The following is a 72089-nucleotide window of genomic DNA, read 5'->3' as shown; positions in this document are numbered from 1 at the left end:
TGTTAAGTGAGTGAAAGAAGGACATGGTATTTAAAAGGTGTAGAATGTTATTGTAAAAGAAATGCATTCGTCTTGTTTATTTTGAACGATTTTTGTTTCATGTAATGTCAACGCGGAGTTCCTTGCCTTTCCATTTCTTGCTGTTTTGGTAACTGTTTCGACTCAAGTGTGTGCGGTTGGTAGCCCTGTTACTAGCTGTTTACTCTCGCTGTATGCTCCTCCCTTGGTTTCCTGCTTCTCAGGTGTTGTGTACCTTTTCCTCTCTTGTTTCTTCATAAATTTGTGAGTACTGCTGTATTGATTTAATTCGGAATTTGGTGTATTATTGTAAACCTTGAAACTGTTCCTAGTATTTCTATTCAGACACAAATAGGTTGGGCTTGGGCTGTGAGCATGCTACGGTTTTCAGTGTGCTCTCCGTGATTTGTGTGACTTATCTGTTTTGATATTTTAAAAAACAACATGTTTGTTCTCTATACTTGTTCGGTGTGCATTAATTTTAATTTCTACTTGGTAAGCTCGTGTGATTTTATTCACCGTGTGAAGTGCAGTTGGTTTTTGGTTTAAAGTATGATGTCTTAGTTCGTGATCTGGGAACGCTTTATTATATTATTTGTCATGGCATTGTGTTTTGATTCCCAGATTTAGTGTGGTGATTATAATTAGTGTTGTTTCCTGGCCTGTGTATTTGTCAGGGTGTGTACCAAAATTTTATATGAGAAACTACTGTTTCTAACCGTGTTCTGATGTGCTAGTACTGGTGTGTGAACCGAAATTTTACTTAACCTAAATTTAGGCCTAAGCATCATGTGTTATTCATTTGTGCCACTGGTACTGTACCACCATATATCGGAAATTATCTTCTCCTAGCATCGTTATTACCTGGTGCCACGTATTTTAATTGTTTCTGGTGTAGTGTGATTTCCCTGGTGGTCGTGTTTTCCGTGCCGTTTGTGAATATTTATGTATAAAATCGACCTTAGGCTTGCTGGTACGGTTTTCATGCTAGCTCTGATTTTTCTAAATTAAGTGAAACCTAACCGGTGGTGAATTATTTATGCTGGTTTTGAATTTAATTCGCTCTATTGTGTATCAGTAACCTTGGCCTTGCAACCTTATTTAACCGTTAATATTTTACGTTTTCATGCAGTGTCTTGTGGCCAGTTACGTTATTTACTGGTGTGATAGCTTGGCAAGCCTGTAATGCCTGTATTAACCTGTGTAGCATCTGTTTTGATTATTTATGGCCTGTTGATGTGATGGCTCTGCTTTTGTTGCGTGTTTGCTGGTCTGTGCTGGCTGTGAGGTTGGTGTTTGCAAAATTGCATGAATGAAGTATTTCATTTTTACCCTGTCTCACGGTTGGTATGGATTGGTGAACTGCTGGGCAGAGGTTTGAGTCATTCACCCACCTCGTCCTTAATATTATGTGTTATGGGAAAAGCATTGGTTACGGTTGTATACGGTTAACTTGTGAACCTTTTACCTGTGATGTATGTGATAATGTGCTGTTGGAAACTACCTTTGGCCTAATTGATATCGTTCTCGTGTGCCTTGCTTCTTTTAATATTTATTGAGATCTAACTGTTGAAAATTTATTTAACTAAGTTACTGTTTTCATGTGAGGTGTCAAGTATTAGCGACTTTTGAGTTATAATTATTTCTGTATTGCTTAAAATTGTTTACCTTTCGGGGCTACTTGAGGTTCAGTCATATTTTCTTGTGGTGATATCTTGACTGAGTATTGAAATTATATCTCCTGTATTATTTATTCTGGTCATCTGGGGACTGTCATTGGTGGTGTGTTCCTGTTCCTGCTACGCTATAGCTAATTGTGAGACTGATGTTTGCCTATGGCATAAATATGTATTACTTTTACCCTGTCTCGCTGCTGGTGTGTTGATGAGCGGTCACTCGAGTTATTTCACCAAGGATTCTGTTTGTGTGGGATTACTGGGTAGGCATTCGTTGTTGTTGAATTCTGTCAGGCAGTAACAGTGTGGATGCCTTGTTGACCCTGTGTCTGGACCTATTCAGGTCTTTACTAGTTCATCCGTGCTGGTTATTGGTTGCTGGCAGTTTTCTATTTCTGATGGATCCTGTGCCCTCTAATTAATTTAACCTGTTCCCTGGTTATGGTGTAGTCGCCCGATGTGTGGTCTTCCTCGAGGTTCCAGCTCATGTATTTTCTGTCGTGCTTTTGAAACCTAACCTGTTGCATCTGTGAAATTCTGCCTGTCAAACCTCTGTTAAAAATTAAATAATTGAAAAGGAGGTTCAACCTATTCAATACATAAAAGAAAGAAATGTAGTAATTACATTCTTATTTAAATAAATAAGTCTAATGCTTTTTCTAAATCTGGTGTATACAGATTTAAATGCAACAACTGCAATTCCTCCTACGTCGGACAAACTGGCCGCAACTTCAATATCAGATACTCTGAACATGTCAACGCCATTAAATACAACAGATTCTCTGCCATAGGACAGCACATACAAGACTCCAAGCATATTTTCACCATTATTGACAATGACATGAATATACTTAAAATCATTAACAAAGGCCCCCTCTTAAACATTACTGAAAATTGCTTTATCCACCTTGACCAGTACTTCAACCCTAATTTCAATTTAAACGACATTTCTGAAAAACCCAATATCCTTTTTGACTTCCTAATTCTTCTTCTCAAAAATTCCAAATTCCAAAACCCCAATTCTATTTTCCATGCCTTACAAAGTTCCCACCCACATTTTCTACCTCCAATAACCCACCCTCCTAACCCACCCTAAACTACCCCTCCTTCATTTCCCTATCTTATCCTTCCTCATTACCATCTAACTTCAATTTCTTTTATTCTTTCTCTTATTTCACTATCACTCTTCCTCTTTTAATTTATTCTTCCTTCTCTATTAAAAAAAAAGACCTTCATTTCGGTTCTCCTCTTTCAAATTTCAACTCTTGTCTTGCGCCAACTTCGACTACTTCAATCATGACCTAAAAATTTTTCAATTTAAAAAATAGCGCACTGTGCATATAAGTTTTCACTTGTTTTCCGATATTGCGCTTTTTACTATATTTTTTTCTTCTCTTTACAATTGTTTTTTCAAGTCAACTGTTTTCCAAGAACTTAACAGGAGTACAAGTACTCATTCAATTATACTGATTTGCGTCGTATATTTTTATATACGTACTTAACTTCCCGCAACCGAGACAAATTCTGGACCTTCAAAACATTCTCCACTCTACTTTGGCGTTCGAGACCGCAGCGCATGACCTTGAATGTGCCGCGCTGATCACCAGGAGCTGGCGGTTTGCTACTACAAATCTATTCGTCTGCGACTTCAAGTTATTTATGATCTTCGTATATTATTTGATAGTGTTGTGACTTTGTGCCTGGCAGAATGTGGTGTCGTGACTTTGTGCATAACAGAGTGTGAAACTGACCTATTTGACCGTTCTACAATATTCATAAATATTGTACATGTTTTTACGTCTGATGATGACCTGGACTAAGGTCGAAACTGGTCCCATTTAAATAAGAATGTAATTACTACATTTCTTTCTTTTATGTATTGAATAGGTTGAACCTCCTTTTCAATTATTTAATTTTTAACATCAATACTTTCAATACGGAACAATGAAATTTTTATCTTTAAATGTCAAACCTCTTGCGTTAGTTCTGGTTCATGTGTGGATATTCTTAGGCGACTAGTGGTTTTCTTGTGTAGTTTGTGTGGTACTCTGCCGTGCTCATTGTGTTCGTGGAATTCCTATGTCGAGAAAATTTCTAACCTATTTGTATTTAATTGCATTCCTTTTTGAGTTGTGGATTCCATCGGCCTCCCTACCATTTCTACTGTATTGGGTTGCTGTTGAGCAAATGTGGTCTGTAGCCTGAGGATGGAAAAGCCTCTTAACCTAATAGGATTGGGTACAGATTGGTGTTGGGTGATGAGATTGGTACCAAGTATTTGTTGTTTGGGGTTTATATTTCGGGGTGGGCATGATAGTTTCGCAGCATGTCGTTGAGGGTTGTAAGTGCCCTTTTTTCCCTATTTGGGCTGGCGCATGCATGTTGGAGCTAGTCATGGTTGTTTTACGGTTTCTGTGTTGTGTTGGCTCATTATGACATGTCAGGTATGGACCGGTTGAGGTCTTATTATTGTACCTTGTGTCTTCGTAGATTTGGAAATACCCTTCGATGTGGGTCTATTGCTCTGATGGACTGATTTTAACTTGTGTTATGTAACTTGTTGGCTTTGTGTGTCCTGGTTTCTTCGCTTTTGGTCTCACTGCATTACCTATTGATCTGATGTTATCTTGTGTTCTGTTGCTACCTCTTGTAATGCTCAGTTAATGTTCACCTGTCACTCTTTGACATTTTTTCTCTTCAGTGGATCTAATTTGTCTTTCGACAAGGTTGTTTGGTCATCTTACCATTCTGTGGAGTCATTAACTCGGTATGGGACTCGTTAATGGTCTTTAGGCAGTACCGTAGTCGCCCAACTGTTAGATTATGGGGTCTATGTGTTGAGTTCCTCTATTCTTCATTTTCTGTGAGCATTTTTCCAACGTCCTGCCATCTTTTCTGCCATTTATATTTTATTTTACCTTGTTTCCTGGTTGTATTGAAAGGTACCTGGTTAGCGGTAATGCTACAGTGTGAATCTGTGGATGTCGTATATTTCTAGTCCGGTTATCACCGAGGCCTTGTAAAAGGCAACCGGTAGATTAGGTTGGGTAGGTCATTGCTCTAATTTCTTCATGGTCATTTGGTTTGAGGTGGATTCTATCGCATTTTCTTACTTAATCAGGTGTCCTGCGTGAAAGCATGTTGTTGTGAATTCAATGAAGTTGGAGGTTTTGTGACTTCGGATAGGTTTTCCCTCATGAATTTCTTTCATCCATTTTCTATTCTGTTATTCCCATGGGGTTAATGAAGGAGTCCTTATGTATTTACTGTTTTCCATCCTTATATTATTCTTGGCTTGGTATTGTTGTTGCTAGTTCGGTTGTTGATGACAAACATTTAGCGAACCTCACCATCTTATTGAATCAGAAGTCTCCTTCCGTACTACCAGCGTTATCTTGTCTCGAAGATTTTTACCTCTAACCCTAGGATATTTTCATTTTTCTAAACTTGCATTAGGTGTGTGATATTGTTGAATTGAAGTACTGTTTCCTCTCAGTTCTCTTGCTCAATCAGGTGATGTGATTGGGAATGTTGAACCAGTAATTGTTGCAAATTTTACTTGATGTCTTTGAAAAAATTTTGGAAATTTTAAAAATGCATTTGTTGCTCACCGAGCCGCTATATGGAGATGGTTTTGTTCTAATAATTTGAAATTAAGTGTACCTTCAGAATGTCGGCTCCTGTAATGTGTTATGGTTAGGAATTTGTACCTCTGAATATACCCGGGGTTATTTTATGTTCACTGTGATGTGGTTGGTCGTGACCTGGTTTGGTAAGTACATGCGATGTATGCCTTAAATTTGTGTGTTACCTAGTTAAGTGTTCAGTGGTGGTACTGTTATTTAACTTGGCGTTGTGGATTTTTGATATTGTGATGATGTTAACTGGTAACGGACTTCCGCCGTGTGGTGAATCGGAAATTGATTATTGCACTGCTGATTGAAATTGGTATCGAAATTTCTATTTTCTAAAACTCGGACGTGTGCACCTATTTAAGTGTCGTTCATTCTGTATTGGTGGAATTTCAAGAGTCACTAATGTTTGTGCGGTTTACTCTTGTACTACTCTGTAGGCAAACCTATGCTCTTATGTGGTATGCTCTGGCCCTGGCTCAGTCGATTGTAGTTTGAAATTTTAAATTCATTTCTGCCTATTGGATCTTAGTATCCGTTGTAATGTATACACCAATTTAGCCATCTTTTCTCTGTTTGCCGGACTGAGTGGCTCAGACGGTTAAGGCGCTGGCCTTCTAACCCCAACTTGGCAGGTTCGATCCTGGCTCAGTCCGGTGGTATTTGAAGGTGCTCAAATACGACAGCCCCATGTCGGTAGATTTACTGGCACGTAAAAGAACTCCTGCGGGACTAAATTCCGGCACCTCGGCGTCTCCGAAGACCTTAAAAAGTAGTTAGTGGGACGTAAAGCAATTAACATTATTATATTATTATTTCTCTGTTTTCCTTCTTTGCTCTTTTGTGGTCTTGATTGTGTGGTTATGCCCTATTTAATTTTGAGATGAAACAAGAGGCTGCATTTCTTGATACTTGAAACCCGATTATTTAGATCTGCACTGAAACTCCATGTTTAAAGGTTAATTGGACTGCCAAAGTGTATTATTCCTGTTAATCCTATTTGTCGTAATCATTTGGCAATTAGAACTCCACTTGAAAAAGGTTAATTTTACCTGTGCATCTGCGTGCGTGTTGTGTTAAGATGAACTGATTACTGAAAATTTAATCTGCCGTTACATTGAATTAAAGAAAGTGTGTAATGTTGAAGAGACTCTGGTCTAGTGCTCGCAAGTGATGTGTCAATTTAGACTGTTTCTTGACCACTAATCTAAGTGACCATGTTGGAAAACATGGTCAGTTTCGGGAGGGGATGACTGAGACAGCATTACGGATTTAAAACTGCTTTCCCAAGGAACGGTTTTGATTTGGCCAATTAGCCGTAGAAAACAGTGTCACGTTTATATTCTCAACTTGGATTTCTCCTACTTGTAAACCATCATATTTCTTAAGTAATTAATTTATTCTCTGGGACTTGCTCTCGATACTTAACTCTCATTCTGCTGTGTGCTGCCATCTGTTATGGTGTGGTCGAAACGTGACCTCGCCTCCGACCAATCAGGGAGCTCCTCGCCATCTTGTTGAACTGCTCTCTTCCAGCGGAAGTAATCGGCCATTATGAAATGAGAAGAAGCTTGACCATGATGGAGGAAGGACATGCTACTCACTCGCTCCGGCTTTTGGCCTTAGCGCACATTATGGATCCGACATAATATATTAGTGCGATGGCTTTCAGCCATTCTAAAGGTTTAATTTTTAAATTTTGAAGACCGTCCTCCTTTCTGCAGTAAATGCAATATTTTGTGATATCATTACGTGAGTATGGAGCAACTGACGCTTTGATGTTACTACAAGCCTGATTCTGCAACTGTAAGTTTCTTCTTCATTTAAATTGAACTTAGTCGCCGGAGACCGGATTGATGTTTGGGAAAACATGCCCTCTTCTAGAACTTTCGTGTGTTCAAGACCTTTGAAAAAGCTATAATGCTAGTTGTTGGTTCAAAAATTTAAAAGGCAGTAACTGTTCAAGTTTTTCGGCTTTCCTCTGTAAAAATTTATATATATATATATAGTATACATATCCTAATGATCTGGATATGTGTGGTATGAAGGTGTATTACGTTTCATCTAGTTTGGGAAATTATGAAAAGTTATGATTATTATTAATGTGGAGTTTTGGGAGATAAGGTGTATCTCCTCTATATGTACTTCAAAGGAACTCTACCTCTTGGAAAGGTTTTAGGACCATGTGAGTTTTCTCCAGGGTATCAGAATATTAGTTTGGGTCTCTTTTAATTTTATTCCTGCTTTTCCTTTTTTTTCTTGTAAAATGTAAATGAATGAGTTTTGGAATTTCCGGGTTCCTTATGTTTTGACCATTGTTATGCTTATGCTTTGTGATTGGTCATTGCCAACTCTTGATGGCGAATGTTGGTTACCATGGCTACTCTGTAGTGATGGTAGTGGTTGTTTTTGGGATTCTGTCGCTTTTGTAAATATTTTATTTTGGTGTCTGTGTGACTTTAACACTTTATCCAAACTTTCTTGACTCAATATTTTCCCGGTTTGTGTTTGTTCGGCTGTCTTAACGTCTGTTTATTCTACTTGTGTTTATGTCACTCGAGACGTAATTACCCTGATCCCCATGCGAAAGCTCCATGATCACACTATCCGGACGAATATAATAAGTTAAATGAAAGTAAGAGTAAATGAAGAGAAAACTTGTACTTTGAAGGTCACCCTTTGTAAAGCACCCCAAAGGCACTACTCACTTAAAGTAATTATCCTGTAGTCATGTACCTTTTACACTTATTTCTGGTTGGCCGACCTCAGTTTTTCAGGAGTTTTTCTCAGTTGTTAATTATCTTATATTATTGTTTGTTTTTCTCTTCTATGGACGGTTTTATTTAATTTTATTTTTATATTTAAAAAAAAGGTTGTTCTACTTTGGGTATCAATATTAATTTATTTTACCTTTGTAAAGGTATGTTGTTGTTGTTCTTTCCTTCACTTTTTGGTGTTCTGATGTCCAGTACAGGGGTTAATTTAAATTATCCACGGTTTGTTGTGACACTTCTCCACTTGTTAAGGTAAGTTTTTCTTGTTCTCTTGTTGTTGGGAGGAGTGTATAGTGTGTGATTAAGCTTCCACTTCTTTCTTACGAACTGGTGCAGCTGTGTAACTGCAAGTTCATACCTTGGGCTGGCCGTTATGGTTGTTGTTCTGGTGTTTGGCAATGTAACGGCACAGTACTCATAGAATTTCACTGGATATTCAAACTGTCCTTCCTATTTAACACAGATATACCCATTTTTTATTTTGTTGAGTTATAAATTTTTCTTCGCAATGCATTTATAGGAGTCACTTAAACACGAAATCGAGAAGCGTTCAGCCACTCAAACACTATTTTGTAAAAATAAGTTTTTATAGATATCGGACATAGGCATTAGGGGAGAAAAATTGAACATACAATAAACTAATTTGAATGTTAGGATGTGTAAAATATCCTTTGCACTCCATTTTTGTAACAGAATATTCATCAGTCTGCATCTGGTGGCAGGGTCCGGTGTTGTGGTTCATTGACTCCAGTTAGTTCGGTCTCCGGCCATGTCTGCATGTAGTCTTCCAACTTTCAGGCCGTTGTGCACTTTATCAGTCTATGCTGTTTGGTTCGTCCCTAGCGCCTCTTTTCACCGACTTTCTGTGTAATACTCTGACTTTCCCAATGTATCGTCCTCTACACGCAACACTTGCCCAAACCAGCGCACACGCCTTTCCCCAATTTTCTTCTGGATCGTTGCAATGCCAAAACGTTTTCTAATAACATCATTTGAAATGTGATCTAGTCTAGTTATGCCAGCCTTCCACCTAAGCAACTTCGTATCCATGATGCTTATTTGGCGTTCTACCTCTAGAGCTGGGCAGCATTCGTTGCCGTAGAAAACGACAGGATGGATATCGATAGGACAGATATCAGTTCGGTAGAACTTAGTTTAGAGATGGCCCTTCGTCCAAAGTTCGGAAGGGCGCCTGTTGTCATTCTCCACTTCAGTCAGGCTTTGTATATCCTTAAGTTGACTTCATCAGTAAGTCGGCCATAATCATAGATTGTGGAGCCAATATACTTAAATATCTCTACTCGTGCTGTATCTTCAACGTCAACATGCATGGTTCCAACTTCTCGACGATTTAATGCAATGTATTCTGTCTTGTTGTTGTTGAGGCGCGGGGCTTATTGCGCTAGTCGATTGTTCCAGTCTTCTGTTTGACGCTGCAGGTCTAGCTTATTCTCTTCAGCCAAATGATATCATTTGCTTAGAGAAGTGTCCATGGTATTGAACTGCACAGGTTTGTGGTAATTGTGTCCATCACAAGAATGAGCTGCACTGGTGATAAGCCGGGGTCTTGATGAACTCCTACAGTTATGCGGAAGTCATCAGACGCTCCTGCGGCAGCTTGAACACAACTCATTTGTTCTTCGTAGAGCAATTATACCCTCTCAGCAAGGTGCTCTGGAATGCCATGTACTTGTAGGGCTGACTGATTACGTCATGAATTACCCGATGGAAGGGCTTCTAAGGGTCCAGAAATTTGTCATGAAGCCTCTTATTCTTTTCACAGTGTTTCTCAAGTAATATTCCGGCAGCATGGGTTTCTCCTATTGCGCCACAATTTTACACAAATCCAGCTTGGCTTGTTGTATGTTTGGCTAAATCGCTAATCCTTTTGTCGAAGATTTGTTCTAAGTCTCTCGTTGCGAGGCTCAGAAGTATGTTCGGGCCGTGATTAGAAAAATCCCCAGGGCTTCCCTTATTTCTGAATTGATACTCCGTCGCCAGTCTGTTTGTTTATGACCTTCTTTGATGATATGGTTGAAAAGCTTGCTTTAGCCACACTGCTGCATCCCCCCATTGAGAGAAACAAAACTCTGCTGGAAGATAATCGGCGCAGATGGCTTTCCCTGGTTTCATTTCCTTCAGCATAGCCTGGACTTTAGTGACGTCATTTTCCTACGTTGGACCTTCAACAGCGGAGGTGATTAGGATTGGTAGATACGGAAATTCCATGATTGAAATGTTGTCAAAATAGTTCCGCCAGTGTACTCGCGCTTCCCGCCTGTCCAGTAGCAAATCGTCTGTTTCCTCATTGATGCCGTAAAAACGTTGGACTTCTGACGTTTTGCGTTGGCTCGATTGACTAGCCGTTAAAAATTCCGCTCCAATTCGCGCATGTCATGTTTAACATATAGTCCTGCCTACCGGTTTGATTATGTTACGGCAAATACCTCCTTCATTTTATGAGTGGCAGCCTCGTAGGCATTCCAACGAGCAAGAAACTTGTGGTACAGCTGCTTCTTCAACCGTACTGCATATTTAACATATTCATTCCTTAGCCATATGTCATGTTTAATCCTTCGTTGTCGTCGCCCTGACTTAATTGTTCCAGGAATAGAGCGAAAGGCGTCTTTCAGTTAAGTCTGACTCACTTCAACTATGGTGATTTGTGACTCTATAACTTTTGCAACGACGTTAGTCTCCTTCTTCAGGGGCAACCATTTGATCCCAATTTGTCTATTTCCTGCGAAGTATTGGGCTCTTGGTGACTTTATCCGCAGCTTAGATGACTGGTCTTTGTTGCATCGCAAGGATTTAATAAGGGACAACTGTTATCATTAGAACATCTTCGAGATTTCACTCTCACACAAGGATGTAGTCAATGCGAATTGGATGGGAGCCACTGTAGTACTGAGTAGATGAATATCACTCTTTTTGAACCGTGTGTTTGCGATGATCAGTTTCTGCATAATCGCGAATTTGTTGGGCATCGTCATTCTTTTCACTAGTCCATGAACGGCATGGACTGTTTGTTCTTCTTTCCTCGGTCCGACACGTCCATTCAGATCAGCGGCAGCGATAAGATAGTCAGCGGTCTTCTTGTCAGGCAGTGCCCAGAACGCATCTTTGGTTTCCATGAGCACGTCAGTTTGTGGAGCGTTGCTGTGAAAAATTGGAATTTCCTTCTTTCCCCAGTGCGGACGACTTTCATCAAGCGATTGTCAAACTTTTGCACCTCGGAGACTGAACCGTCAAATTTAGCTGATATGACAATGTCAACAGCATGAACTGTCCTTCGGTTTCTGTTGTACACCAGTTATATACCACACCTCTTTTCCCATGACTTTTCTCCATTCCATCTTTTTTCCGCACCTCTCAGATGCCTATAAGCCTTCTCTCAAGTGCAGAGGATTATTCGCTACTTCATCCAGGCATAATTCAATGATGGGATGCAAAATGGGGGTACTAGCATGGTTAGCCGTTCAGCCCGTGCGACGGTAACCCTAGCATACTTTTCATGCTGACTGGGCCCTGCCAATGCGCGTCCCTTCCAGGGGCTGCACTAACCGTGGCTCCGATACCATGAGAAATATTTCTGTAATGATATAACGGTATTATTTTACGGCCGGCTTGTCTTGAGCATTTTAGAACCCGTATCCGTCACCTGGGACGCGCCACAAGTTACAGCAATATAGCTGGTTCGTATAGAATATTTATCAATGCAAAATGAAACATTATTTTACTGAAAACTAATTGTGAACCTGATAAATTACTTGTGACAAGAATCACATATTCACGTAAAGAAGAATGGTTACAGACGTTTGCACCTTTGCTTGGCGTGATATGCCACATAACGCATGACATACAATCCAGTGTCGTATTTTCTGCCCCCTGTTGTCTAGGGGTGTCAACATCAATATCTTGTTTGATGATCAAGAGGTTTAGTCTGTCATATTTGGAATCAATGTCCCCCTTTCATTTGTCCACTTATTTTCTCCAAAGAGTGCAGTAACAATACATGGTCGAGCCTCCCATTACTTTGCTTGTGAGCCAGTCATGCATTCGACTGGGCCATGTGAATTCATATCATACAGCATGAATTGGAAAGTACCTGTTCATTTTACTATATATTTTAGCCTGCGTGATCGATTTTCCCATGTGGCAGTTGTAAGCAGATCTCACCTTTAACCCTTCTTCCGTAAAATATGTAGAACTACTCTGTGGTGGGGAGACAGGCACAGAATTGGATGCTATCCAACTATGTTATCAATCCACTAAAAATAATCACGTTGCCCGTGATCTTTTGAAATAAATAGAATAACATTCCTTCCTTTACATAGCAGCAATATCCACTACAGTGCAATTCAATGTCTTGTCATCTCGAATTTTGGCTCAAGCCTTTATTTTCATGCTCCTTCTATCCGTATTTTTAAAGTAATACTTGTAAGAATATTCATAGGTTTCGTTTGGTTTCAAAATCAGGATATTAGAACATTGTAATAAAACGCTACCACCAAAGCCATATTCTGTGTTGCCTTTATAATGTCTATAACAGCAGTGTCTTGAGGAGAAAAGACAGTATCAATGCTAGGGAGAGAGCCGTCGTATACTTGTTATATTTCAGCTTTTCCAGGATTTCGTCAGTATTAGTGGTTTTCGTGTTAAATACACCAATTAAGACGCAGACTGATGTAGTACATGGTAGTAAGTATGAACGTCCTTGTATAAACCTATCGTCCTATATATAGGTTGGCTATGTTTGATTGCACATCAAAGATACATATTTCGGAAAAGCGACACAGTGACATAATAAAATGCTATAGTGATATGATAACAATGTACAAATACAATGTGTATATATGTGTGACAAAATAACATTCATACAAGATTAGCCATGTTTCAACAGATCTTGCTGAATGTCGGCAAACGTTCTCAACTTTATTAATATCTACAACACAGACATTCTCTCAAACAACCTCAAGAACGTCGTCCTTTGCAAAAATTATTACTTGCCTGCGACAAAGCGCAGAGTGGTTCAACAAGATCAAAACTCCAAAGCATATGCCGTTCTTTATGTAGGAGAACAGACTACGGATTTCGGTAGAATAATATGTGCTGGATTAAAGAGCTTGTATGAGTATTTACCCTTTTAGGCTGGACCACTTCTCATGCTTTCTTCAAATGAGGTCTATTAACTCGTACATTTCTAAACCGTGACAAGTTTCTTGCGCGTGATATCGTGATTAAGAAAATACGCAACACATTCTCGTTACAAGTGAGAGGTTTTGAATTTTAACCTCAGATAATGTTTACTCTCAGGTTTGTAATGTTTATGTGTAACGTGCTCTCTGCACTGGATATCAGTGATTGGAATGTCCCGTAGCAAATCCCCTGTGTGAGAGTTGTAGTGGAGTTGGCTGTTGAACTATTGGTCACATGGTTTTAATTTGTCACTGTAGATCGAGACCCGAGGTGAGCTATAGAGATCATCAACCTCCGGACGGCGGATCTGCTAGTTTTAGGTGTAGTGTGTGCTGTGACATCCTGGCTGGGAAGTTGGACCTCTTGCGACATCTGAAGAGACACAAGGAAGATCGACCCTTCAAGTGCGATCACTGCGGAAAGGTGTTATGTAGCCGAAGCAGCTTGTCCGAACACCTCAGGATCCACCCGCTCCAAGTGTGCGTATTTTCTGATAGATGTTTTACAAAGAGGAAAATGGTGACAGGGGACTTGCGATTGCATACAGGTGCCATTATAAACGAATGCTCAGTATCTCATAAAAATTTCAGGAAAAGGGCGGGCGTTATGCGGTCTCACACACGCGAGAAGCCAAACCGCTGCAATGTCTGTAGCAAATCATTCATACAGAAAGGCAATCTAACGAAACAATTGCGGACCCATACAGGTGATAAGCCATACAGCTGCGGTGTCTGTGGGAAATCATTCTTAAAGAAAGGCAAACTGACGGATCATATGCGGACCCATACAGGCGAGAAGCCATACAATTGCCATGTCTGTAGCAAATCATTCATACAGAAAGGCAAACTAACCGAACATGTGCGGACCCATACAGGCGAGAAGCCATACAGTTGCCATGTCTGTAGCAAATCATTCATACAGAAAGGCAGTCTGACCGAACATATGCGGACCCATACAGGTGAGAGGCCATTCAGTTGCGGTGTCTGTGCGAAATCATTCATAAAGAGAAGCAAACTAACCGTTCATATGCGGACCCATACAGGTGAGAGGCCATTCAGGTGCAATGTCTGTGGCAAATCATTCAAGATGAAAGGCAGTCTGACCGAACATCTACCCATTCATACAGGAGAGAAGCCATTCAGGTGCCGTGTCTGTGGCAAATCTTTCATAAAGAGAGGCAAACTAACCGATCATATGCGGACTCATACAGGCGAGAAGCCATACAGATGCAATGTCTGTAGCAAATCCTTCACACTGAAAGGTATTTTAGCCGATCATATGCGGATCCATACAGGCGAGAAGCCATTCAAGTGCAATGTCTGTTGCAGATCATTCACAAAGAATGCCAGTCTGACCGATCATTTGCGGACCCATACAGGCGAGAGGCCATACACTTGCAATGTCTGTAGCAAGTCATTCATACGGAAAAGCGTTCTAATCGGCCATATGCGGACCCATACAGGAGAGAAGCCATACAGGTGCAATGTCTGTGGCAAATCATTCATAAAGAAAGACAAACTAACGGGTCATATGCGGACCCATACAGGCGAGAAGCCATACAATTGCCATGTCTGTAGCAAATCATTCATACAGAAAGGCAATCTGACCGATCATTTGCGGACCCATACAGGCGTGAAGCCTTACACCTGCAATGTCTGTAGCAAGTCATTCATACGGAAAAGCATTCTAATCGGCCATATGCGGACCCATACAGGAGAGAAGCCATACAGGTGCAATGTCTGTGGCAAATCATTCATAAAGAAAGACAAACTAACGGATCATATGCGGACCCATACAGGCGAGAAGCCATACAATCGCCATGTCTGTAGCAAATCATTCATACAGAAAGGCAGTCTGACCGAACATATGCGGACCCATACCGGTGAGAGGCCATTCAGTTGCGGTGTCTGTGCGAAATCATTCATAATGAGAAGCAAACTAACCGTTCATATGCGGACCCATAGAGGTCTTATGCCATAGAGTTGCAATGTCTGTGGCAAATCATTCATAAAGAAAGGCAGTCTGTCCGATCATATGCGTACCCATACAGGCGAAAAGCCTTAGAGCTGCAATATCTGTGGCAAATCATACATAAAGAAATGTAGTCTGACCGATCATATGCGGACCAGTACAGGCGTGAAGCCAACAGCTGCAATGTTTGTGGCAAATCATTCATCCTGAACAGCACACTAACTGTTCATATGCGGACACAGACAGACAGGAAGTCATACTGTTGCAAAGTCTGTGGCACATCATTCAGCCGGAAAGACACTCTATCTCATCATATGTGGACCCATACAGACGAGACTTTCTGTGGCGAATCCTTTAGCAGGGAAGAGAACCATGCTATTCACATGCGTTCTCACACGGACGAAAAGCCTTACTCCTGCAATGTCTGTGGCAAGTTATTCGGCAGTAAATCCGTCCATGCTATTCACGTGCGGACACACATAGATGAGAAGCAATAATGCTGCAAATGTCTGTGGCAAGTAATTCAGCAGTAAATCCGTCCAAGCAAGTCACAGACCGACACACACAGTTGAGAGGCCATACTCCTGCAACGTCTGTGGGAATTCCTTCAGCCAGAAAGTCCATCTATGCAGTCTATGCGTACCCTCACAGGCGATATACCACCCTGTTGCAATGTGTTCGGCAAATCATTCATCCACAAACGCGAGTTAGGAGATCACATACGGACACACTTAGGCGAGAAGCCATATTGCTGCAATATCTGTGGCATATTCTTCAGCATCAAAGTCAAACTAGTAGTTCATATGCTGACTGGCACAGGCAAGAAGCCAATCTCATGCAAGGTTTGAATCAGGGTATTCAGCAGGAGATCCCACCTAGCACGTGGTATGCGGACTCACACGGTTGTAAGGCGCACTGCCGTAATATCTGTTGCAAATCCCTCATCCAGAAAACCGACCTACCAGTTCACATGAGGACTCACCCAAGCCAGAAGCTATACTGGTGTTACGTCTGTGACAAATATACAGCCAAGAAGGTCCCTTTAACACTTCAGATCCGAACACACACGAGTGCTCTGTTTTGCGATAAAATGTTAAGAGAATCATTTAAGTTAACCACGCACATGTAAACCACACTGGTGAGATGCCGCACTCCACCGTGTTTCTTGGCAAATCGTTCGCATGCAGCACCACGCTGTCGGTTCACACGGGCGATACGGCGCACGAACGTCACGTCACGTCGTGATTAAGCCGCACGTGATTTAATAACAATGTTATTTTGCTTAACGTCCCACTAACTACTACACATGTGTCCGGAGTTCCACAAGACCTCCAATTCCGGAGATGTAGCAAGGCGCATGAAATCGCACACAGCAGAGAAGTAGTAAGCTCTTCAGCTAGAACAGCACCTTTTCTGCGACCTCATAACATACATCGGGGAGCGGTCCATCCTTTTGTACCATTTTCTCTGAGAGAAAATTTTCAGGTAACATAATGCTAGGTCCGTGTACGAAAAGAGCAAAGGTCATTTCATGAATTATCTCCTCATCAACCACAGATATATACAACCGCTTGTTCTCAACCATGGACGACCCTTTTTATGTTTTCGGACCAAAGTAGAAGTGTGCTCATCAACAATCGTTTGGGAGCCGTCCAGGACGAGGATAAGAATTAATTCGGATGAACACAGAAGGATCCTATGACAAAGAAAACTGGTAAAAGTCTAGAAGTGCATGAAAGAAGTATTCAGACTTATGAATAAACAATTCAAGGGAATTAGCAAGTGCCGAATCAAGTCATAATACGGCGCAATTTAAGAAATTGTTGCTGAAACCTGAGCATATCTGTGCTCCCGTTTCCTACATGTCGTGTTTTCTTTTAATTATGAGTAGACCAGTAGCTCAAAACTGTACATGCTCCCTCGGCACTTGTACGATAATATTGAGTCTGTTAGCCGGTTCTGAATGCAAATTGAAAGTTCTACTTCAGTGCCTATAGCTATTCATGTATGTCACGTAATTCTCGAGGGGCGTCTTTAAGTAGGGACTCGTATGTTGACAGCTGCAGTATACTTTTCTCCATTTTAGTTTACCTGGGGGCAGTTAATTGGCCTCTCTCTTTTCTCTAACGGGGCCACAAGGAAGTTACTAAATATCTCTTATATCTCAACGTTGCAAGTGTTGAAGAGACATAGTGAGTAATGAACCTTTTTCGTCATGTCAAACTGGTGTTTGCCTGTTCCAGGTCTTCAGCATGAATTGTTAACTCTTGTATCTCAGGGGTTGTTAATGGCTCTTCGTCACTTCCAGACATGACTATTGGAGTATCAAGGAAGGCCTACATAAATTAAAAGCCTACATAATCTAACTATTTTATTCAATAAAAGACAATGAAAAATGATGGCGGGTTTGTTAACAAATATGGCCATAAACAGTGTTCTGCGGTCAGTGATATTAATATAACGCTGCGGCTGGACGATTTCGAGTTGAAATTAATATCCACCACAAAAAAGTCTGAAGGGCTATTCACAGAAAACCAGTTTATGGTTAACTAGAAAACAACATGAGATTTAATCTGCTCAGCTCCATAAACAACTGTGCGATATGCATCCGATTTCTCGATCGTCTAAATATGAGGAAGTGTTTTCGATACCTTTTTAATTTAGGCCATCCACTGACTGTCCATCACCATAGAACGAGATACCTGGACCCTCAATGGAATCTGAGAAACGTCGAAATGAACATCACTGAGCTATCATGGTCACCCACTATATTAATGTTTAAGGTTGAGGACCAAAGTGACCTATCGTTGAAGATAATTGAATGTGCGTGATGACCACAGTGACCCTCCAAAACAAGTGGACTTCGAGTGCCAGTGAATAATAGCGTAAAATTATACAACAAAATAGTGTTATTTGTATTGACTGAATGATGTTTCATGAACCGAAATAACAGGTTGAAGTCAGTGATTGGAATAAATTCATGAAAACCTGTGAAAATAAATTCTGTAAACATTTAGTTATAACCTTCAGTCAAACCCCAAAATAAACTTGACTCATGTGTAACCCTTACATATTTTAAGTCACGGAGTTCAACTGCATCCACTTATAGTCCTGCTAAAATATAAACACACAAAATATTACAACTCCTTTATGAACAACATGGCAAAAAATCATGGGTATCCCATGGACTAATGGCAGGGTGCTACTACACCCTATGGAATACTATGTGGTACTGACTCATTGTGTCAAACAAGAATAGTCACCTGTCATCTAGGAGCAGTTGGCTAGCTACGTAATTTCACGATCCTAGCATGGGCGAGCAATCCCAATATTCCCTTCCATGCACTTCAACCACCATCCTGCTTTCCACTGAAGGACACGCCATCGGCAGTCCTTAACACCTAGCTGCACTATGAATATGTCAAGAAATGGAAATCTTAATATCTAAGGACAACCTTCTGACACCAAAGTAATTATTTAAACGCTCAGTGGCAATACGAACTATGACTGTGTTATGGAAACATCGAAACGAGAATACATAGTCAAGTGTTCGGGAATGTTACTGAGAATCCACTCTTGTCATTTGCCTATGCAGTAGAATTGAAATTCAAATTACTCCCCATTTATTGTAACATCAATAATGTTGTAACACGGGCCTCTATTTCCTAAGAGGTTCCGCCGCATATAAATGTGAACACCTGTTATCTCGTCAAACAGGTTTATACCTGCCGCTCTCCACTGGCTTACACAAGTGAGCAAACAGATCTCGCCACGGATGGCCTTTTACTACAGCACAAATCTTCGTCCAAATCCTTGTATTATCACAATATATCGGTCAACATTATTGCCATCACGAATTATTTCAAGTCTAATGGGATCTGTAGAATTTGATATGCATTTCACTGGTACTAATGGAGTAATTGGATGAACAAAGAATCCCTCTGGATATACGAACCTGTTCTGTGTTCAAACCATGGACCTTACCATATTTCAAAACACTCTGCCTGATTTTTTCCCTCGAGCATTTTTACAAAGAAACCTCGGCATTATCTACACCATTACCTCTGGAGTATCTACTAGGAGCATGTCTCACAAACTGAGTCGCATGGTTTCATAACTACATGGACAAATAGAACTTATCTACCACCGACAGTTATGGACAGTTACGAAGTTTCTCACTTCACTTGGAAATACAATAGTCCAGACGCATATGACACTGACTTCAACATAGACCCCAAACCTCAATACACCGAACCCCGAGCTATCACCTCCTGACAAATGTATCGCAGACTGACACTTCACAAAAAAGCATACCACATGGATGGTAACTATTACTCATTCCATTACTTATTATTATTATTATTATTATTATTATTATTATTATTATTATTATTATTATTATTTCAAAATGTTTTGCCCCACTAAGGAGCGCGATTGTACTTATTTTGCAGATGGTTGTGCTTTCTTCTCCTGCCAGAGTTTCTTCCCTCTTTGTGTTTATCATCTGTTCTTCCTTCTGTGTAACTGTGTACTCATCTTGGGTTCTCAGCAAAATGATGTTTGTTCACCAACGTTCTAAAGCTAGGCGTGTCCCATATAATTTCATCTGGTATGTTGATTTCTTGAAGGTCCTTTTCAATTTCGATTATCCAGTTATTCTGACTTTGAGCGAGGAGGCATTATTAAATTTTTAGTGAGTCTTTCATCATCTATTCTTTGAATATGGCAATCAAACTTCAATCACCTTTTCCAAAGATTGTATCTAATATTTCCTCAATATGTTGATTTAATTCCGGTGACCTCCTATTCATCCACACTCCTATGCATACTGGGCCATGGTTTCCCTGAGGACTTCCCTATCTTGTTTTTCGATCATTTTAGATAATGATCTTTCTCGACTGATCAAGGTTTCTGACGTGTGTAATGTTTGAGGCTTAATTACGGTGTTATAATGCTTTAATATAGCGTTGCTTGATACTGATATTTTGTCGTACTTTTCCATGTGGTTCTATGGCCTACTTGTAATATAGAAATCTCTCTCTGTTTTCCTCATGATTTAATGCAGATTGTTGGATGATTTTCCCAAGTATTTGAAATTATTTACCTGAGTAATTTTGCGAAAATGAGTTACCAGATTTTGTTTGTGTAATTATCGAGTAGATCCTCCCATGTATTGGGCTTTCTTATATGAGTTTTAGATTCGTTTTAGATGCAATTGCACGAAGTTTTCCAGGGACTAAATTCGTTCCTGCCTACTGTTGGATAAAATAATGAGACCTTTTGTGAAGGCCGAACATTTGATATGAATTTTATGATTAACTAGCTTCACGGGAAGTGTCTTGACGCAACCGCAGATGCTAAATATCTTAGTTATACTGCTGAGATAGATTAAAATCGAACTCTCCCCTGTATTCAACTTATTAGCATTATGAAATCAATTATTGATATTAGTATGAGATAATATTTGTAAATATTATTTGTTTTAGTGATGTAGCCACACGCCAAATAAATAAATAAATATTGGAATTACTGACATGTACAAATTAGAAGTTGACCAGACCTTTCCAATTTGCATACTCAACTGATCCTCTAAATTTCACTGCTATACTGCAAACATGTTCCTCATTACGTCTGAACAAATTTTATGAGAAATGCACTCAATCTAACGTCCCATCCTTAAAAAAATATGAATAAATGTCGGTTATAACACAGTGACACTTCTACCATATGCAAGCATCGTAAATGTCTACTTGTGTCTTTTCAGCACAAAAATTAATAGCTGAAACTGTGATAAACTTCCACTAAAATATTACAAGGTCAAATCAGACCTACAGATAGCAAAATACACCATGCTACGTTGTAGAAGTTACTATAAAAATAATTTCGTGTGGCTATTTCTAGCCGAGTGCAGCCCTTGTAAGGCAGACCCTCCGATGACGGTGGGCGGCAACTGCCACGTGTAGGGAACTGCGTGTTATTGTGGTGTGTGAGATGCAGGGATATTGGGGACAGCACAGACACCCAGCCCCCGGGCCATTGGAATTAACTAATGAAGGTTAAAATCCCCGCCCCGGCCGGGAATCGAACCCGGGGCCCTCTGAACCGAAGGCCAGTACGCTGACCATTCAGCCAACGAGTCGGACTGTAGAATTTACTGGAATACACAGACTATATTTAACTCTTATCAGCTCCCATTTTCTGCTCAACTTCGTCCTCTGTATGTACAGGTTTACTGGTTTATGTTACGCAAGTTTTCATAATAATATTTTGCACTTTGATTATTTTATTTCTATTATTCACTTAATTTTAAGAATCTGAAAGACAACACAAAATATATAGCCTTGCAATTTACTGGACACTCTAATAATATGCATTTAGGAAAGTCGCCGAGACTAGAATCTTCGCCGTCCAAAAATCAAGGTCATGCGTTTAGTGGTTGAACACCCTCAGTGCTATCCAACATCCAGATCATCTCCCGTGATGACATTGAGACTCTCACAGTATAGCTCAATCAATAAGCCACCAGGTACTGTATTTAGATTTGTGGAGCCTTCCAGCATCAACATGTGAATTTTTTGGTTGGTGACATCAAGAGTCATAATACAACATGGGGCTACCCAGGTACCGAAGAAAGAGGAGAAGCTGGCGTAGAATGGACAGATTCGTGCAATCTATTTCTACAGCATGATAACAAACTTCCAGTATCATTCAACAGTGCGAGATGGAGGATGGATATTATCCAGATATTAAATTACAGTATCTGCGTAAGCAAACACATATCTCGGTTTTCAGCGAAATCAGTGGGGCAAACAATCCCTCATCGTCCTGTTATATGCCAGAACTAATCAATCTTAAAATGTATTTTAAGAAACGGCTCTTTTCAGAGCCATCCATGACAATAATATCCATAAATATTGAAGGCCTGTCAGCTGCCAAAGAGGAACTCTTGAAAGAACTATGCCAAGACCAGAAATGTGACGTCTTGTGCATTCAGGAAACGCATAGGGATGAACATCAGAAACGTCCAAAGATTTCAGGAATGATTTTAGTTGCAGAAAGGCCTCATGCGAAATATGGTAGTGCTGTATTTGTAAAGCCAGACATCCAGATCATCAGTACTCATCATACTGAAGATAACGACATCGAAATAATCACCGTGGAGTTAAGCAACATGACCATTACATCTGTGTACAAGCCTCCAAATGAAAAGTTCTCTTTCTTACCACCTGTAAATTTTGGTAATCAAACAAAGTCAATAGTAATCGGTGACTTTAACAGCCGTAGTCACGTCTGGGGATATGCTCAAGAAGATGAGAATGGAGAGATCGTCATTGCATGGGCTGAAACTCAGGAGCTTTTCCTTATTCATGACAGTAAGCTTCCCTCCTCCTTCAACAGTGGAAGATGGCACCGAGGGTATAACCCAGATCTTCTCTTTGTGAGCAACTGCTTTGTGCAGCAATGTTCTAAAGAAATGGGTTCACCAATCCCAAGAACACAACACCGGCCACTAATATGTCACCTCTCTTCACCCATAAGACCACACGAAGTTCGGTTCAGACGGAGATATAACTTTCGAAAGGCTGACTGGAAAAGGTTTTCCAGTATGTTGGATGAGAGGATAAAAACTGTCTCTCCTATACCCCAAGATTATGACAAATTTATTGATATCGTGAAGTTCTGTTCACGGGCATCAATTCCCAGAGGCTGCAGGACACGCTACCTTCAAGGTATAACTCGTGAAACAACTGCTCTGCTGCATGATTACTACAGGCTTCACGAAGAAGACCCATTTAGTGAGCGAACGATTCAAGCAGCACAAAGTGTTCTTTCCTCTATCTCCCAGGCAAAGAAGGAGACATGGATGAAGTTGATGTCTGAAGTCGATATGGGTAGGAGCAGTCAAGAAGCTTGGAGACTTTTAAAACACTTGAGCAATGATCCTACGCAAGGTAACACACATGCCAATGTGAGTGCAGATCAAATAGCACACCAACTTTTGCTTAATGGAAAACCAAAGCTTTCCATGAAAGTAGGGAAGAATCCTATAGTCAGACAACCAGACGAGAGCAATGAATTATCTAAGCATTTCACACTAACTGAACTGGAATCAGCTCTCAATAAGTGTAAGATTGGGAAGTCAGCAGGACTTGATGACCTTCGAATGGAACAAATTAAGAACTTTGGTCCTACTGCGAAGTGCTGGTTGCTAGAACTCATGAATAACTGCATTCAGTCTTCCATGATACCTAAAATATGGAGGAAGGCTAGGGTCATAGCCATTTTAAAACCAGGCAAAGATAAAAATGACCCTAGGAGCTACAGGCCAATCTCCTTATTATGCCATCTTTTTAAGATTCTGGAGAGACTAATCCTCAATAGGTTGACTGATAAAATCGAGCCACTTCTGATTCCACAGCAAGCTGGATTCAGGAGAGGGAAAAGCTGCACATCGCAGGTGTTGAAATTAAGTCAACACATAGAAGATGGCTTTGAAAGCCGGAAAATCACAGGAGCTGCATTTATAGATCTCTCGGCAGCATATGATACTGTTAATCACCGAATTCTCCTTGGAAAGGTATACAGCATGACAAAGGACTTCCATCTGACTTGTGCCATTAGAAACCTACTTCAAAATCGAAGTTTCTTCGTTGAGTTCCAGGGCAAAAGAAGCAGGTGGAGGATACAGAAGAACGGACTACCTCAGGGAAGCGTGTTGGCACCAATGCTTTTCAATATTTACACAAATGATCAGCCTCTTCCTGCCGGGACGAATAGTTTCATCTATGCTGATGATTGTGTCATCACATCTCAGGGGATAACTTCGAGGCGATTGAACAAACATTGTCCACAGCTCTAGACACTTGCTGGCTATTACATGAAGAATCAACTAACACCAAACCCAACTAAGACGCAAACCTGTGTTTTCCATCTAAACAACAGAGAAGCTTCCCGAACTCTGAAGGTCACTTGGCAAGGCATAGCATTACAACACAATCCTACCCCGAAGTACCTCGGAGTCACTCTGGATCGTGCCTTAACCTACAGAAAACATTGTTTGAACATCAAGCAGAAAGTGGCTGCTAGAAACAATAATGTGCGGAAGCTAACTGGAACATCTTGGGGCCAGACACAGTGAGGACATCTGCCCTTTCGCTCTGCTATTCCGCAGCTGAATACGCATGCCCGGTGTGGTACAAATCTTGCCATACCAAAGCAGTTGATGTAGCACTCAACGAAACCTGCCGCATTATTACTGGATGTTTGAGACCTACACCTTTGGAAAAAGTGTATTGCCTTGCAGGGATAGCACCTCCCGATATTCGCCGTGAAGTGGCAGCCAAGAAAGAAAAGAGAAAGGTGTTGAAATCGGAAGCCCACCCTTTGTTTGGATATGAGCCACCACGCCAGCGGCTTAAGTCTAGGAAAAGCTTCTTGAGAGTAACCGAAACACTTGCAGGAACAGCGCAGCAAGCAAGAATTCAAGAATGGCGCGTCAGGAGTCAACATACGAGGATCAGTCAATGGATGACACCAAAAGAGGAACTCCCTCCTGGCCATGTCACAGATTGGGTGAATTGGAGAGCACTGAACAGACTGCGCTCTGGTGTTACGCGGTGCAGGGTAAACCAGAAGAAATACCTTGTGTGTATGTGGAGAAGAGCAGACCACAGCCCATTTGCTGCAATGCAGTTCATGCCCATTCAGCTGCACAACAGAAGACCTGGTTAAAGCGAAGCCAAATGCACTTGATGTTGCAAGGTTTTGGGCTCACATAGTTTAATGTGGCTCTCGCCATTGGAGTATTTATATTATGTTTTATGTTTTTCCTTATCTTTAATTTTAAACTTATGTATGCTTCTGACACGATATAAATAAATAAATAAATAAATGCCAGATATATGCTGCAATCTGACCGCAGACAGTTCCTTTTCATACATACATCTTCATTACAGACTTTTATGCCTTTCATCGTTCAGTCTGCGGCTCTCTGTGAATTTACAAAACGCCACCACAAAATTCTGTTTGCAACTAGTTCTGTGGCCTCGTGTTAGTTCAATACATCTTACCTTTAAATCGTTAGAATCTGAGTGCCTTTTCGAAGATGATGTCATTTTAAGAAGGCTGATTGGGGAAATGTGTTATTTCACTGCACGAGAACATTCTGAATATGGAGCATTTTCCTTAATGTGATGATTATGTAAATATCGTGAAATTTTTTCTCGTATCTCAATTCGCTGACGGTGAACTCTATATACAAAAACTATTGAAATATTAAGAAACTATCGTGATCTCTTTGACAACGATCATTTGAGATCCGATACCGTCCAAGCTGGGGAAGATTTCTTAAAAGCGATATCTAATAACAGGAGCGATGGGGACACTGATCTAAGGAAGGATAGCCAGAAAGGCTGGAGGTTTCTTAAACGTCTGAGTTGTAACCAACCAGTTACAGAGGGTCATGCGAATGTTACAGCTAAACAGATTGCCCACCAGCTCGTGGAAAATGGTAAACCTCACCAACAGACTTCAAAATGTTACGGTCAGAAGAATTAGAGTCTAGTCATCTTATGCGGCTTTTCTGTATGGCAGCCATTGGCAGTTCTAAGAGAGTGGGGACACACGACATCAAGTAACAGCAGATTATCCACGAACCTACTACGCTGCCGTAGCATGGGGAGAGGTGTTACTCCCACGTGCTGCGTCCCAGGTGGCGTGTAGGGGGTTCTTACCTGGCTTTCCCGTCGACGTGTGCGAAATAATATAGCTCTCGCGGACCAAACACACAGATGTCTGTGCGTGGAAGACGAGACCAAGGGATGCTGAATTTTGAACCAAATTACTTGTGCTTAGTTCCACTATCCTTGTGATTAGTACCACAAACTGAGGAATACCATGGGTCTGTTAGAGGATCACTGTGTATTTATAGTACCCATCACTATGACGGAGGCTAACCCTTTGCCTAGATTCGGTTAGAGGATCCCAGGGGGATAAAAGAAGCTAACGTCGCTCGGGTGTTTCAGCATCTGGTTGTGGAAACATGGGTGTGCGTTCCGAGGAACTCCACCGGATAGTACGAGTCCCAGAGATTTGTACAACTATATGACGAACACCATGGGTTGCGTTCCAAGGAACATCTGAAGTCTAGGTTTTATCTGTCATTAGTACCCACTATGTGAGGAAAACAACGGGAATGTACGGGTCCCTCAGATTTGCACAACTATGTGACGAACACCATGGGATTGCGTTCCGAGGAACACCACGGGTCTGGGATTTTCCTGACATTCTTACCCACTATGTGGGGAAGACCACGGGATAGAACGGGTCCCTGAGACTTCTGAAACTATGTGACGAACAGCATGGGTCTGGGATGTACCTGTGATAAGTACGCACTGTCAGGAACACCACAGTATAGTACGGCTCCCTGTGATTAGTTCTCACTCTGTGAGGAACACCATGGGATAGGACGGGTCCCTATGATTAGTACCAATATGTGATGAACACCATGGGATAGTACGGGTCCCTCTGATTAGTAACACAATGTGAGGAATACCATGGGATGGTACGGGTCCCCGTAATTAGTTCGCACTCTGTGATGAACATTACGGGATACTACGGATCCCTGTGAATAGTACAAATGTGTGAGGAGCACCACGGTATAATACGGCTCCCTATTATTAGTACCGCTATATGAGGAACACCAGGGTATAGTACGGGTCCCTGTGATTAGTACCACTATGAGAGGAGCACCACGGGATAGTACGGGTCCCTGAGATTTGAACAACTATGTGAGGAAGACCATGTGCTTCGTTCCGAGGAGCACCACGGTATAGTACGGGTCCCTGTGATTAGTTACGCTATGCGATGAACATCATGGGTCCGCGTTGCATGGAACACCACTGGTCTAGGATTCACCTGAAATTAGTACCCACTATGTGAGGAACACCACCGGATAATACGGGTCCATATGATTAGTACCACTATGTGAGGAAATCCAGGTGTTTGCGTTTTGAGGAAAACCACAGGTCTGCCGTTTACCTGTCATTAGTACCACAATATGAGGAACACCATCTGTCCGCGTTGCATATCACACCACTGGTCTAGGATTTACCTGAAATTAGTACCCACTATGTGAGGGACACCATGTGCTTCGTTCCGAGGAGCACGACGGTATAGTACGGGTCCCTGTGATTAGTTACGTTTTGTGAGGAACATCATGGGTCCGCGTTGCATGTAACACCACTGGTCTAGGATTTACCTGTGATTAGTACCCACTTTGTGAGTAACACCCCTGTATAGTTCGTGTCACTGAGATTTGTACAACTATGTGAGGAACACCATGGGTTTTCATTCAGAGGAAAACCCCGGGATAGAACGGGTCCCTGTGATTAGTACCCACTTTGAGAGGAACACCCCTGTATAGTTCGTGTCACTGAGATTTGTACAACTATGTGATGAATACCATGGGTTTGCGTTCCTAGGAAAACCACGGGTCTCGTGTTCACCATGGAGAATCACGGGTCTGGGATTTACCTGGCATTAGTACCCACTATGTGACGAACACTACGCGATAGTACGAGTCCCTGAGATTTGTACAACTATGTGACGAACACCGTGGGTTCGCGTTCCCAGGAACACCATGGGTCTGGGGGTCACCTGAAATTAGTACCCACTATGTGAGGAACACCACCGGATAATACGGGTCCATATGATTAGTACCACTATGTGAGGAAATCCAGGTGTTTGCGTTTTGAGGAAAACCACAGGTCTGCCGTAGAACACCACGGGATTGTTCGGGGTCCTGTGATTAGTACCACTATGTGATGAACACAATGGGTTTGTGTTCCGAGGAACACCACGGGTCTGGGGTTTACCTGTCATTTGTACAACAATCTGAACAACACCACGGATAGTACTGTTCCCTGAGATTTGTACAACTGTGTGAGGAACATTTTGGGTTTGCCTCCGAGGAACACTACGGGTCTGGGTTTACTTCTCATTAATGCACATTATGTGAGGAACACCACGTGTGTGGGTTTTACCTCTCATTAGTACCACAGTGTGAGGAACACCGCGGGATAATACGGGTCCCGGTGATTAGTACCAACTATGTGGGTAACACCACGGTATAGTACGGGTCACTGTGATTACTATTCAATATGTCAAGGAATACCGCGGGGTAGAACGGGTCCCTGTGAATAGTACCCACTATGTGGGGAACACTATGGGTTTGAGTTGCCTATAGGTTGCGCCCTTTTGTGTGGAACACCGAATGTTTACGTTATTTTCTAGAAATACCGTTCTCACAACATAAGGTAAATGTCAAGAGTGTTAGCACGACCAGGGATAAAATAAGCAAAAGGACGACTTACGAATTATCCCAACAGAAGGCCGTCGCTGATTGAGGAAGCTCTGGACACAAGAGGCCTAGCGAATCAACTAAAATAAGCTTAATTAACTAATTGGCTGAAATAATAACTCAAATTAAATTGATCAAACAAAATTTAATTAGGTAAATAATTTAAGAATTTTCGACCTCAAAACTAATTTTTTTAAAATCAATTACCACTGCACAATGAACGTGAACAGCTTTCAGAATAATTAATCAAGGATATCAATTGAAAATAAATTATTTTAACACTAACTCAAATTGCCAGGAGGCAGAAAATCTTTTTGAACAATAAACAAACGTAGATCAATAGAAGATTAAAATCTTAAGACAACTATTACTGAATGAAAGCTGAAATTTCCCTAATGAATTTCTCGGTTACTCCAGGGCTGCATTAAAATTAAATTAAATCCACCAAAAAGCATAACTTCAGTTAACACCATGAAATCATTCGAAACATGGACATAAATCCATAAATAGGATAAATAACCCTAATATTCTCCAAGGTACGGTGGCTTAAACCAAATGAGTTAATCGAACTCATCAGAAAAACCTTCCATATGCACGAAGATCCACGCCAAAAATCAGCTGAAAATCAAGTTACCAACAATAATTCGATACTCAAATGTCAAATTCAACACAGCATGGCCACGGTATGTTTTCATTCTGTTACACAGAGTGTAACAGATGACGAGCACCGAAATCAAAACAAGCACTTGAAGTACCGAGGAAGTCATTAGAAGCCCTACATTAAAGGAACAATGTTTCTCCATTAGTAGCCCGACATTTGATTGAAAATATTATAATAATAAACATAACTTGTTTTGTGCACAAAACCTTAATTATCTAAAGTCAAGAAGATAAACAAATGCCATAATGACCATTACAACTTGAAGCCCGAAAATATTACCATATTACAAGATTATTATGAGGACCTGTTTTAGGAAGTCAATTTCTTTTAAAACCACATGCAGAATTTCAATTTTGAGGTTAAATATCTCCGCGTATTAACACTATTAACTAATCCATTCCTTGGTAGCTTAGTTCAGTACAGAAGATGGATGCAACTTACTTACGAGGTCGAAGGAAACAAGATATATTAAATATTCTAAAAGAATAACCTAATGTTCAGGCCTATTGCCTAGATGGACAATCCATCATCCAGGGTCTAATTTCGCGACCATCTCCTCTTCTTGCATCATGATTTTCTACTCTTCATGAGGCACAATCCACAGAGAATAGGTTCCAGCGTCTTCAGGTTAAGAAGCAAAAATCAGAACAACTGCTATCTGCATTGTCGACTGACTACGACTGAGAAAGCTTCACTTCTAGCGCCCAGATAGCAGCACAACTTAGCTACCTCGCTGCTTAAATTCCAAGTCGACCGCTAGATAGCACACCATCACCAATTAGAGAAAGTCCATGGAATCCTGAAGTTTGAATACACGGTGGGCCAGACAAGAAAATGGACACATAATCAATATGCATCGTATCATCGCGAAGATTAATTTTAAATCCATTACACCGTGGTTCTTCTTTACTAGCCGTAGGTACCTTTATGAGGGGCCATTCACCTAGATTTTCGACCTCTTTAGACACAAAGCATAATCGATTCAAGGATGTGCTTTGGAAGCAGCTCCTTGGTCAGTATATACCATTGTTATAAGTTAGCTTCTGGATAGGTGCGCCATTTCGGAGCGGATCCGCTGATTGTTTTAAGTTCATAATAATTGTTCATCGTCGTGTTTATATTTGTATTCGTAGGATTGATTATTGGAATTCTTCTTAATGTTTAATATTCGAGTTGGATCCGCTGATTATCTTGCTTTCGTATTAGTCCATTCATTATTCACAATCAAGATATGAATTCCGGTCAGAGGTTGAATATTTGGACATTTAAATTGTTTTTACATTTCGTATCATTAGGGGCCAAGGAGCTAGATGCTAGGCCTCTTTAAACAATAATCATCATCACATCACGAAGATATGGAGTATACTTGGCTAATTGTTACTCACGTTGCAGTTCCGTCATGAGGAAGGTAATCACTATACAGCTCAGGAGATTTCTGGGTGTGGCCGTTGTATGTTGAGTACAGATTGAAATATGTACACACGGCCGAGTAGTAAACAGTCCTCCCTCTGTTATACATAACGGAAAGGCGAGGTAAGCTGAGCCACAGCTTGTAGGAACACGTCATTCCACTCGACGGCCACAAGCGGTACCAGATTCCCACTTTCACGGCAGTTTCATTTTGCTACATCTTCAGAGCTACACCGACAAAGTGTTTTATGTTTCCTTTCAGATAAATTTCTTGCCGCTTCGGATCACTCTTCCATTTACTGGATGCCACACCTTCAGTACTCTACTGACCTTCATACGGACCGGATTCCTGGGAATGCCCCGCTCAGTTTCCGGTGGGACATTGGCAACTACTAACGCAATTCTACCACGGCATACAGCGAAGACACCAGCCGTGAAAAACTAAACCGAGAGTCTCAGAGAGTTCAGGAAGCTCTCGAGCCTAAGGAGCAGGCAGTGGTGAAGTGACTGCCCGCTTCATCAAGGACATCTTAAAACATCTTCCTTCCAACATATTTACACAAAACTCTAAATTCTCTTGGTTTCTTGCCTGTAGCTCCACATCTCCCTTGCTAGTGTCCTGGCCAGGCATAGTTCACCATCTTTCGAGTCCCAACCTGTACGCTCTTGGTGCGCCTCAACTCCCAATGAGAACGAGACGCCCCGGGAATGCGGAGCCGCACAGCAGCGCGGCCCATCTTCCCTCGGTCCGCACGCGGCGGGACCTTCACTTTCATTGCGCCTTTAGGTTTAGTTTCTACCCAATGACTCGCGCACATGTTAGACTCCTTGGTCCGTGTTTCAAGACGGGTCGTGAAATTACCCGAAGCTTTTGCGCCGCTGACGCGAGTCTAAAAGATTCTTTTGTCCGAGGCATCCCCAAACCAACAGCTGAGCAGGGCCGGAGTCGGGCCGGAGGTCCGTCGTCCATGCCACGTGCCCTCGCTTGTCAGGGGCCGGACGCCTGCCCCGAAGGGCGGCGAATCAACTCCGCGCACACATACCGTCGAGCCGTCGGCCGGAACACCTGGGGTCTGTCCGACGAACACGCCTTGCGACGCGGACGAACAGGCTACACACCCAGGCCTTAGACCGACACCCAACGGGTCGCGACGTCCAACGAGGGGAGAAGTGCGGCCCACCGACCTCCCCACCACTACCCGGCCGAGTAGAAACCCGTTACCACCCTGACGCCGGATTGCTCCGTGCAGGGGGACAGACCCATCTGGCCAAAGCAGGGGAAGAGGCGCGGATAAGGCTTGAATCTCCCCGGTTGAGGTATTTTCGGGTTTCTCACGTTTACCCCCGAACGGTTTCACGTACTCGTGAACTCTCTCTTCAATGTTCTTTTCAGCTTTCCCTCACGGTACTTGTTCGCTATCGGTCTCGTGGTCATATTTAGCCTTAGATGGAGTTTACCACCCACTTACGGCTGCATTCTCAAGCAACCCCACTCTAAGGAGAGATCCTCCCGGAAGCCGCAGCGGTCTCTACGGGCCTGGCACCCTCTGCGGAGCGTGGCCCCATTCAAGGAGGACTTGAACTCGCCGCAGGTTCCCTGTTAAGTGGACCCACCCAAACACCACATTTCCCGGCAGGGTGAACCTGCGAGATTCGGTGCTGGGCTCTTCCCTGTTCGCTCTCCGCTTCAAAGGGAATCTTGTTAGTTTCTTTTCCTCCGCTTAATAATATGCTTAAATTGAGCGGGTAGTCTCGCCTGCTCTGAGATCGTGTTTGGTTTGTGCGTGTCGCACAAAATGTTCGGTCGCTGCACACACAGCACACACTTTCGAGCTTGGTCGCGGGCAAGGGCGGCGAACCGGCGCCAGGAGACACAAAGACGCTGCGCGGACCAACCCCCCCGTCTCACACACTCTCAGCGGTGGTGTCGACCGATCCAGCTCCCCCAGGGTGAAGCTCTTTTCAGGAGACGCGGCGGCGGCCGTGGCCGCACGAACCGCGACGCTCCCACCCTTCGAACACAATGTCGCGTTCAGTTTTAGCAACCGACCCTCAGCCAGGCGTGGTCCGGGAACGGAATCCATCGAAATGGTGCCTTAAATGAAGACATCCAATTTTGACACAAAGTAGAGGCCCATTTCAACCAGGACCGCTGTTCCTATCATAAGGGTATTGCTGACTTAATTTGACGATAAAGATCAGGGGGCTTGATAGCCTATTATCATTGTCACTGAGCTGGCTGCGGTGGGAGTTCTGGCTACGGAATTCGGGAGTTATACGAAGTACGTACAGAAAGTAAGTTCCGTTTGGTAATAAAACTAAATTGTGTACAGATACAGAAAAAATATGTATTGCACAAAATTCCACAACTCTTAAACTACTTTTCCCCATAACTGCAGACATTTGTCATAGCGCGGCACACGTTTTTGTATACCTTCTTCATAGAAGTTTGCCGCCTGTGTCTTCAACCAGTTCTTTCAGCACTAATTGTAAACCTGCGGCTTTCCCGGATCTTGTCATCAATCGCGTGAACCAGTTCTTCTGTAACCAAAGATGGACGCCCACTTCGTTCTTCATCGTGCACGTCACTCCGTCCTTCATTGAACTGTCGGACCCACCTTCTCACCATTGAATCACTCATCGCATTTTGTCCGTAAACGTCGCAAATTTGCCGATAAATTTCAATTGGTTTCACTTTCCTAGCATTCAGAAAACGAATCACAGATCTGATTTCACAAGCGGCGGGATTTTCAATCAACACGGACATTGTAAACAAGCACAACAAAGCGTACGTGGCTGACAGCAATCTCAAAATGGCACACGCTTCTTCTCCTTGATACAGAGCGTCTACCGTGCATGTGCGGACCTGCGATCGCAGCGCTGCAGCGGAGATAAATTGAAACGGAACTTACTTTCTGGGCGTGCCTCGTAAAATGAAGACATCCTTTGGTTCGGATTCCACATTACACTAGAAACCCTTGGTCATGATCAAGGTATATATGTTCATGAAAGACAGGAAGTTTCCTTGCAGAAGAGACTAATTCATCTTGGTGTTGCTTTATTCCCAGTTGTCCAGAGACTTCTTTGGTTACATGGTAAATTGGCTATAGTATATGATATTGGTCTGGATGGAAAAGATATACGAAACGTTGCCAACCTGTATTAACATCAGTTCTCATCTCTTAAGGTTGATAACACCAACGCCTGTGCTATTGAAATAAAGCAATGGATGAGGCAAGGCTCTGTTATTACTCCACTCCTCTTCAATAACTTCTATGAAAGGGTGCTTTTCTGATATCAGTATTGTTAAAGGAATCGTGAAAAATAATCTGCCATATGCGGATGATACCCTTCGGTTTGCAATAAGTGCTGAAGGTCCACAGATATTAGCGAATTGTGTGGTCAAACAGAGTTGTGCGTTTAAACACGAAAACTACTAACTTAATGATCGTAAGAAAACATGTCATTCAACCTATAAAGTTGAGAGTAGCTGGCACATCACTAAAGCAAGTCCAGTATATTAGGTCTCTCACCTGCATACTTGATCACAGCTTGAGCAGTCCTGTTGAAACACTATGTCCCAAAGACTGCCTTCAAGAGAATTATTTAAATCCTCTGTAACAGGGACTTCATTTTCTCCGTCCATGTTTACTTCGGTGCTGTGTATCTCCTGCCTTACTTAATGTTGTTGAGGCCTGAACACCATCCTTTGAGATGTGGGGCTACAGTACTCCGAGCTGGAGGTCACGTACAATATCAGAATCAATATCATTCGAAATTTTTTTTGCTAGGGGCTTTACGTCGCTCATCCGAAATTATGAGGTACTGCAGTGGTCTACACGTTTAGAGAATAATAAGTTAAAACCAGATCCATGCTTTTCACGTGAGGAATGAAGAAGCATCTTGAAACTAGCAGATCAGGTGGATGGCAGAGGTACTGGAACACAGTGATACACCTATGTACCTGTGGCCACACTTTGCAAGTATCAATGCGCCAACTCCGAAGCAAAACTTCTCTCTCACGATGCTTTGACATGATCAGGCTGGGCTCCTCATTCAGATCGCCTGAAACTTGCGAAACTTGAATAGAAGTTGCTCCGTAACTACGGAGAGCCCTGGACGACGTGGAAGTCTTCAAAGAGAGTGCGAATTGCGACAACGTAAAGAATAACATCCACCTGATACTAGTGCTCATATCTGGCACTATGCAGCACCACTGTAATATGTATAATCTCTCTTGTAATTTTTACTCCATTATGCGACTGACACAAATAAATAAATGACCTCCTTCAGTTTATCTCAAAGATATACTTTAAGGAAAGAGGTGTAGTAGAAGAAGGAGAAAATCTTGGCTACGGACTGTACGAGAATGGTATGGACTCGGTACCCCAACTTGCTGAGGACAAGGGTCAGATCGCCCCGATGACAGCCGACCTATGATAAGGATATTGTAGAAGAAGAACAAGACGATGAATCATTGCCAGATATATCTGTACAACGTAGAATGCAATAAGCCTGAATTATTCCGCCTCGTGTGGCTTAAATACTGTTTCAATAATAGACATGGCCTAACTGTCACTGCTGAATGTTTCATACGGCACAGCGACACACGGCGCACTTCCGTCTCGGAATCCAAGAGAAACAGTGCTTCGCGATGGCGTGGTGGAACATGAACCACGTTTCATAGCTAAGTCTAATTCACGGACTAAAATGTTCGACGTTCTAATACAGATAAAATATGAGGATCATGAAGTATTTAATGTGCAAATGTACAACGTACAGTATGATAAATATATGATGCACAGTATTGTAGTACCAGTATATAGTACCAGTAATATACAGCGTTTTCTTCCTCATTACGCGCTTACAATGGTACTAAAAGCAATCAATTTTTCCGTTAAATGCACATTAAAACAGTAACTAATGTGAATAATTATAAAATAATTAACGAAATTTAAAAACAGTTCAAAATAGTTATTCTATATGTACGTAATCCAGTTGCAAAAGTAGTCTAAGTAAGTGGACCAACTTGAATAATTATAAAATGAGTAATTAAATCTCAGAAGAGCCCAAGTTCGGTATTATGTGTACAGTAACACACTTGGTCTATTCCAGTTTAAAATTTTACTTCGAATTGAAGTTTAAAAAAAGTAATTTTAGAAACTTTTGCACTTGGCAAACGGAAGCGACTTTCTCTTATAATATGACCCTGCTTTGAGAACAATAATGTAATGTTTCCGTGTGAAAGACCTTACATTGTGGAGTGCATTGTTATTTTAATCACTTGACTCGCGATTCGGAATATAAAGAGTCTCGGCTTATCTTCAGGGCAATGTCACGCGGAGTGTTTCTATTGTGGCGAGGAGATGATCAAAGCACCGTCACTGTTTCAAAGCTCTGCTGTTCCGAAGCATCGATGGTTCCTGTTCACGCGACATGACACACGAAGTGATCTCAATGTTTCGAAACAGTGAAGCCTTGATGTGTTGATTGCGCCGGCACAGTGTTTCGAAGCCTACTGGGCCTACGGTATAAATGTGAGGTAATCTAGAGGCACCTTCTCTGAAATATAAATGCACATTTTTCGCTTATGAACATTGAGAGTGGATGGCAGATGTTCATACATCTCAGTAGCTTGTACCGTCACGCAGGAGTATTGGCAGATATCCACCTCGTTAATACGGGGTGCATGACAGTACCTCGAAGTGTTTCGTCGTAGATAAGTACAGAAATATTACGGCAATCACCTCACAACACGATGGCAGCTGCTTTAAAATTGGAGATATATTTCTTTCTCTTCTACTGTTTCTTTTCAAATATTAAATTTTACACTTTGCTAAACAAATAACAATTCAGGTACAGATCTGGCTTGTTAGCTTGGGTACAATGTTTGAAAAATTAGATAACAATAATTTAACAATATGAGCATGAAGCTCCCTAATTACAATTTTTAAATCAGCGCTACTGATCCTTTCAATCAACTGTCAAGGAGACGGATCTTTCAATTTCTACATCAGGGGAAGAGCTTTTTGTTCTACAAATTCACATTTTTGTAGACTATTCTCGAAATTTACAAGTTCCTGGCCTATCCAGGCACAACTTACATTTAACAAAATGGAACAGTACTTCCTGTCCTAACTGCTCAGCAGTCTAACTGCCTAAAAATGAAGTGAATGATGTTAACTGTAACAGGGGCAACAAGTACCGATCCTACCTGACCTTTGGTAAAAACAAAAGGTAAAGTTACTGGCCGAAAATCGAAATGGTAAGGAGGCGAACACATTCACTACTTGATATTTACATAAAATTCTTAAAACCCTATTTGGGCTTATGGCCCGACGTTAGAGAGGTGACTACATGGAGAAAATATTTAAGTTACAGAAATGCCAGGTGGATTTTAACGATTACAAAATCATGGTCACCTCAATGTCAACTTGAGAGGGAATACATGAGAGTTACTCACTCTCTATTCTCTGATTATGGTTAAGTTATTTTGACTTGTTTGAATTTTACATTTAAAGTTTGAAATATACGTTTGACAAAATGAAAGTTACATTACTAACTGTTTGAAACTTTCCTCTCAAGCTAGCTCTCAAAACTATCACATAGTTAAGACGAAACTGCCATTATCTCGAGCTTGTGGACCTCCAGAAGATGGTCGAGGGAGCCTCCGTTACGTACACGCTCTAGACTGGAGCGATCGCAAAGGACATCATGGCTCATCAGCCCTCGGCTTTTATAGCGGAGAGGAAAATCCAGGCCCTGACACACCCCAAATTCTTATTGGTTAATTTAATAAATATCAGAAATTTTTTGATTGGTCGATAAATAAATATACAACATTTTTCAGCGGCCAACGCTTTAAACGTGTGGGAAGAGATAGCAGTGTTGATAACCTTTGAACATCTAAAACAAACACTAAATATTCCTGTTTAGGAAACCTTAACGCACAAAATTTATCCTGAATTTTAATAGTTCATCTTCACCCCAGAGGGCACAACATAAGTCGATAGTAGTGACATATGTCGAGAAACGTTCACACTATTTCCAAAATGGGTTTCAGATTTCATGATCTTCATGGACTTCTACAAGTCACTAGTTTTAAATGCACGAGTCGGGCATACCTCTGGTACAGTAACCATGGCATGGATCTGTTATGTTCTACCACAGCAGTGATGTGTCGTACATGTGGATTTGACTCTTGTTTGCGATCTGATGCTCTTCCTGAGGCCAAGCCTACGTGATGGAATGTACCGGTAATCCCTATTGCGTGTTGGTAGTGTTGCGTAAATATGAAGAGGAAAATTCTGCGACAAACACAAACACCCAGTCCCCGATCGTGAACCAAGACCAATTACAATATTATCAGACCTGAATGCATACAGTAGCGGCTCGGGATCAATTCCGCCAATGGGGCCCGATATAGAGTTTTCGGCCATGGAAATGGGATTGCGGCAGATATTTCTGAAACACGGGTATCTATACCGTACCACAAAAACTCCAAAGGAGAGTACGTACAGCAAAATATATCGGCCTAAATATATACACTAAATAGATAATAATGAAGAAATAGAAGTGAACTCACCAAATGGCACATTACGTATACAGTGGTTGAGCACTGGCAAACATTTCTATGACTCTGTTGTTGAAGTTGGGCATTTCACCAGCGTCCTCCTTATGAATTGAACAAACAGTGAGCGAATTCAGTCTGCTTTGAAACTTCGCTCTGATTTCGCTGCTGAAACTGGCGTAGTTAGTGCAATTTGTAGAGTTTTGTGTTCCTCAGAGAACGATTCTTCGGAGGAATGCTTCATGAAGAATGTGAAAAAATCACAGGCAGAAGGAAATATCCTTAAATTATAATTGCGATAAATCACTGAAAGTTCATTTCTCAATTTATCTTGGTAGACAAATGGACTGAAACTTAATGAAAAAGTATTGACTAAATTCGTTGGGAAAATTTCTCTGAACGTAGCAAACTTTTCGGAACAAAATTTCGAAACTCCTTAATGTATAAGACTGTGGTAATCGGTCTTTCACTTGGTTGATCACTATATCCCACACTTCGTTGGCATCTACAATCAGATTTAAACCAGAACTCTGTTTAGAGCTTTTTGCTGCTGGAGTAGAACATTCATCATCATCTATCCGATACCTTTCATTATTTTCTCTCTTATTTCTGAAACAGCTGATTCAGAATGTTGTAGTGCATTGGGTATGGTAACTGCTTTGGCACTCTGCATCGCAATCGTGTTATACAAAATAAATTCATTTTGCAGTCTCAAAGAAGAATTCCAGAAAAAAAATACACTGACTGACAGAGCAAATGCAACACCAAGAAGGAGTGGTTCGAAAGGGATGAAAGTTGGGGAAAAAACAGAGACGGCACGGACGAATAATTGATGTTTATTTCAAACCGATATGCAGGTTACACAATGCGCACGGCATCGACTCAGTAGGATGTAGGACCACCGCGAGCGGCGATGCACGCAGAAACACGTCGAGGTACAGAGTCAATAAGAGTGCGGATGGTGTCCTGAGGGATGGTTCTCCATTCTCTGTCAACCATTTGCCACAGTTGGTCGTCCGTACGAGGCTGGGGCAGAGTTTGCAAACGGCGTCCAATGAGATCCCACACGTGTTAGATTGGTGAGAGATCGGGAGAGTACGCTGGCCACGGAAGCATCTGTACACCTCGTAGAGCCTGTTGGGAGATGCGAGCAGTGTGTGGGCGGGCATTATCCTAATGAAACAGAGCATTGGGCAGCCCCTGAAGGTACGGGAGTGCCACCGGCCGCCGCACATGCTGCACGTAGCGGTGGGCATTTAACGTACCTTGAATACGCACTAGAGGTGACGTGGAATCATACGCAATAGCGCCCCAAACCATGATGCCGCGTTGTCTAGCGGTAGGGCGCTCCACAGCTACTGCCGGATTTGACCTTTCTCCACGCCGACACCACACTCGTCTGCGGTGACTATCACTGACAGAACAGAAGCGTGACTCATCGGAGAACACGACGTTCCGCCATTCCCTCATCCAAGTCGCTCTAGCCCGGCACCATGCCAGGCGTGCACGTCTATGCTGTGGAGTCAATGGTAGTCTTCTGAGCGGACGCCGGGAGTGCAGGCCTCCTTCAACCAATCGACGGGAAATTGTTCTGGTCGATATTGAAACAGCCAGGGTGTCTTGCACATGCTGAAGAATGGCGGTTGACGTGGCGTGCGGGGCTGCCACCGCTTGGCGGCGGATGCGCCGATCCTCGCGTGCTGACGTCACTCGGGCTGCGTCTGGACCCCTCGCACGTGCCACATGTCTCTGCGCCAACCATCTTCGCCACAGGCGCTGCACCGTGGACACATCCCTATGGGTATCGGCTGCGATTTGACGAAGCGACAAACCTGCCCTTCTCAGCCCGATCACCATACCCCTCGTAAAGTCGTCTGTCTGCTGGAAATGCCTCCGTTGACGGCGGCCTGGCATTCTTAGCTATACACGTGTCCTGTGGCACACGACAATACGTTCTACAATGACTGTCGGCTGAGAAATCACGGTACGAAGTGGGCCATTCGCCAACGCCGTGTCCCAATTATCGTTCGCTACGTGCGCAGCACAGCGGCGCATTTCACATCATGAGCATACCTCAGTGACGTCAGTCTACCCTGCAATTGGCATAAAGTTCTGACCACTCCTTCTTGGTGTTGCATTTGCTCTGTCAGTCAGTGTATTCTGAATTGTTAAAGTAATATTTTAAACCAAAACACTCCCTTAATTTTACATCATCCCAACCATATTCGTTCTCAATCTTCTCAAAACATTACAATAAATGTGATTTCTTTTAAGACCATACGGCATGTTGTTGAATCGAAATAGTCCAAAAGGGTTGATTACGGCTGAGATTTCTTTATCTTCATCTGCTAAGCATGTCTGCGATGGTTTCCACACACCCGTTTAAACTGCCAATGCCCACACAATGTACGAAATTGATCTATGTATTTCATTTTAGATTGTGTTAGCTACATTACGAAAAACAAAGCAAAACTAAAAATCTAGAGGAAAAGTGTTCCACAAAAAGAAGAAATACAGGGATGCCACCTGTAGATTACATTGGTCAGTATAGTTATACTTTGCAGCCTGCTGGTAGCCTACTTTCAATTGCGAACACAGCTGCTGCTCCTAACGCATATTGGACTGTCGCGGCTGCTGGGCCGGTTTTGATCCTTGGTAAGGCTCAAAGGCTACGAGGTAAGCAAATCGCGTAGGAATTGATCACAGTTTAAGGCCGAACCTTAGAGGTTTCCCCTTGCTTGGTGCTGTGACTGCTGGAATAGGAAACCATAGCTTCATCCACTGCAAGATCACTTGAACCGATTCCCTCAAATTGCTGCCCAAAGTTTTGATTAAGAAATTTGAAGTATCTTTGTACCTTGCTAAGTTCGTTATTGAGGGGAAGATTCATATTTTCTGAAGGGTACAAATACTGATTAATTTTTGGAAGTGTATTTCTTCTCATGCTTTGAAAAGTAAGTTATTGTAACATCTGATTTTATTTCCAAAAAACATTCATATGTTTTCCAGATGCGTTTTGCCAGTCAAAAATAGTACAGTGATATAAAACCTTATGCCATCTGAATTTATGTCTAACATTTGGTTCCTGTGCACAACGTATAATTTTGACATTTTCACAATGAGATTCTTCTTCTGCAATGAACAGTAATTCAAAACATTGAACTGGAGAGAGTTGCGGTCCGTCATATTCTGAAGGTTCCTCATGCCCGTCCCTCACCCAATCGGAAAATAAAATTCTCCTCCGTAGCTGCCCACAAATTATTGTATTTTTTCTTGGAGGGTGCTCGTTTATTTGCCCCAGAAAAAGCAGGCGCCTACTTCATTTCATTAGAAGGTACCTGCGTACCATCATCTGCTGATATATTTATTTCCGTTGTCAACCTCAACATTCTACCTGGAGGGGGATTGAGATCGATAGAATTAGTTGCCTCATCGCCACTTCTCTCATCTGTAATATACCTGTCTTTTTGTAGAAACATAGTAATATCATCTATAGATCTATAGATCTTCCAACATTTCTAGTACCTCATTCAATTTAAGACTGAAAAGGGAGAGAAAAAACGAACTGAATATCAGATACTATTCATAACTGAAACTGGACAAAAGGGCCTACTTTATGTGACCAATGACACATATAGGTAACATCATGCCTTTCATGTCAATAACACATGTTTAAATTATAATATTATGCTTAAGAATGTATCACTTTCATTTCTGACCCTTTAAGCAATATACAAGCATCAACTGCAAAATATAATTACATTTTATCGCACGCTTTCCATTCCATAATAACGCGCAGTTGCAGTTCCTTCTCCTCTTCAATCCAGTCTGTTACCTCTTGTACTTGAGCGTGAGCTGACTGACCAGTGCAGGTTGCGAATTTAAAATGTTCCATTTCAAATTCCAAGACCTTTCTTTGAGTACTTCCAACAGGCAGAGAAGTTCAAACAGGAAATTTGATTAATATTAGGTCCCACCTGTAGGTGACATTGGGCTTTGACAGATTAAGAAAGGATTTCAGCTTCGTCATTCCACAAAGAGAAATGCATTTTACTGAATCATTCCTTTTTGATAACTCGTTGAGAACTTGCTTCACAATTTGTTACTCCAAATGTAATGTAGACTAATAGACCGCCTCAATCTTGATTCGCAGTGTAGCTTTTTCCTTCACTTTTGAAGGGAATTCGACGATGCACACTTTCTAGGTCAGCGGGATGGGTTTTAAAGGTTGATACAGTTACTGTGTTCTTAACCAAAATTTCCGAGCTATGAATCTCTGTGGAGCATGGTAAGCATTATGAAATGAAAAATCGTGTACCTGTTGTTTGAAACCGACATAAATCTGTAGCTCTCAAGGTTATCACTCCCTTCACCAAAAGCAATAAGATACGTAAGAGACTAACATCATCACCCTAAATCGAATTGGTGAGGGGAGATCGATTTGGCTAAATTTGATGAGAGGGAGAGATAAAATGTTATACACCCAGCACTTGTTCAGCGTGTGTAGCCAGTAGGCCGAGGTGTGAATATGAAAGGCAGATTAGAGCAGAAGTAGGGTGAAGCAGTTATGTACAATTAAAAGTTTGGTACAGAATAGGATGGCATCAAACCAGTCTATGGGCTGATAACTCAAACAAAACCAACAACAAATGTAGAACGACATAGCAGGCTTGTTGGCATATGTGTTGAAATGTACAGGTGACAATTTTCAGAAATTATGGAGGACTCCATCCCATAGGTTTGGTGAGTGCCCGGACCCTACCTATCCAGACCAGTGGTCTTGTCATTAGCCAGACTAGTGGTTTCGTCACTAGGCAGACCAGTGGTCTTGTCACTATCCAGACCAGTGGTCTTGTCACTAGGCAGACCAGTGGTGATGTAACGTAGGGTACTAGAATCCTGAGGGCAGCTTCGTGGCTTTAAACTTGTGGTATGCCCCCCCACCCCCGTCCCCAAGCCGCCTTGGTGAGCAGTCATCCCTAAGCTTTTCTCACCAGCCGGACCTAACCCATCCAGCCAAATGGTCTTGTAAAGATTCCTAAGTTGGCAGCCTTGTGTTGCCACTGTTCGAGCCACGCCATATTGGACCTGTTCGTGAATGGTGGAAATGGAGATGTGTTTACACATAACCATCTTAATATGTTCATTGGGCTGTATAAAATAAACCCATTCATCTTGTTGCCTGTAAATTATCCTGTGCCTTTCGTCGGAAGGAAGATGATCGGGATCTCCTTAAGTGTTCTTCACACAACATTGATCGAGGATGCCATTCAGCCTACCAGTAAATATTGGCTGTATTGAGTTTTGCACAAGTTGCTTCATAAATTGTGTTTCTCCAGATGGCATATCATCACAGTTCTTGTATGAATGGTATGTAGTTGGCGCAGAATGAGTGTTGTCCTTTAGTAAGTTTGCAACAAGGTAAGAAGCTGAACCACAGCTTATAATTTACTTTTTTATACTGAATAACGCTGCTTTAAGGGCTCATTTGTTCATAGGCTGTCTGAACTTGGCTCCTTACTCTTTGTATTTCCTCCATATTATTCTCTTGGAATCCTGAATGTTAACTGTGAATTATCCTGTTTTAGAAAACAAGACGGCAGGAAGTGGGTATTTTAGGTGTGACTCAATTTTGTTGTAATTTTCAAAATGAATTGATTATAATTTCTACGTTAAAATTTAATTAATGAATTAACCTTTCCCGCAGTATCAAAAATGTGTTTGGAATAAATAAATCCGTATAAACAAATTAACTTAAATTAATATGACATTCATTGTGAGTTTTTAGAAGTCTACTCAATAATCTCGTGTGGTAAAATACAATCAATCATGAAGTTTATTGTCTTAACTTACTTTTCCATATCCTCGTCTACGGACTCAGTGCCACAAACAAGACAAATCATGAAGGTATGTAATATATATGTAATATGTATCACTCAAATGTCCTCCTTTTCCATATCATACCTTTATTATGTGTTATTTACCCGTAACAATACTCAACATTTTTATAAGTAAAAACTCTCCCTTCGGCAAACTCGTATCTATATATATGCTTCATAGAGATTTAGAGAAGAGGTGAAGCTCGTTGTTTAATGAAACTGGTCTCCGCTGGAAATAGTTCCCCCTACACGTGACAGCTTACACTGATAAAGAGAAGGATCATGGAGGATGAGAGCTATCCACGGGCTTTTGTCTCTCTGTGTCTCTGCTCGTCTGATAGCGATCGCATGATTTCATTGGTACAAATTGAAACATACAAAGCTCGGAGTTTCCATTTCATGGTGTAGCTGTTCTGAGCGCAGTTGCTGTTGCTGTATCAAAATGGACAGCAATGCTGAGAGACATGTTAATTAGCAAAGTAGAGAAGAGACCCTGGTTATGGCAGCTTTCCAATAAAGGCTTATAGGGAAGTGTAAAAGCAACCTTAACTCTTCGTTAGACAACTCGCTGATGTATCCGAAAAAGTCTCCTTCGCTTATTCCACCTCCTCATATGTTTGGATAGGCTCTGAACAGCTGTTACTTCATTTTGGAACACTGGCACGGACTGATACACACTTCGCTGTGCAACTCCGTCAAAATGTGCGGCGCAATGCAACACGCCTTGTTCATAAGATTGCTGTGGATTGTGGAACATGTGTATGAACACTGGATGCTGCAGACAGTCTTCTCTCGTAATTCATATGCATTCCTAGACAGAGTCGTCTGACTGGTAAACAAATTCTTTCAGCACGTCCTATATGTAGGTGTCTACAGGTGTGAGATCTGGAGTGCCGAACAAAGGACCATTGTGAGGTAACACGTGCTGTACCAAAGAACCCAGTGGACACCTTTCATGTTACAATGACAAACCTGATGTTCATAGCTTGTTTGTAATTCCAGCATTGTTTGTTTCTTTCTACTCAAAATGTATTTGTTAGTTCTTTTACGTCTGAAGTTGTCTACCAAGTGATTGAGACTGATCCACACGTTCATCTTATAGGTTTTTTTACACAAGTCTACGTACTTGTGAATGTAACAGTTATTGCGAGAGAAGCAATCAGCTCTGTAACACGTGACCTAGCTGTGTATCGGCCATCACTTCCTGCAGCTTGTCACACTCTCTCTTCCCCGTATAACTTGGAAGGAGTGATAAGGTAAGTCTGTAAGGCTTCGTGGCCTCATTAAATTTCATACCTTTAATGTTTACCTCATTAGAAACTGAGTCTAACCATTGTCGTCTTAGTCTGCTACTTCACTTACCCTCTGTGGCTGAGTCCATTATTCCCCTCGATAACACATCATCCTCCATTCGCCTTACATGATCCCAAAAATACGCAGGTTTACACATTTATCGAATGAGTTCATTCATAACTTGGCCTTTATCTCCCTTCATTCTGAATAATCTCCTGCCATTGTCTCCACCTGTTTGAACCAGCAATCATTCTCACTCATTTAATGTCTGTTACTTAAAACTCATGAATAAGATATCCCACTTCCAATAATTTTACTCCCTTGCAGCAAAGTTCCTCTGAAAACAGACCGATGTAGAGATACTGTCTCACAACTGCGAGCTACTTGCAGTAACCCTTCACAAGCAGGGCCGCGACTCACTGTTTTCTCGAGATGTCCACTCCTATTCTGTAGCAACTGGTATCCAGAGTCTCAGTTCCATTTACCAGGTCATTCAGCTGTTGTTCCTGATTCATAAACTGACTACAGTAACCTACACCATGAACTATTAATATAAATTTTATACCATGATAACAGGTTTAAGAATTAGTAGGATAACTGCAAGGACTCTGTAGAAAGTAGGCCTAATTTTCACAAGCCCACAATTCTGTAAAAGTAGTTGTTAACATACTGAGTATCCGTTCCCATTAAAAATATTAAAATCGTATGATCATCATGCCAATATTTATATTAAATTTTTGTGTATTCTCAGAGTAAATTCAGTTTGTTCAAAAGGTTGTTTGAGGAGAAATATTCTCTTCTCTTGCGTGTATACTTTATTTTATTGATAAACAAATTTTTGAGTGCCTGTAGATAATTGTCGATGCTCGTTATAAAGGTTTATTTATTTATTTAATCGTATGGTGATTATAACTACAAATTTATAAGTTCAGGTCCAAGTGTTTCAGCCACTCTACAGCACTTTCTGAAAAATGAAACAGGTCACTGGGGCTTCCGGTGTAGGTATGAAGAGGGCAGCGCGGGATGACATGGTCCATGGTCTGCTCCTCTTCATTGCATTCACTAATTGGAGAAACCATCCAAACCCACATATGGTGTAAGAAATAGCAGCGTCCATGCCCAGTTCTCAGTCTGTTGAGGCGACACCATAGTTTTCTTGGGAGGTCGAATCCCTTCATTTTCAGGGTTGGATTTAGGTCATGAGCATTTGTTCCAGATGTAGAAATTGACCACTCATCCCGCCAGTTCTCGTTCAGATTAAAATTATCCCTCAAGAGTCGGCCAGCGAGTATACTTGCTGGTCTCCTAGATCGAAGTCGTCGTGGCGATGGGTAACAACATTTCTGGTGAACTGGTAATGAGGTAGATGACCAGATCTTCTTTGCTTCTCTCAGCAGAGCTTCCTTTCTCCTCAGGTGGGGTGGTGGGATATGACTATGTACGGGTAACCAGTGGCGAGGTGTTGCCTTTACACTACCAGTTATGCAGAGCATGGTATCATTCAACTTAGTATCCACTTTATGCACATGTGCACTTTCCAGCCTTACTGGGGCTCAGTATTCCGCTGCAGAGTAGACGAGACTGATACCCGTTAATCGTAAGGACTCAGCCGAAGCTCCCCAGGAACTGCCACAAAGCTTGTGTAGGATGTTATTCTCATAGTTTGCGAGTTGGTTGCTGAGATGAAAACATGAAACCTCGGTCTTAGAAGTACTTGGGATCACACGCCAAGACTTGAACGAAGTTGCCATTTTGACCAAGTCTGCTGAAAGAATGTCTTCTCCATCCTCGAAATTTCTGCTTTGAGCTACCAATGCAATATCGTCTGCATAGATGAACTTAGTAGCTGTGGTTGGTGGTAAGTCATGGATGTCTAGGTTGAAGAGAACTGTGGCCAATACTGATCCCTGTGGCAGACCGTTATTTAATTTTCTTTTGCGACTTTTAGAATCACCTACGAATACTACAAACTCTCTTTCACAGAGCATGTTGGAAATTAGGTTTGCAATTTCCAAGCAGGGAATTACTCCCAGCACTTTAAGAATTGGTCCATGTCGCCTGACATTATCATATGCACTTGTCAGATCAATAAAGACAGCTGTTGATTTTAACTTCTTTTGGAAGCCTGCCTCGATGTGAGTGGTAGGAGACAAAACTTGATCAGTGCAGCTACGATTTCTTCTGAAACCAGCTTGCTCTGGGGGAATTACAGCGTCAATGAGTGGTGCTATCCTAGTGAGGAGGACTCGCTCCAAGAGTTTATAAGTGCAACTGAGAAGTACTATTGGGCGGTAGTTTTCAGGTCTCTGCTCCGACTATCCAGGTTTAAGAAGGGCGATCACCTTTGACCGTTTGAACTGCTTCGGCAGGTTATTAGTCTGAAGGATGTAAGTAAAAAGAGAAGTAATCCATTTTGTGCTATGTGGACCCATATTTCGAAGGAAATCGTTGAAGATATTATCAGGGCCAGCAGCCTTACCGGTTTTCAGCATTTTGATAGCAGCTTCAACTTCCTGAATAGAGAATGGTCTAAACAGTTCCTCATTATTCTTTGTTCCATGTTTGAGCTCGGTGAGCTTACGTTTCACAGTTCTCGTATGGCATTTATCTCTCTTGGCTCGGGTGACTTCAACCATTCTATTTGCAATGGCATCTGGACTCAAGTTAGTTCACTGCTCTTTAGAATAATGTTTTCCAGTAAGTCGATTTAAGACTCTCCAAGCTTTTCTGCTCGATTTTGCAAAGTCCATATCTTTCACTGTTGCTTCCCACTTTTCTCCCCTGTCCTTGTCTAATGACCGTAGAATCTGTGGTCCTATTTCATGGCTGCCTGTTGTCAAAAGCGTCAGAAGGTTTCATCAAAGTTAATAGAGCACTGTCAATGATAATGATTCCGCCTGTAAGCAAACTATTAATGTATGGCTAAGTTTGTGTGTAATCTGTTCATGGGTATCAGACTCAATATATAATTAGTTTAGCAACATCAGACGATTGTTATCCAAACGCAATTTTTGTTTTATAAAAAAATGTTAGGTCCACAATTTGTGAATGTTTATGTGTAGTGTACCATAATTGTGAATTTTTATACTACCGTACCGTATATCTAGATTAATTCAAACTTGGTACAATACAATCTGTACCTCAAATGTCCATAAAGAATGACCGAAACATGCTTGTTCTTTTAAGTAAACTTGAAATGAATTTGTAACCCCCTCCGGAGGTTGAATAAGGTTTTGAATAGGAGGAAAAAACAAAGAATAATACTTTTCACAGTTCAGCACTGACAATACAGATAATGAAGTTTATACAGTTTAGTCCTGATTATTTTCAGACGTTTACAGAAGAGACTGAAAATAATGTAGTTTACATTAACTTTGTATTTACCTTGATAGTCTAGTAATAGAGAAGGGACCTTCCGCATTTGTACACAATGAAAGTGGCGTTCTTGTATTTGCCTGGGATGTTTCTCAATGCAGTGAAAACTTCGGTAATCGTTGTCTCAGTAACTGAGTGGAAGATCTGAGAACAATAGTTCGAAGATTTATTTGACACCAATCCCAGGCTAATGGGTCGAATAGTTCATGAGAAAGAGGTCGTATACTTTGGCGTGTTTTGTCGTCCGTTACTTTGCTGCGCGCACTATGCACTCCCATTTCTTTTGTTAATACGCCCATTCTCGCTTCGCTCAGTTTAGTCTGGTGTAGTGCTGATATCGTCTGATTTATTAAACCTGTATTACTTCCCTTTCATTCAAACTGCACCGTGCCATCCTTCCGCTCCACGCAATGTCATTTCAAATTGACAGCGGGTCAATTAATTATGATAATCAGCTCAAATTGGCCGTATTGACTTTATAATTGATTGGGTGGTTTATCTCTATATCCTTTTTCTCAACTAATAAGGAGTCATAGCAGATTTCAAGGCACTGAAAGAATTACGGTATATGAATTCACCAGATGATGTCAACATTCATATCAGTGAAGAGATTGCGATTTCTGCTATCAATCTACATGAGGAAACATCCCGTAATGAAACGTACATCTGCTAGATTCGTCTTCGTGCTCTCAAGCGGATAGGGATCAGACTATTTCAAACACTTCAGAGAGAAAGGCAGAAACACTGATTAGGGATGATTCATACATACAAGGAAGGTAGAGGTCTTTACCGTCAAAGGTATACCACTTCCATCTCTACAACATTTATTACTTTAAGAGCAACAACAAAATGATGTTGGTGCTGCAGGTGTCTATACCCCGTATGGATGTCGGCGTCAAAGGGTTAATGTGGGCCAATTGTCAGTTGCCTCAATGAGGGAGATTAAGATACAGTAATTAAGGTACAACACTGCAGGAAGTATGACTTACCTCTTGTTCTAATTCATGTAATGAATTGATTATAGTTTTCACTTAATTTAATGTAACTACTAAATATCACATTTCCTGAAGTACCACAAATGTAATTAAAATAAGGAAATAGGTATAAATAAATTTACAGTAAATTTTTGTGACGTACATGGTCAGTTTTTTGAACTCAACTCAATAAACTCGTATAAAATATAAAATAATTCATTATGTTTATTAATTTACTCTTGTCACCTCCTCGTCAGTAAACTCACTGTCACAACCAAGACTAATCACGAAATTATGTAATGTTTATGTTACATATATCACTCAAATATTCTCCTTGTCCATATTGTACTAATGTTATGTATTATTTACTTGTAATGATAGTTAGCATTTTAAGGGAACATGTACGCGAATTTTTTAAAAATAAAAAAAATGCTCTTATACTATTTCCCAGTCTTTCCTGAATCCAACCATATACAATAAGTACATGTTATTAATGTTTTAGGACCTTTTAAAGCCCTAATCTTAAATATTTGCAGAAATCTGCCACGCCCCTTTAGATTTCAAATGTATTTAAACTTCGTAATATTTCCCGAACAAGTCACTTTGGTGGACTAAAGGTAATTTCTGTGCAAAAATAGTAAATTTTACTTCCAAAAGTTGGCTAACCTGCACGATGTTCATCTTTCTCCACATCAGTAATAAATAAACTATAGTGTTGATTACAACAGTTTTTCTTAAAATATAAGTAGCAAATATTTCCATAGATAAGCCGAGCACAAGGAAATTTGGTGCTGGCAGGCGCAAGTTCTACGGAAATAGATTTACATCTAAGAAGCAAGAAACACAAATCAATACCAGTAATGGTTCTGGTGAGAGTGAGGTTAAGATGCAATCAAGCGCTTCAAAAAATAAACTGAAATATTTGGACGATTCATACAGCAGTAACTTTAGTGAAGAAAAGATTCCAAACATAAATCCTGGGTCTGTGACAATTGAACTGTGTTTTGTGTGCAGTTTACTGAACAAATATTTAAATTTTAAAATTGTGAAAATGAAAGTAGTATTGAACTGCTTGAAGATTTAAATACTGTAGTAGAAAGAGTTTAGTCTCAAAACTTATCATTATGTGCAGTGTCTGTGGTCATGAGGAATCTGTGTATACCTCAGGGGTAAATAACAAGAGGCTTTATAATATGAACACAAGACTAGCCTGTGGTATGCGGTGTATAGGCAAAGGGTATAAAGCAACACAAACTTTCTGTGCAATTATGGATCTTCCTCTACGTCCTCACTGCTATTGACAGAGTAGTTGCTGAGGCAGAGAGAATGTTGAAGGTGACTTCCAAGGAGGCAAGAACCAGAAAAAGGAATATAAGGAGGAAGAAAGAGGATGAAGAACTTCTGAAACAAGATGATTATGGGACTGGAATGCATTAAACACTCCAGGTTACGCCACAACTTTCATTAAAAGCAAAGTTAAACTTTAAGTCCAATTTCCCAAAAGTTTAGTTTTCTGACATATTTAATTTAATAGACCAAAAACTACTCAAGCTAGAAGGCTGAAACTTCGTACATAGAATCAGTACGATAATTGAAGAAAAGTGGACTACAATCATGAACCTATCTTATAATGTTAGGACTTGACTTCAGCTACACCCAACAAACAATTGCTCTATTTTTATGTACCAAGTGAAGTTTGTGAAGTTTTAATTAATGCTGCTAATTCATTTCTTTCTGTGTGTTCTCCGTAGTAGTCTACTTTATGCACACACACATATTCTCTGTATACAGTTAAAATGGTGGATTTTATTGATAAGTTTCAGAGATAAACTTACCTAAAAACTGTCTACACTCCCAAAAAGAAAATTAAATACAAAGGATAAAGTAGGATAATTATTAAAATACTTGACTAACTAATTTTTCTTTGTTGTTTTGTGGTTCTAAAAGGTTAATTCCACTTGTACAGTGAATTTCGGGTTATATGAAGCAAATTATTGGCGTTATCTTGTGTGTGATTTGTAGTTAAAATTATGGTCCTTCACAGACATGTACCCTTAAGTTCAGGTTTATATGCAAACACTCTCCCTTAAGCATGACTGGTACCAGTGTGCATCCTTCATAATGATAATTGTAGATATTTTAATAAGAAATTAGGCTTATTGTGAAGTGAAGTGAAGTGAAGTGAGTCTCCCCAATACCTGGAAATAGTTGCCATATACAAGACAGCTTACATGGGAAAACAGAGGAAGCACTTTGGATCACAGATATCCATGAGCAATTGTCTCTGCATGCCTCAAATTCTCCCGTAGGAATCACATGATTTCATTGGTAAAAATTGAAGCATACAATGCTCAGCCTTTCCCTGGCGTGAAGTAGCCGGTCTGAGTGCAAACGCTGTTGCTGTATGAAGATTGACAGGAACACCGAAAAGCACGATAATTAGCAAAATGGAGCTGAGACCCTGGCTATGGGAACTTCCCACTAAAGACATGTAGAGAATTGTAAAAACGCCCGTAAATGTTCGTTGGATAAATGGCCGATGTCTCCTTCGCTTATTCCGTTTCCCCATATGTTTGCGTAGGCCGTGCGCAGTGTGGTAATTTTGAAGCACTGGCACGAACTGGTATGCACTTTGCTGTGCAAGTCTGTCAAAAGTGTGGCCTAATGCGTCATGCATAGATCATAAGATTCCTGTAGATCGTCGAACATATTTGTGAATACTGGTTGCAGCAGAGAGTTTTATCTTGTAATTCATGTACATTTCTAGATAGAGTCGTCTTGACTGGAAAACAAATTCTTTCAGTATGCCCATATGTGGTCATCTACAGGTGTGACATCCGGGGAACTGAACAATCTCCAAAGGACCGTTGTGAAGTGAACATGTGCTGTACCAGAGCACGCAGATATGTGTTCTGGTTGTTATGCGTTAGATTAGGTATCAAATGTTTAATAGACTTTAACTCAAGCGAGTTGGCTATAATGATAATAATACTCACAAACATCAATACAGAAACTAATGTCCAACCGACAAAGAGCAATGATAATAGGAATTAACTTGGTTCGTGGAAGCATTTCGGCAACCAGAGATTTTCGCAGGAAAGTACATTATTGACAAAAGATAGTAGAAAATTATTTCAAACAACTCAACGTACAACACGTATTAATGCTAAGAATTAAATACACAATTCAGAGGACTAAGTTAAGAGAGCAACGCGGAATAACATTCATAAAACGAATCATTTACCAAGGTGCAGCGTACCAGCCGCATATTACTTGAATGGTCGCAAAGATAACAACAGTGAAAGTTACTTTAAGAAAATAATCTTGACACCAAATCTCAGATAAACAATAACAAGAAGTGGCGAACATTAAAAAGGAAGAACCCTATCATTGGAAAAAGGAAAAGGGGAACTCGGGGTGGTACATGAATAGAAGCAACCGTCCCGCGTAGTTGAAAATGGCATAAGTAAAGAAAAATTGTCCACATGGCCACACGCAGTTACGTAACCAATATAATGCAAAGGATCGTTAACCACCTGTAATCACTGTGCTTCTCTGGGAACTTCATAAATTTCGAGATAGCATTATAAACACTCGTAGATGATTGGCTAACGGAGCTGACGAAATGAATGTAAATAAGCCATACTGTGAGGACTTAATGCTCACAACAAAATATAAATCTCAAGCCTTTTCTCACCCATGCCGTGCTGAACAAGAGTCCAGATAGCAAAGACGTTAAGTCAACTTAAATACACTGAAAGCAGAACCACACCGCTGTCAGAATTGAACTGATTTGTAGAAGCGGAGGGCTGATCTGTTATAGGGCGAGTGTAGAAAGCTCAAAAACACATTGATCATAAGATGATTCCAGACGGCTGTTGTTGTAGTGACATAGAGGTTCCCAGGTTGAAGAAGTGAGGAGAATGAGCGAAGGTAGCAGCTGTACGGCGAGGCAGTATAAAGTCAGTAGCGTAGTAGCAAGCGAAGTAAAGGCAATTTGTGAAATCTTGAGAGTATTTTGAGGGAATGGTACGCTGCGATCACATTTCATGTTATGATGCCAAGTTTTGAAGTTTATAACTTGTTTGTAATTTCAGTGTTGTTTGTTTTATCTCAAAATCTACTTGTTAATTCTTTTCTCCTGAAGTTGTTTTTTCCACATGCCTGAATACATCAGGTATTCTGAGAGAAGCGATAAGCTGTGACACGTGACCAAGCTGTGTATCCTGCAGCTAGCGGCGTCTGGCGTCATTTCATCCCTGCGCATCTTGGAAGGAGGAATATTCGTAATAAGGACAGGTTGATACAAACAAAAATTACTGTCAAAGACTCGGGAAGTGTGTCTTATTATTATCTTTATAAATACTTCTTAATTTCCAACTGTCACGTATTTTGCGTTCAGTCTGCAACCCTCTGTGGTTCATTTATTTTCATAGCTTTAATCTTTATCTCGTTAAGAACTGAGTCTAACCATCATCGTATTGGTCCTCTCTGTACTTCTCTTACCCTCTATGGCAGTGTACTTTATTCTTCGCCACTCGCCAAACATGACCCCACCACCAAAGCCACACTAAATCAGCAGCTGTAATGTACGAATTGGAATTGAACTACCCTCATTCCGAATATCCTCCTGCCATTGTTTCCACCTGGTTGTACTAGCAGTCATTCTCACTGCTTTCAGGTCTGTTACTTATATCTCATAAACAGTGTACCCCCAGATTCACCCAGCTTTCACTCCCATACAGCAAAATCGATGTGAAAACAGACCGATGAAAATATAGTGTGGTCTGGGAATTCTTTCTCACAGAATGTCGTTGATGAAACTCTCAGCTCACTGCAGTGGCTGTTAACAGGGAGGGCTACAACTCAGAATGTTCTTGACGTGGCCACACCTATTTTGTAGCAACTTGTATCCCGAACTCAGGACCACTTATCTGTTGAAGTGCATGACTACAGTAACCTACACCATGAACTATTAATATTGAACTTATAATATGGTAATAAGTTTAAGACTTAACGGGGTAACAACAAGGACTCTGTAGAATATAGGCCAAATTGTCACAAATCCACAATTCAGTACAAGTGTTTGCTACAACATTGAAGCACATTGCCTGTGATAAATTTCCAGCTGAAAGTAGGAGTTTTTATACCAAGGTTTAGCTCGTCCCTTGGATACAATACAACAGCTGTAGAAGGGATTTCTGGAGATTATGATACTAGACACGCGTTACGTCCTCTGACACCTTCAGACAATAGGATGCCGTTATCTTATGGAATACTGTCGAAAGAGGCTCCTAAAAGAGGTGCGTGACTTGAGAGAGCATGAGTTGGCGAACTGGGGGCTTTAGCTGAGTCTAGGCATGATGTATTCTAAGTTGTTGTGTATCTAACCCCCCTTGGCCAACTCTTGCAGGGCACTTTATTCTGATGCTGTGGGGTTCTAAAAGAGTAAAGCTACTCCAGGGGCACCCTTGCCTTTAATAAGAGCCGAGCAACCTGTGCCGTTGTTGTGTCTGCATTTGTGAACTAGGGGTATTTAGTTGAGTCTAGACATGTTGTGTGCTAAGCTGTTGTCTATCTAACCTCCTGGGCCAAATCTTGTAGGATACTTCATTCTGATATGTTGGGGTTCTATAAGAGTAAAGCTCATCCAGGGACACCCTTGCCTTAGGTAGGAGCCGAGCAAGCTGTCTTGTTGTTGTGTCTGCATTGGCGAAATCGCGGGGGTCTGTATATGAGTCTAGGCATGTTGTGTGTTAAGCTGTCGTCTATTTAACCTCCTTCGCTAACACTTGTAGGGGGCACTTCAACCCTAGGTGAGCAGAGTAAATGCCACTCCTCAGGATTCGAACGTGGAGTTGACATAAACTCAAAAACTAAAAGAGCTTAAGTGCACTTCAAATATTCTCACCCTGATTGAAATATGTGTACGATGAAGATATACTGAATACAGTAAATGTGGAGACGTGTACATGTCAGCAGAAAAAAGAGAATGACTTTGCGAGCTAAGTTGTATTTTTCCTATCTGGCGTAGTAAAGGAATGCGACAGTGTGTTATGACTTGAGAGAACTTAGAGTCTTCAGCTACAGGTCAAAGCTTGTTCGCGGTGACGTCACTACAACTCTTGCTACTATGATGACGTCACTCCACCCATATCCCCATTTTTTATGAGGTGAGATGGAGGGGTAGAATTGAATCAATGGTGTATTGCCAGTCGTAAGGGTGACTAAAAGGGAGGGCTAACTCAGGGGGGCGCTGCTAGGACACGGTGGTAAATAGGCATACACAGAGCCTTATAGAGGCAATTCCATAAACCCTTCTTCTTCTTCTTCTTCTTCTTCTTCTTCTTCTTTATCTGTTTACCCTCCAGGATCTTTTTTTCCATCGGACTTACCGAGGGATCCTACCTCTACCGCCTCAAGGGCAGTGTCCTAGAGCTACAGACTCTGGGGTCGGGGAATACAACTGAGGAGGATGACCAGTACATCACCCCGCCTCACCCACGCGTTAACATCTCGAGACCTAATTGCTGACGTGATTATGGTCAAATGTGCCAGGTTAACCCATGCGTTTGACGCCAGGCTTAACTTTACAAGGGCGTTACAGTCTCAAGTTTGAGATTCGACTTTCATCCTGAGATTTGTGGGAGCTGATGGCTACACACAGGACTAGGGATATGGTGTAATACAAATGTTTTACTCATAGGGGGCGTAATATTGGGAAGCATCTTGGAAATTCTAGAAACGGTGAACCTAGGATGCACATATCAGCTAAAAAATAACTGCTCGTGCAAGTTGACTAGTTTGGATGTATTTGCTGACCAATGGAATACAAAGTTCATTTTTCTACATGTTCGCAACTTAGGTACAATCACGCAGGAAGACCTAACCTATCTTTATACTGAATACCCAATACAATAGGTAAAAATAATGTAGTGCCGGAATTGAGCTCTGCAGGATTTCGCGTATTATCAGAATTCCCGAATACAGAATAAAATCCCTACCTACACTTCACGTTCGATGCTCCTGTAGGCCTAACGTCGCGTTGGCCACGCATTAAACTCCTAGGACTTGACATGGTACTAGGGAGATGGTGTATGTCTTAATACACAATGTGCTTTATTCATTGAGGCTTAACGCTGAAAAGCGACCTTAGGTCTTGGGGAGTGGAGCGACCGCGCAAGGTATCAGCCAAAGAAGGACAAGAGCTACGAAAGGCGGGGAATTTAAAGACTCCTTAGCCCTCGTAAACGTAATAGCGTGGGGGTTGGAAAAGAACAAGTGTTAACCGAGGAAGGTCGGATAGGATAGATGAAAGTGAGTGGCCTGACACAAGTAAGTAGAAGCACGTGTATACAAGGGCTCTTATGCACTAACCTGGTGGATGCTGTGCTAGGGCTTCTTTTCTCATATTACCCCAATTCGAGGTTCTATCCTCCTAACCGGATGTCCTTCCTAACTTGCGACTCTCGTGGTGATGTCACATAGGTAGGAGGGTGATCGAATGCTGCTCTAAGAAACAACTAGAAAGGGGTGTTATGAGCTCTTAGCTTCTGAGCGTGGTATTAGCGGGTAGAGGACCTCAAGCTGAGTCTGGCATTAATTATAGTTGTTAAACTTTCTTTGAATAGGGAATCGAGGGTTGCTATTGCTTTGAAAGGATGAACTATTCCGTAGACAAACTGAGCTGCTCAAAAACCTAACACAGAATAATAGAATATTTAATTTAAAATATTAACTTTAAAACTAAAATTAAAAAGTGTAGAATATCAATTACTCTCACAGTAAAGAAATCTCCAAAAATTCACATCATAGATACTTGACAGGTCGTAACAATCCTAGAAGAAAACATTGAACCGTCAACATTGAGAAATACAGTTAGTTCAATATAAAACTTGTGGCAGGTGAGGGCTCTACATTGCAAATAAATTCAATGTTTAAATCATCTTTTAGCGTGCAATTTATTCTTTCTTTCTTTCTTTGTTGGCAACCTGAATACAGTGCCACTCAGCTGACAGTGGAACATTGTAATAGGGTTGCCATGTCTGCAGCACTTCGTAACTTAATCAATTTCATTTCAGGTAATTCTCATGATGGCCAGTTTCATTAACATGATTCCATGTAAACCGGCTCTAAGGAGGACTCTCTGTTAATTTGTGGTGTTATTGTGTGTTCCAGACTCGGTGCGACTGTCTGCGGCACTCTGTGGGTCACTGGCGGAACTTGTGGAGAGGAGGGAGTTGCAGCCGAAAGATGACACGAGAGCGGTGGAAGAATTGGGAAGAAGCCCTAAGGAGACAGAGTACAGCGCTAGTTCATTGGAAGATGTGCTGTAAAGGAGATGGTGATAGAACAGAGGGAAAAGGTGTTTGAGAAGAAAGCAAAGGATATGGAGAAAGAGCGTAAGGAGAGAGAAGAGGAGTTGGAGAGAGTATGTAAGAATAGAGAGGAGGAAATGGAAAGAGCATGTAAGGACGGAGAGAAGGTTGTTGAGAAGAAAGAGCTGGCGTGCGAGATGAGATAGAAACTTCCTCTCAAGAGAGAGAGGATTGGCGGAAAAGATAGGAAGGTCCACAGTGCCGGGAACTGGTCTTCCAGTACGAACCAGGTCACGAAATCCTTCAGCAAATTCTATATTGGTCCGCTGATCAGGGATATATCAATGTGGTGGATTTCCTTCTTGCAAGAAATCCCTGTGTGGACTGGAAGCGTACCGATTTGAACCATGCTGCAGAACGGGACAGCTGCATGTTGTGGAGGCACTGGTAGGAAAGGAGAAAATCGAGGTCGAGAGGAATGTCCTTTGGAATGAGTGTCATTGATGTGAACATTGGTACCCACAGACAAGGAGTGCCTGCACTTTCCTTGTCAGCCGTACAGGGCCACGTGGAGGTGGTGATGTACCTGGTGGAGGAGGTAGGTGTTACTGGGGAGTTGCTGGGTACTACTCTTATACAAGCTGCTCAGTGGGGTCACCTCGATATAGTGAGGTATCTCACCACACTATAACCTACTAGTCTCAGCGTTAAGACTATTGATGATTACCCTCCACTACATGTGGCTGCATGTGAAGGTCACCTTGAAGTAATGATGTACCTCACCACACGAGACTACACTAGTCTCAATGTTAAGACTAGTGGTGGTTACACACCATTACACTGGGCTGTACGTGGAGGTCACTTTGAAGTAGTGAAGTACCTCACCACACTATACCCCACTAGTCTCGATGCTAAGAGTAATAGTTGCACAGCTCTGACCATTGCCAAACGGAGGGGGGAAGGCACCATGAAGTGGTACGCTTCCTAGAGCAGTGCTCATTGAATAAGTAAGTTACTTGGACACACAACAGTAATCTAGTGTGTCTCCCTCTATCCGTAGTACGATCCTTACCTGCGCCTTGGAGGTGAGAAGGAGCCCTTCCTCCACTCACGAGATTCAGTGTTACAACAGTGAGGGATCCTGCCGGTAACAAAGAACTCTGTGTTGTGTCGTTGCCTGGAAGCGAATGGTATTCTGTGCTAAGGCTTGTACCAATGTAAATAAATTTTTTCAATGTAATAAAACTGTTAAATATGAGTTAGTGTTCGCCCCAGAACCATCTTCCTTGTGACTAAATTAGCAGCTCTCTGCCTCCTTTGTTACTAAGGGTTGCAGACCATATGACGCTCTCTAATTGGGAGTTGAGTAGAGCAGTATACTTGCACAGTATCGTCGAATTAAGTGGTTGAAGCTGGTCTACAGGCTGAGGACAGTGCGGATAGTCAGCACCATAGAACATCCAGGTATGTGACCTCGAGGAACGTTTCCGTTAAAGACACTGGCAACGAAGTATATAGCTTGATCTCACTTAGCTGTTCAACATTTCAAAGGTTAGCGATGCAAGATGGCGGATGACAGCTGTCAAAAAAGCACGTTGATTTGTTAACCGATTCAAATCTTGCGTTAGTAAGGTTAAGTTGGCAGCACTGAGGTTTAGGTCCATTAAGATGGCAGCACTGAGGTTAGCGATGCGTTGTTGAAGACAGCTATCAAAAAGCACGTGGCTGTCAAAAAGCACGTGGCTTTGTTCACAAACAAGAGAACGTGGCTTTGTTTACTAACAATAGCACGTGGTGATGACGTCATAGTCTCGTGACCGGAGTCAATGATCTCAGAGTCAATGATCTCAGGGTCAATGACCTCGGTGCTGACTCAGCAAAAATAATGCTGACGAGGTGGATTGCGACGCCCACAGCTCCCCTACTTCTACTGACTGATAAAACACAATATAAACATAGAGTATCAAGCTGGAAACGTGTTGAAATCTTGTTCTAACGCCAGCTTGGAAGATTTCCAGAAGTTTACTATTATTCTAAATGATTATGAACTTTCCTTAAATTAATTAATTAATTAACTATCACATTACTCATTCATCTTACATTTGACAATGCCTTAATTGTTATTTCGATCATCATTGATGTAAAGTGCATTACAATAGTTTAATAACCACCATTTAAATGTTTATTACTGACAATTAGTGTCACCAATTATAGCATTATAATAAATTATAATTTTACATCATGGGTTATTAACTTTTCATTTTCTTGGAACATTCCAATATAGCGGTTCCATTATTGTATCGTGGTTGCAAAGTTGATCACTGAATTTGAAATAATTCTGACGGCTTGGGTTGGAATATTTCGGACTGAGTGACGTGGTTGAGAAATGGCGGCAATACTGATTGTCCCGTGTTTCACTCTATTAACTGTCGGCCACACATCTGATAAGTTTTCTTCCTCCACTATTTACGCTTTATAAATCGGAGTATTATTACCACAAAATTATCTGTAACTTCCGATTGATAGCCTATAGTGACTAATAAAACAGAGCGCTAACACTGAAATACTTAGAATGGCGAATTTTCATTGGCTGAGGTATTTTGATGATTGTCTGTCTGGACGATTTCACTTCATTTTTAGGGGTTTCAGGAAGGTCTTTCCAACTTCTCTCTTCGTTGCTCCGTGGTTCCTTGTCTCGCAACCAGCGGAAAATTCCCACACGTCTGGGTGGGTTGTCCTACTTTCTACGCTATCTAGTGCGCACTGGTGAGCTGTTTTTCGCCGAGATAATTGTTTTATTGCCCCAAAGAGAACGTGATTTTAAGAAACTTGAGTGGCTTAAGGATATTCTTTGGCGGTCTTCGTCAAAATACTGCTGTAAGAGCACTGAATTTCGCTGTATGAAAAAATTCACATTTTTATATTCAATAAAGTTTTATTATGATCAAATGAGGCTCAATTCGATGGGAGCAGGAGGTTAACATTTACCTAAATTAATCTGTGGTTTCGTATGTAATGACAAACTACGATGGTGTGAGAGGATTATATGCTTTATAAAGTCTTTGTCAGGTGTCTGTACAATACGAAAAATCACGTGCAATTTATTTCTTTAGTTACAGTTTCAGTTTCCCGGGTGCTGTAATTATGAATATTGTGCTTTAATTGATTTCAGTTTTCAAGCTAATGAGGCAAGGAAGAATATGGGTAATTGCATTAAGAAGGGAGAATTTCTTGCCTGGCAAGCATTCAACATTATGCTCGAAGCATTTCTCACCGGAATGTTTTCATAACGAAGCTCTTGGTGTGGGAATTAAAATTAAGCCAAATTCAGTACCAACAATTCTTAATTTCCCACACCACATTTTACCAGCAGGATGTTTCTTTTCTTCAGCGGTTCCTATTTATAGGCCTATTTGAAATGTGGCATGCGCATTAGTTATAATGTGCTTTACCAAGCCGAAATTAGTAGGTGGAGTGAAATTTCACCTGTGTTGCTTCTTATGTATTCCTTTATTATTATGATCATTATTGTTGAAGCAGCATATTATAAAAGACTCATATACAACTAGTGTATTGTGTATTTTCCGACTGATGATAAGTGAACCTGTTTATCTTTTGCTCCTGAGAGTTCATCTGGTGGCGCTGTACGCTACTCGTGTAGCTGTGTTTGCGCATTGCTTGGTGTAGATATATTTCAGTACACCAAGAATGGTAAATACAGTTTTTACTGCTGTTTGTGAAAGTTATGAAGTGTTTATTTTAGATGTCATTCTCATTAATATTTAAAATTAGGCTACATTTCCTTATGAAGAACTTTCAAATGTTACCCTCAACCATTAATTCGAATAATATGATGCGGTAATTGGAAAAATTAAATGTCCCTTATATTATAATAAATAATTGACATTAAACAACAAATACTTACAAAAATACGATCATAATGGGATTGTAATCTATGGTAGGTCATCTTCAGGAAGGACTTCCGCTGTAAATATCCATTTATGTCCACGGTTTTCATTGTAATTTACGGTTAACCAGAGCAGCTAAGTAAGTACCTCCCATGTTCCGAATTCATGACCTTTTCTCATGCCACTGTTTGACAATTAACCATATATCCCCTCAGAACCTATTTCGAATCCCCGATGATCTGATAATGATATTGGCCTCACGCTGCAACATTCACTCTGTGTATTAATGCTCTGAAGGTAGCATTGAAGTATAATTCTAGGTGATTCGCCGATGATTGAAGTTTAAGAATAATATCGCCTTGTCCACAAAGTGTAATAATGTTCAATTTACAATATTTTACACAAAAATCATGAAATATGAGTACCGGTGGGTACACCTGCCCCGCTCATTTAAATCATTGTAGAACGACATCTTAAATTGAAGATGGCAACAATTAGTGCAAGAAATTTGGACTTCTCCCAATAGATGTCTCTATTAAAAAGGAACTACTAAAATTCTGAAGATATTTTTTTTCCTAGGTTTCCTAAACTGACTTGATTATGTTTTGTGTTGTTATGTTCAATGGTTTACTACACTTCTGTCTCTGACCGCCGACTTCCAATATTGACCAATAGGAAATTTATATATTTATTTCAACCAGTAGGGATTTTCATGTACCTATGAAAATTATCCAATAAGAACTGGGGGGGGGGGGTGTTGGGCTTTACCCCAGTGTTATCGGGAACCTTCCTCTTGAGTGTATAAGCTACCCATTTTTCGAGCCACTTTGTCTTGCTAATCGCTCTGGTCTAGCGTGTGTGTGTGTGTGTGTGTGTGTGTGTGTGTGTGCGTGTGTGTGTGTGTGTGTGTGTGTGTGTGTGTGTGTGTGTGTGTGTGTGTGTGTGTGTGTGTGTGTGTGTACAAAGGAATCGGGGCCTCGCCAGTCGTCGAGCATCTACAGGTAATGACAGTCCATCCGTATTAAGTGAAAGCTAACTCGAAGGGAAGGTTTCCGAATTGAACCATGTAACATAAATTGTTATGTTCTACTTCTAAAGGAAACTTCTAACAGCTGTATATAACTTAAACTTCATTAGGGAATAGAGAATGAGTTACTCTCTCGACTTCCCTCTCATGTTGATTTTGAGGTGACTAGAATTATGTAACCTTTTCAATCTTTAAATTCTGTGACGTAAAGATTTTCTCCAGCTGGTCACTTCAGTAGTTAGCCTCTGTATCGTCGGGCCACGAGCCCAACTAGTGTTTTCAAGGAGTTCCATTGTTCGCCTACACTTCACTTTGATTTTGGGCTCATAACGTTAATCTGTTGTGTAACTCAATCAACTGCACAGGCTGTGATGTGAAGTACGTATTGATGGCCAGACAAAGTTAGTAGGTAAACGAGCATGCACTGACGTAAGGTATGGATCGATGGCCAGAAAATATTACTTATTAACTATTAAGCGTGAATGTAGGCATTTTGCTATATCATTCAAATAACATATTTCATTTCAGATGAATGTTCGAAGGTTATGGGTAGCAGTGACTTGATAGTGTCCGTTTGATGATTATTTCATTAATGCTGCAAGACTTAACATTCCAGTGGTCGCGGGAATCACAATGGTGATCCAGCCGTTTAGTTTCTTCGCTACTGTTTGTTGGTATCACTGTTGACCTTGAGCATCTGTGTACCTTCCTCACACCTCGACCCCTCTCTGACACGCAGGAGTCTGCTAACCCTTGACTGATGGCTGTTGCGTTATAAGACAATTTATTCTTGTGGATCACAACTGTGATCAGTGCGACCACTAGCGTGGCTTCTTTTGACTTTGTTCGTTTCTTATTACGGTGTCTAATCTCAGTTCCTGTGCTTATGTAAGCACCGTGTCATGAGTTTATTGGTATATAGGAGCAAATTGGATGACTGTGAGAAAATAAATCTATGAACCAGACATTGAGGAAGGTAATGGAGGGAGTGAGTGTGACAAATCACAATGCCAGTAATTTTTCAGGTGTCTCTTATAAATGCACACATAATAACATTACACTGTACAGAAAATAGAGTTCTTTTCACAATGCACAATCATATTCATTGAATAAGTAGCACAGAACAGCCTCATATCACAAAGAAAGTATGGATCGCAATTGTGATCCGCGTGACCACTGACGTAACTTTCCTTCGCGCGACCACCGGAGAGTTAATTCCAAGTATTAACAATAAAGAATATAATAATAAACATATGTATCGTGTTAGCTGAAGATGGAGTTGTTTACCTTTAAAAATTATATTCGTACTTCCTTTGGACATAAAAGTCTTATGGCCGGAGATCATCAGAAATAAGTCGACAAATGCGTAACTCTAGCAACTGTACAGGCTGTGATGTGAAGTATTGATGGATGACCGGGAAATGTTTCCAGGAAACAGTACAGGCTGTAACGTGAAGTACGGATGGATTGCAAGACAATGTTGCCTAGCAAACTTGCAGGCTGTGATGTGGGGTATGGATTGATGGCATAAAGTGTTACCTAGTAACCGTGCAGTCTGTGATGTAAAGTGTGGATGGAGGGCCGCAAAATGTCACCTGACAAACAATAAGGATGTGATTTTAACTATGGGTTGATGGCCAGACATAGTTATCAGTAACTGCGCAGGCTGTGATGTGAAGTATGTTTGGATGGCCAGATGATTTTACCCAGTAACATTTCTTGCTGTGATGTAAGGTATGGATGCATGGCCAGGAAGTATTACCTACAAAATTGAAGGTTGTGATGTGAAGTATACGTTGATGGCCCGAGAATGTAACGTGGTAACCGTGGAAGCTATGGTATGAAGGATGGACGAATGGCCAGAAATTGTTACCTACAAGCTATGAAAGCTGTGATATGAAGTATGGATGGATGCTCAGACAATTTTACCTGGGAACAGCGCAGACTGTAATGTAAAGTGAGGATGGATGGCCATCCAATATTACATGGCAAACTTGCAGGCTGTGATGCAAGGTATGGATGGATGGCCAGACAATATGCAGTAGTAACTGTGCAGGCTGAGTTGTGATGTATGAATGCATGACCAGACAATGTTACCCAGAAACTGTACAGGCTGTGTTGTGAAGTATGAATGAATGGGCAGACAATGTTACCCAGAAATTGTTCACCACAGGGGCTGTGACCCAACCAGGCGGTTAATTCTGCCATTTGACTATTGCTATGCCTATGAATGGGCAGACAATATTATTGAGAAACTGTGCAGGCTGTGTTGTGAAGTATGAATGAATGGACAGACAATGTTACCCAGAAATTGTACGGGCTTTGTTGTGAAGTATGAATGCGTGGACAGACAATGTTACCTAGAAATTATACAGGCTGTGTTGTGAAGTATGAATGCATGGCCAGACAATGTTACAGAGAAACTGTACAGGCTGTGATGTGGTCTGTGGTGGATGACCGGACAATGTTTCCAAACAACCGTGCACGCTGTGGTATTACGATGAATGGATGGCCATAAAATGTTACGTAGCAAATATTAAGGGCGTGATGTGAAGTATAGGGGATGGCCAGACAATAATACCTAGCCACCATGCTGGATGTGATGTGAAGTATGGGTGGTTGGCCAGAAAAGGTTACCAAGGAACTCTACAGGCAGTGATGTGAAGTATGGATGGATGGCCAGACAATGTTGTCTACTAACGGTGCAGGCTGTGATGTTAGTTATGGAAGTATGGCCAGAAAATATTAACTACCAAACGTGAACGTTGTGATGTGGAGTATCGATGGATGGCCAGAAAATATTACCTACCAAACTCGAAGGCTACAATGTGAATTATGGTTGGTTTGCCAGACAATGTTACATAGTACCTTTGCAGGCTCCGATGTGAACTATGGATAGATGGTCAGGAAATGTTACATATTAACAGTACAGGCTGTGAGGTAAACTACGGATAGACGGCCAGAAAATGTTACCTAGTGTAATACAGGCTGTGTTATGAAGTATGGATGGATGGATGGCTGGACAACGTTGCCTAACAAACGTGCAGGCTGAGAATTGATGAGCAGAAGATGTTACCTACCAAGCATTAAATCTGTGATATGAAGTATGGGTTGATCGCCCGTAACTGTGCAGGCTCTGGTGTAAGGTATTCATGGATGACCAGAAAATATTAAATACTAAACATGAAAGCTGTGATGTCAAGTTTTGGTTGACGGACACACAATGTTATCAAGAAACTGCATGGGCTGTGATGTGGAATATGGGTGGATGTACAGATAATGTTGCCTAGTAACTGTGCAGGCCGTCATGTGGAGTGTGGATGGATGGCCTGAAAATGTTATCAAGAAACTGTACAGGCTGTGATGTGAAGCATTGCTGGATGGCCAGACAATGTTGCCAAGATACTGTACAGGCTGTGATATGAAGCATTGCTGGATGGCCAGACAATGTTTCCAAGATACTGTACAGGCTGTGATGTGAAGCATGGATGGATGGCCGGACAAGGTTGCCCAGTAACCGTTTAGTCTGTGATGCAAATTGTGGATGGCCTGAAAAAGTTATCAAGAAAATGTAAAGCCCGTGATGTGAAGTATGGGTGGATGGCCAGACAATGTCACCTAGCAACAATGCAGGATTTGATGTGAAGTATGGATGCATGACCAGATAATGTTACCAAGAAATTGTACAGCCTCTGATGTGGAATATGTGTTGATGGCCAGAAAATATTACCAAGAAACTGTACAGGCTGTGGTATGGAGTATGGATGGATGGCCTGAAAATGTTATCTGGCAACAGTGCAGTCTGTGATATAAGGTATGGATGGATGGTCACAAAATGTTACCTAGCCACCGTACAGGCTGTGATGTGAAGTATGGTTTGATGGCAGGAATATGCTACCAAGGAAATGTACAAGCTCTGATATGAAGTTTGAATGGACGGCCACATATTGTTACCTCGCAATCGCGCAGGCTCTGATATAAGATGTGGATGGACGGCCAGACAATATTACCTAGAAACTGTACGGACTCATAAATGTGAAGAATGGTTGGATGGCCAGAAAGTTTTACAGAGGAACTGTACAAGCTCTGATATGGAGTATGGTGGATGGTCAGTCAATGTTACCTACTAAGTGTACAGGCTTTGATACAAAGTATTATTATTATTATTATTATTATTATTTATTTTCCTTAAATTGTACATGTACAATTTAGGGGTGGTAGGTGGAGAAAGGGCAAGCCCCACATACACGGAAGTGCCTCCATCTCCACATGTGTACATAAACTCTACTGAACATTTATATACAAACTTATGTAGACAATTTTAAATATACATATTTACACTACAAACACTGTACCCTCAGAATAATAATTATCTTGATTTATCCTGGAAACATTAGAGTAAGAACACCCAGCCATTTATACTCTCACTCAGACCCCTGTATACACACTCATTCACTACCACTCCCACACACACACGCATACACATTCGCCCACATACACCTGTACTTGCACCCATCCTTCTTGCAATTCTAATTTATACAAGTTATATACATCACATATAGGTTTATATTTACATATACATTTTCTTTACTTCGCGGAGGAAGTGAGGAAGAAGAAGTAGCTTTACCTCAGATGGTATAAGGTTCCACGTACGAGCAGCCCTTGAGTAAAACCAATTTAAATATGAGGTTGTTCTAGCGAAGGGAGGGACAAGAGTAACTCCTTGGCCTCTTTTAACAGAGCGGTAATTGAGCTGCAGGCGGTGGAAAGGGGAGAGGTGTGTGTTATCTGTCAGGGATTTCCTAAGGAAGGATACATCTATTTGTGTACATAACGAGTTCACTGGTGGCAATGACCTGGCTGTGTTTAAGGGGATGTGTTGGTTAATTAAACGTTCTGCTTGTCGCTGGATACCTTCTAGTTTCCTCATATTTTCCGTTGTAGTTGGATGCCAGGAAGGAAGGCCATATAATAGTATGGGCCGCACAAGGGAAATATAAGCCGTTCGTAGGGCTTTACTTCTTCCTCCCGAGAGACATCTACGGACGAAACCTAGCGCCCGGTATGCCTTACACCTCACTTCCTCCACGTGTTTATTCCATTTCAGATTGTCCGTAATGTGAATACCGAGCAGTCTGATGGAGTTAGAAGTCGGCAGTTGGATTCCACATAGAGTAGGTTGGTTCTGGAGTGGTTGTTTAGCTCTGCTTAGTCTTATATATTTACACTTCTTAATATTTATATACAATCTATTTACCTCACACCACAGAGCTATACTATCCAGATCCGATTGGAATTGTACAATATCATCACTGTTTTTCATGGCTCTGTAAATGACTGTGTCATCGGCATACTGCGCCATGGTCGAATTTACACAATCCGGTAAGTCGAGAGCATAAATCGTGTACAGGAGGGGCCCTATCACACTGCCCTGAATTACTCCAGAAGTAATTGTGGTTTGGTCTGATCTGGCTCCTCCGTACACAACACATTGCGTTCGACCCACCAAAAATGACCTCAACCATGACAGCAGTTTACCCTGAATGCCGTAGTTGCTAAGTTTTAACAGAAGTCTTTGATGTGACACCTGGTCAAAAGCTTTGCTCCAGTCCAGAGTCACACAGTCTATTTGTGAGACATCAGTCTGCTCCAAAGAGAACTGCCAGTCATCAATGACTTTTGTTAGAAGTGTTGTGCAGGATTTTCCCGGAATGAAGCCGTGCTGGTTTGAGTTCAGCAGGTTTCTCACCTTGAGAAAATCCAACATACATTTAGCAACTAGACGCTCCATACATTTACAGACCCCTGATGTTATAGAAACTGGGCGGTAATCATCTACGTTTTCCTTATCTCCATCTTTGAAAACTGGCACTACGTTGGCTTCTTTCCACTCCAAAGGTACAGACCCGGTATTAATGGAATAGTTGAAGAGAGCGCAAACCGAGGGCGCCAAGGCGACTGCACAATTCTTGAGAATTCTTGCTGGCACTCGGTCCGGCCCGGTGGCGGCATGAGGTCTTGTTTTCAGAAGGCTCTCCTTTACTTCATTCGTTGAGAAATACAGGTTGGTTAGAGGGAAGAGAGGGGTAGATGTTGTCCTTGAATATAGCATGTTCTCTTCCTCAGTAGGTACGGAGAAGTTACTTTTAAATTTCCTGTTGAAGGTGTCTGCAATTTCTTGTGGTGTGGAGACTGCCGTACCGTTATGTTTAAATACAGATGGAGCTCTATTGCAACCTTTACTTCTGAGAAGAGTCCAGAGTTCCTTGGAGTTGGTGTTCAGACTGTGCATGTAAGAATCGTAGGAATCTCTGATAGATTGTTTAGCCTTGTTCCTAGCCAGCCTGTATTTCTCCCACTCAAAATCGGTTGGATTTCTTTTCCATTTCTGGTACAGGCGGTCCCTTCTTCGAATTTCTCGCACTATCTCCTTGGTAATCCATGGAGATTTCCGTCTGCTGGTTATATTTACTGTTGGTGCGGTTTCTTCTACGCATTGAAAGAAAATTTTCTTCCAGTCGTTCCATATCTTGTTTATGTCAGTACTGCCGGTGAAATCTGAGGTGAGAACGGGGAGGCGGTTGGATAGTAAAGTGGATAGATCGTTCCAGTTTGTTCGGGAAAAATTATAAACTGTTCTGGTATGGAGTTTGGGGGATGATTTTATATGGGTCAGTGTTGCGAGCATTGCCTGATGGTCACAGAATCCAGGAATAGTATTAAGAGATTGGACGGACTGTGGTATATTACTTAGGAAAAGATCAAGGGTTGAGCGTGTTGTTTGCGTAATACGCGTGGCTTCGAACATTAATTGATGAAGGAATAAATCATAGAAAGCGGAAAGGAATTTAATGGCGAGGGGGTTATTTGGAACAGGTGCAGCATTTCTGGACCACGTAATTTCTAAGTTGAAATCACTGACAATATAAATGGCATCGTAATTTTGTTGTACATGTTGCACACGCTCGAGAGAGAGGATTAGTTCATCGTTCATTTCCGGCGACGACTTAGGGGCGCGATAAATTGATCCAATAAGGAATTTGCGTTTGTTGCACGTCACTTCCACCCACAGTGCTTCGGCTGCTGTCTCCAGGTGATGAACTCGAGTTGGATTACATTCCGGCTTGGCTGCAATTAGAACTCCCCCTGCAGAGCGGTGGGTTCGGTCCTTACGGAACAATATCAGCGAGTCAGGGAACACTTCTGAGTCATTAATTTTGCTGGACAACCACGTCTCATTGACACATACGATGGTCGGGTCAAGGCTTTTAAGCGATGCGTGGATATTTTGTAACTGTCCAGGTCGCATAATACTGCGCGCATTGAAGGCAAAAAGTGATATACTTTTATTTGCATATGTACATTTAGAATTATTCACTAAGTCACTGGGCGTATCACTGGTAAATGTGAAGAACGAGTCTGATAACAGCGGCATTTCACACTTCCAGCATAACCATGTACGGGAACCGTTCTTTATTTTTCTGAATTCAGACACTGAGACTTTTGCGCAGGTTCTATGGCCTTTTAGCGAGCAATTATTGCAGTGGACAAATAATTGATTCCTCCTACCACTATTTCCGCAAATAGTGCACTGTTGTGGACCCGGGTTTAGTTCGATATCCCCACTTAGGGCAAGTGCCAAGCACAGCAGTGGCTGATTATCTACAGGCAGTCTGACAACACCGCTCCCGTCCCTTCGCCGAGGCCGACCTATGGCTGCCATCCCCAGACTTTCAGCACTGCACCACGTCAAACAGTTAAGAGTACATTTTTCACTCACCAATAGTTTTTCCAATAGAATTATGTTTTCCAGGTATCCAGGAGGGTTATCTGAAGCGATTGTAGCACTTTTGGAGTATTGCACTGCACTCTTTACCACCAAAAATATAATAATACTGCGCATAACACTCAGCGTCACTTCCGCACACGCCGCCATCTGTACTGGTGGATGGCTATAAATAGTTATCTGGTTACTTTGAACGCTCTGTTGTATTGTGCGGATGGATGCCACAAAGTGCCATCTATTAATCTTTCAGGATGTGATGTGAAGTATGAATGGATGGCCAGAGAGTGTTACAAAGAAACTGTACCGCCTGTGATGTAGAGTATGGTGGATGACCAAAACTTCTCACCTAGCAAATGTGCCGGCAGTGACATGAAGTTCGGATGGATGGCCAGAAAATGTCACGTAGTAACCGTGCAGGTTGTGATGTGAAGTATGGGTGGATGCCAGCCAACTTTACATAGTAATTGTACAGGCTGTGATGTAAGATGTGGATGGACGACCAGGCGATATTACCTTGCCAACATGAAGGTTGTAATGTGAATAGTGGGTGGATAGTCAGACAATGTTACCAAGATACCGTGCAGACTGTATTGTGATATATGTATGGACGGCCAGACATTGTTACCAAGAAATTGTACAGGCTGTGATGTGGTGATAAGATGGATCGTCAGACAATGTTTACATACAACCACGCAGTCTGCGATATAAGATTAGAATGGATGGTCGGACTGTTACCTATCCACAGTGCAGATTTCAATGTCAATACTGGTAAGTATGGGTTTTAAGGACCACTCTACTGCGCACACGTTGCACAATATACGGACACCTTACACACCACACCTCAATACGGTAACACAATAGCCTTCCTCTCAGGCCTACGAGCAAGTGTTCAACGCCTCACCGCTAGAACATTGATCTTAGTCAGTCACGAGACAGTTGATGGACGGCCGTGACTGAGAGACGTACAGAGCGAAACTTTGATTTTCCTACATAGAAACGTGACACCAGTTTTAAACAATTTGTAGGCGGAAAGCTCAAGACATGTGTACTTCATTACAAACTGAGCTGTTATTAGTTCTGAGGAGATGTGTTGCTTGCAGAGGAATCTCGCAGAAAGTACCGTTTGCTATTTAGCGAAAAAGCAACTTTGAAAGTATTTAGGACCTGTCTGCTGTTTATACATTCTCTCTTACTGCGGCGGATAAGGTTGGATTCATAAAAAAAAATTGTTTACCTTTAAATAGAAATATGTAACAAT

At 41.4% G+C, this 72089-nt stretch overlaps 1 protein-coding gene across 1 annotated transcript; it reads left to right on the top strand.

The window, feature by feature from the left end:
- Positions 1 to 14199: 14199 nt before the first annotated feature.
- LOC137503362 (zinc finger protein ZFP2-like) lies at positions 14200 to 58128 on the top strand (the record flags this gene model as incomplete). Its single annotated transcript, XM_068230921.1, has 2 exons — positions 14200 to 15208; positions 57971 to 58128. Coding segments are annotated over 2 exons (1167 nt in total), but the record flags the coding sequence as incomplete, so codon positions are not given.
- Between the last annotated feature and the right edge of the window lie 13961 nt (positions 58129 to 72089).

This window comes from Anabrus simplex, chromosome X (assembly GCF_040414725.1).
Source record: "Anabrus simplex isolate iqAnaSimp1 chromosome X, ASM4041472v1, whole genome shotgun sequence".
Taxonomy (NCBI): domain Eukaryota; kingdom Metazoa; phylum Arthropoda; class Insecta; order Orthoptera; family Tettigoniidae; genus Anabrus; species Anabrus simplex.
This window is presented reverse-complemented; position numbering and strand designations above follow the sequence as displayed.